The sequence below is a fragment of the Sciurus carolinensis genome, chromosome 14 (assembly GCF_902686445.1).
Source record: "Sciurus carolinensis chromosome 14, mSciCar1.2, whole genome shotgun sequence".
Lineage (NCBI taxonomy): Eukaryota > Metazoa > Chordata > Mammalia > Rodentia > Sciuridae > Sciurus > Sciurus carolinensis.
In genome coordinates this window covers 65,232,562-65,293,509 of record NC_062226.1, presented here as the reverse complement: position 1 = coordinate 65,293,509, position 60,948 = coordinate 65,232,562, and the positions used below count along the sequence as shown (strand labels likewise).

General features: G+C 36.3%; 2 protein-coding genes across 2 annotated transcripts; one reads left to right on the top strand and one right to left on the bottom strand.

Annotated features, from left to right (window-relative positions):
* Nucleotides 1-6,536: 6,536 nt before the first annotated feature.
* Cdc37l1 (cell division cycle 37 like 1, HSP90 cochaperone) lies at nucleotides 6,537-31,284 on the top strand. The gene is given in 9 exon segments (XM_053743298.1): nucleotides 6,537-6,826; nucleotides 10,949-11,230; nucleotides 16,277-16,370; nucleotides 22,628-22,750; nucleotides 23,289-23,410; nucleotides 27,431-27,545; nucleotides 27,548-27,594; nucleotides 31,047-31,124; nucleotides 31,126-31,284. Coding segments are annotated over 9 exon segments (1,017 nt in total). The 5' UTR covers nucleotides 6,537-6,694; the 3' UTR covers nucleotides 31,150-31,284.
* A 4,134-nt stretch (nucleotides 31,285-35,418) lies between these two features.
* Ak3 (adenylate kinase 3) lies at nucleotides 35,419-55,828 on the bottom strand. The gene is made up of 5 exons (XM_047524162.1): nucleotides 55,535-55,828; nucleotides 44,243-44,362; nucleotides 42,213-42,385; nucleotides 41,176-41,294; nucleotides 35,419-37,325 (listed from the first exon to the last, which is right to left on the bottom strand). Exons 1-5 carry the CDS (start codon nucleotides 55,683-55,685, stop codon nucleotides 37,205-37,207), a joined length of 684 nt encoding a protein of 227 aa, XP_047380118.1. The 5' UTR covers nucleotides 55,686-55,828; the 3' UTR covers nucleotides 35,419-37,204.
* Between the last annotated feature and the right edge of the window lie 5,120 nt (nucleotides 55,829-60,948).

Genomic DNA, 60,948 nt, shown 5'->3' with positions numbered 1-60,948 from the left:
TGGTTACTATATCAAATCACCACTTTGGGCTGAATTTTTATATTCCAATTTTGTGGATCTGACTAAGCTAAATTGAGGTACTAGCAGGGCTGCATTCCTTGCCTTTTCTGTTTCCTTGCATTTCTACTTCTAAAAACTGTCCATATTCCTTGGCTACAAGCTCCCTAACAATCTTTCAAAGCCAGCAACATCAAGCCAAGTCTTTCTCATGCTGCCATATCTTTCTGGTTCTGTCTTCCATTTTTGAGGATCTTAATGATTATACTGGAACCAGATAATCCAGATCAGGTCAGCTGATTAGCAAACTTAATTCCATCTGAAACCTTAATTTCCCCTTTATTATGTAAAATAACATATTCACAGGTTCCAGGGATTATGTACATATTCGTAGGCCATTATTCTGCCTACCACATATAACTTCTTAGGAGAGCAATAATGTCTCTCAAAAATTTTAATTTGGCTGAGTGATTCCACTGCTGGAAATTTATCCCATGGGAATGCTTTCACAAAAACACAAAGACTATGCTGCGCTAGTATTCATAGTTAAAAAAATATTAGAAACCAACTAAATGTTCATAAAGCAGAGTCTGATAGAATCAATTATGATTAAGCCACATGATGGACTACTACACAGCATGGAAAAAGAATGGGGCAGAGCTATAAGTCCTAACAGTAAATAATCTCTAAAATATAAATCTAAGAAAAAGAGCATGAAACAAAAATGTGTATGTTCTGCTGCCTTTGGGGAGAGGAGAATATTATGTGTTCATATATGCTTAAAATATTCCTGAAAAAATACAATAGAAACTGCTGCTAATATTTGCCTCAGGGAGGGGATCTGTGGTAGAAAAGTAAAGAGGAACCTAAAACCTAAACAAACAGGAAACATAAAACAATAGAAAGGATGAATCTGTGAATACAGGAAGGAGCAAGAACTGAATTCTTCAGCTTTTGGGCCATATTTTATGTAGTGCATGCCAAAACATTTCCATGCAAATATATCTGCTACTTCTGCTTCCAGGACAGAGTTTGTTTGTTTGTTTTTGTTTTGTTTTGTTTTTTTCTGTAATCCATGGCTATCTCTGGGGCCCTAACACCCCTGAAATGACAGGGAAACTTTTCTGCATGTTGCAATATGCATTGTTCTAGGAAGAGAGCCTGTAGCTTTCTTCAGCATCTGAAAGGGTAGTCAAATCAAGTTTTAGAGTCACTGCTCAGTGTATACTGAGCCCTCTAACCTGTTAACAGTTCCCCATCAATCACAAGGGCCACCTGGGTTATCTATTGAGGCACAGGCAAGGAAAGAGGGCCTTCTCTCTCCACCACAGTCACACCTCCTTATTAGAGCTAGCTGTCTCGAAAGGCAGTTATATTCCATAAGTGACTTTTTTAAAAAGACCTTCAATTCCTGTTTATTTACTTATGACTGGACTCAGTGGACTAATTTGTTAGGCCCTAAAATCTTTGGAGTTGGTGAATTATTCATTAGTAAGTGTGAAAAACACTAGCACATTGAACAACCAAAGTGAGTTGTTATTCAGCAGCATTTGTGAAAAAATGCCTGCAGAAGAGAAAAAGAAGGAAAGACAGACCCAAGTATATGGAACAATTGATTGTTCCAGCAATAATGCATTTCCGGAACACTGATTTTGTTTTGTTTTGTTTTGTTTTGTTTTGAGGCACAGATCCAGTGTCCAGACTCAAGAAATAACTTTTATATTTGTTATTTTCCAAAGTCTTTCTTTAAATGTTCTTTCATAGTTTAGCTTTCTCACAGTCTGATATACAGAGAACATTTTGCCTTTTTGACTTTTACTATGAATGTATAAGAGTTCAATGAACTGTACTGGGTTCTTTCATTGGTTTTAACAAACTGCATAAAGATGAAATTTATATATTTTTAAAAGGTTATTGTTAAAATCATATCATTTGGGAAAACTTTCCATGAGCGGATCAGTATTAATATCACTAAACATCACTATAGGTAACATCAAGTATCCCTCTGCATGATTCATGGGACACACCTATGAAGCACTTTCACTAAGAAAGTTCAAGTTGAATCTAATCAAGCTACTACAACTGCATTGTTCAATATGGTGGTCATGTATAACTATTTCAATGAACCAAAATTAAATAAATTTAAAGCTCAGTCCCTCACTCCACTAATCATATTCAAAGTGCTCAATAGCCACATGTGGTTAATGACTACTAGCTAATGGAGGTAGAATATTTCCATCATCACAGAATGTTCTAGTGGGAAGTACTGCTCTAAAGCTAACTTCACTTGAAGTGAATGGTGGTTGAAGAACATGCTAATGTCAGTAATATCTAGAATGTGGGACACTATATAGGACAATTGTCTCAGTCTGCAACAAGTCAATGGTATTAAAAAAGAAAAGAAGAGAAAGAAGAAGGGAGGAAGGGGAAGAAGTACTAGAAGTGAGGAGAACTTTTCTAGATTACAAGATAGTTGAGACGTAATAAACAACTGTAATACATGGACTTTATTGGAATGCTAATTTGAATAAACTAACTTATAGAATATTTGAAACTATCAGGAAAATTTGATTTGGGCTTAAATATTAGATAATGCCAAAAAATTAATTTTGATAGGTATTATAACACCTTTGTGTTTATGTAAGACAAATATTAACATTGTTTAGAGATGCATATTAAGGTATGAAGTGGTAAAATGATCTAATGCTAAGGTTTTGCCTTCAAGTATTCAGTAAATACATAAAAGGAATAGATGCAACAAATGTAGAAAGATCTTGATAATTATTGAATCTGAGTGATGGATATATGAAGTTTCTGTACTTCTGTAGTTATATGTGTTTAAAAATATTCACAGCTGAGTGTTGTGACACTCACCTGTAATTCCATCTACTCTGGAAGCTGAAGTAGGAAGATTGCAAGTCAAGGCCAGTCTGGGCAACTTAGCAAGGCACTATTTCAAAATAAAATAAAAATAATTGGGATTGTAGTTCAGTGAGAGAGTACTTGACTAGCATGTGTGAAGTCCTGGGTTTGAGCCCCAGTACCAGGGAAAAAAAAATCATAATCACAATTTTAAAAAACACATACTTATGTTAAAAAAAATTATCATAACCTTTTATGGAACTTCTGTCCTAAAACAGCCCATCAAAAGGATTTTTGGTGGCATTACTTGCAGTTCTCTTTGATAGAAAACTCACATACAGATAGAGAAAATGTGGATCTCTTCACCTCAAATGTAGATAAATTAAGCAAATTATTGTGGTATGTAACATTTTAAAGTAATTGAGAGGGAAATCCATTTAAAGGGGGAAAGTAGTACTGTGTTGTAAGAACATTGGTCTCCTAATCCAAAACAGGAGCTAGAAATTTGAGTATTTCTTTAAGTATACCCATTTCTCCAGAATGTCCCCCAGTATTGGGAATGTTTTCAAGGAAAGGAATCAAATTACAATTGAATGACTTTTAACAATCCTGAAGTCATTTTGGATCTGGACCCACACATGGTATCTATTTTATAAAACTTTATTAGAGTTCAGGATTCAGACTATATGTCACTTTTTGCCTTTTGTTTGATATATTGGCATTTGTAGCCTTAATACTTAAATAATTATGACCCATAAACTTTTTCTCAAAGACTGCCCTTGGACATTTTGTACTACATAGTCCTTCTATTTAAAAGTAACTTCTATTCAGAAAAAAACTAATTTGCTCCTTAAGTTTCAGCTGGTTAGCACTATATCCATGGGAGTAGTAAGCAAATTATGACACAAAGCAATTTCTAAGTAACTTTGTTTTTCAATGTAAAAAAGCAGAAAAGAATATAATTAAGTTCTAAAACTTGTTAAAAAAAAAAAAAAGGCAGGGGCATCATGCCTGGGATTCGGGGGTGTTGCTCAGAGGTACAACACTTGCCTAGCACATGGAAGGCCCTGAGTTTAATCCCTGTATCATAAAAACAAACTAACCTTGAAAAATTTTTAAAAGTGTCTACTGTGCCTGGACACAAGATTCATAATGTGAAGATAGCAATGACACAAGATCAGGTTATTTCTTATGTCATTATATTTGTCTCCTACCAAAAATATACCTCTTTCTGTTCCTTTCTGGTTCTCTTCTACCTTTATTTAATTTTGCATCTTTTACTTTTATCCTTGTATCCATCTATTTATTCCTATTTTCATCCATTTATTCAGGGCATATTCATTAATATTTACTATGTACCAAGCACTGTCTTGAACAATTTAGGTACAAAGGTGAATAAGAAGCTATCTATGCTCATGAGCTTACATTCTAATGCAGGAAGAAACTTAATAATTAACAAGTCAGCATAAACAGTAAAAGCAAAATGAAGGGCAAGAAGGAAATATCCAAAGCAGTGAGACAGAAGGTTACAGGTTAGAGAGGAAATAAGAATCTGGCTTAGATTCAGTGAGTAGCTTGGCTCCCTAAAGGCATGACATTTAAACCTAAGACCTAAGAAGAGAAGCATGACCACTAGCCAAGACTTTCAAGAACTAAGTGAAAAGATATGCAGGTGAAAGGAACATCAAATGCAAAGGGCCAACAGTCAGGAAAGAAACGGGAACCAAAAGGTCAAAGAATATACAAAGAGAGCCCTGGGGAGAGGAAAGCTGGGAAGGGGAGGAGGTCAGGAAATGTCACTCACTCAAGTTACACTACCACTAGCTTGCACAGGCACTTAGTGTGGCACACAGTGCCTACCTCATACCTGTAATGTCTTCTTCCTTGCTAACAGAACCCCAGTTTTGTTTGGGTAGCAATGCATTCAACTCCAGGGAATTAATTATTATTCAGTCAGTTGTGGCCAGTGAGATCTAAGAAGACAGGAAGAAGACGTTTGGGGAAAGGAGTAGGATCAAAAGCTCTTTTTTTGATCGTGTTAAACTTAAAATGTGGTTGAACCATTCAAATAAAAAATGTCAAATCAACAGGTATAAGAGTTTGAAGGACTGGGGTGAAGTCAGGGCTTTTTGGTTTGGGAACTGTGAATACATAGGTATTATTTAAGGATAGAGGAATAGATAAAATTCTCCTCCCCAGCCTTACCCAATAGAGGTAATCAAGTTTCTTGTATACTCCCCAGAAATTTTACACACACACACACACACACACACACACACAGACTTGTTTTGGATTGTTTGTTTTTGGTTCTGTGGATTCAACTCAGGGTTGCTTTACCACTGAGCTATATCCCCAGTTCTTTCTATTTTTGACACAGAGACTCACTAGGTTGCTGAGGTTGGCCTCCAACTTGTGTTTCTGATGCCTCAGGCTCTGGAGTTGCTAGAATTAAAGGCATGGCCACCTCACTCAGCTAGTGATTTGTTTTTATACAAATAAGATCTCTCTTTCTGTACATATTCACACATATGTATCTAATTCTCCAACTTGCTTTTTATTTAACTCGATTCATTTTGGAAATATTTCTGAAACAGCACATTTATTCCTTTTAAAGACTAGTATCCCATTGTAACAATATGCCATAATTTAAGTTCTTCTATCGATAGGAAATTCTTTTTTGGCTTTTTCATAGCATTGAAAAACATCTTTGTACATAAATCTTTGGATATTGGTGCAAAACTCTTGGATAATTTCCTGGGAGTGAAATTACTTAATTGAAGCACTTAAGTCTTTCATATTATCAAGTTACTCTTCCCAAAAGGTTGGACAAATGGCATTCTCTCCTTGCGTGTTGGTCAACATTTGTTATTTACCAACTTCAAAAATGTGCTAGTCTAATCGACTCAAAGAGTGGCGTTTTGCTGTTCTTATTTGAAACTCTATGTGTAGGGCAGAAAGGTCTTATTGTTAAGCGTGCAGATTTTGCAATTACACTCGTCTGGCTGGATTCCAGCCCTTTCTCTTATATGTGTGACCTCGGACATGTTGAGTCTATTTCTCAAAGAAAAAAAAGAAAAGAAAAGAAAAGAAAAGAAAAGGGTAGGTGTTGGGGGGGCTAATAATACGAACACAAATCATCTTTAGGATTAAACGAGATGTGGAGGATTACAGACGTCCCTACACGTTCAGTACTGGCGGTACTTAATTTTTTGGAGCCGTGTTAACTCCAGTGTTTCATCGTGGGCGTCCTCTTCCAAATTTTGCAGAACTCTTGTTGCGAGTAATTCGAAATGAGAGGGAAATTTGCTCTGTTTTTAAAAATTATCCCCTTCAATCCCGCCTTAGACCTACTGGTTTATGTATCAATTATACAGGAACGAGTTGCAGTTTTTTTAAAAACACGCAAAGAGGACACGGTCCGAGCAACTCCCGAAGGCCAGGATCCACCGTTTACAGGGTAGGGAACACTAGACAACATTTGTCTCGCGCTAACGAACACCTCACCACCCACAGAGCCATCCCGGATAGATTCGCAGGCTGAAGGACTTCCGAGATTTAAACGAGAAAGTGTTCTATATCCACGCGCGAGACTCAAGATCTGGGCCGCGCCCCCACGGCCACGCCCACCCGGAAGTGACGCTCCAGGCTAAGCATTTCTTCTTCCGCCGTCCGCCGGTTGCGCGGCCAGGCCAGCGCTGATGTGCGTCGGCGTCGCTGCCGGCAGAGGGATTCTGGGTAACGGCCCCGGCAGGCTGGGTGGCTGGCTCGGCGCAGCAGGTTCCATTCACGCCAAGTCCGTTGGCAGTGGCGGTTGTAGGGCTGGGGCCAGTTGGACATGGAACAACCGTGGCCGCCGCCGGGACCCTGGAGCCTGCCTCGGGCAGAGGGTGAGGCTGAGGAAGAGAGTGACTTGGACGTGTCCCCCGGTTCTCCCCGCTGCCCGCCGCTGCCGGGCGGTGGCGCCCAGGTATGGGGGGGGGGCACTTTTTGCTGGGGGTTGGGGAGATGCTGTCGCGAAGCCCCCTAAAATGCCGCCTCTCTCCGACCCGCTTCTGTGCCCACTTCTGTACCCATTACGACCCCGGGGGCCTGGTGCCATTCCTTCGCTATCGTAGCATCTTCGGAGTGAAGAAGAGGTAGCCATATATTCATTCCCAACCGCCACCTCCACGCACACATTTTCGCTTACCTTGGATGATTTCCTCTCATCCTTGGAAGACGTTCCTCATTCCCTCCTTCCTGACAGCGCCCAGATTTGGGGCGGCACACACTGTTTAACACTGACCCTTTGTCCTCTCGTGCATGCTTTTGTCCGAATACTTAATTCTGTTAAAGGCCCCAGCGTACTTATGCACAGTTAATAGGAATGGTAAGTGGTTGTACTTCAACGTTACACTTGAGTCCTGACATAAAGATCTCACGTGCTTTTTCACCCACGTTGACACCTGTGCAAATTCTGTAAACCTTGACTTTGATGCTGGCGCCTACCTTCCAGTCGCATGACTTTCCCTTGCAGTTTTGTTTTTAGTTCTGACTGCTTAATGTCATTCTCTAGTAAAAGTATATAGCCTTTCCTTTTTTTCAGACTCTTCGCTCAGATTCCTGATGCTACTTGTTTTCAATCCAGTTTTCTTGTCTCTGAAACCTAACCAAATGTGATATTTAGGATTTTTCTGGGTCCCGTCTTAGGGAGTGCTTACATACTCATCACCTTTTCATGATTTTTCTCAACCTGAGTGTTTCGGACTGTATTTCGGGATCATAGACTAAGCACTGTTATGTTCAATGAAGTGAATTATAGATGTCTCCTTAGGCTTTAGACCGAGGTTCAATAAGAGCATAACAGAATTAATAGCAGTTTTTTCTCAAAACTCATTGTGCTCGATGTTAATGAAGATGAGTGATTTAAATTGTTTTCTAGTAAATGTAGGATCATCAGTCTTATTTTAGCTAATGGAGTTGGCTGGCTTCACACAGAGAAAAATGCTGTTTCATAACCACAGTCTGTACTTCAGCCAGCTGGTCACTGGGAAAGTGAGGCAGGATAAGAGTTGATGTGTTAGTAGTCACCCACTAATTATGGATCACTAGTGTCATCTTTATATACATAATGTGTTATGAGCCTATAATGTGTTACAGAAGGGGGAAGGGAAGGAGCCAGAAAGAATGAACAGCAGTTGCTGTTGTCAATTTTAAAGGCATGTGGAGAGAAAAAGTCTCAAGAATTTCAGTACATTATAATTGAATCACAAAAATTACGTAAGAGAAACTATGTGTATTAATCTTTCACTTGTACACTTACGAACTCATATAGGTGAAAAATATTTTATAAGTGAATAGGCTTATCTCTTTCACTAAATATGATTTCCCTGAGGTCATATAGCTAGTTAGTAGCAGAGTCAAAATGAGAATTTATGACTCCCTAGTCCAGTATTTTGCCCACCTACTACACTGTTCATCCTGGAAAATACTATAAAACTGTATTTGGCTGAAATTACCTTGAAATAGCCTTAAAATTTGCAAAGTGATTACTAATTCTAAGTTCAGGTGTTCATTACAACTCTGCTTATTTTGTCTTGCTGACTTCAGGACTTAAATTTTTGAATTGGAATATTTTGGAAGAATAGAATGTTTAATCTAATAAACAGGCATTTGAAATTATTCTTTAAAAAAAACTTTGGATTCATTTTTACCTAATAAGACAGATTTAGATATCTTAATGTAATAAGCAATGTATGGTTCTAAGATCCAATTAAGGTAAAAGCAGATTGGAATATAGAGATCCTTTTTGAGAATTTTTAATGTAAAGTTACATTAGTGGACTTTAACAGTTCCTTTTCAGAATTTATGTTCATTAAAATATAATTATATCCATCTAAGACATCAACAAGGTCATGAATTAATATAAGACCTAATATTTTACTTAATCATCTGAATACATATTGAATAGTATAGCCCAAGTAACCAAATGGTATTTCTGATGGCAATGGAGAAGAATTTAAATGTAAGTCATTTTTAGAATTGGTTTGATTTAAAAAATAAATATTGCTTCCACATAATTTGAAATTCTAAGGTATGATATAGCTTTGTCTTTTTACAAATTAAGTTTTATATTTTCATATTTCTATTTTTGGCCTCATTTTTAAGCATAGTTTCCAGTTTTTCCTTTGATCTTATTGTAAGATAGCCAAAAATAAAAATAAATGTTTTACTTGGTTTACTTGTATGGTACTTGGGCATCAAATCTGTTGGATGAGTAAATAAAACATCTGCATTGTAACAGTGTTCACATTTGTCTCATTAGAAATCTTGAAATTTGCTTGAAAGCTCAGCTTGAAGGAGGCCTTACTTGCTACTTGCCTCAATTCTTTACCACCTGACCATTCTGTTCTAAGAAGTAAAGATTCATTTATTCATCAAACATTTTTTGAATGCTAGCCCCTCAAGAAACTTAGAGCTGAGAATACAAATAAGTACAATATTATATAAAAACATTACTATAGAAATATGTGTATCTTGGGTAGGGACATAATGGATAAGAAAAAGCTTATGAGGTATCATAATCTGGAATGGAGATAGGAGTTACCTAGAGCAAGCAGGATTGCCAAATTGAAGCGGGGAACACATGGAAGTTGGGAAGAATAAGCAAACAAGCCGAAGAGTACCTGGAACTGAGTCTGGAGACAATATAGGAAATGAACTCATGAAGGACCATGCCATTCCACAGAACTTGCCTTTTATTCTAAGACTCTTAAGAATGAGTAATGTGATTGAATTTGGTTTTTTTTTTTTTTTTTTTTTTTGGAAAGATGATTTCCAGCCTAGTGGAGTGGAGGCTAGCTTGAGATAAGACAGACTATTTGTATAATTCAGGTATAAAATTATGAGAGCTTTTGAATAGTGATATAGATATAGGAACAGATTGAAGAGAAATTATTCTGAATAAGTAGTTTGAAGTTGTTTTATACTTGACCAAGAAATCATAATGTGCCTTCCGCTTAAAAAAAAAAAATACACACAGACACACATTTTAGTTGTTGATAGACCTTTATTTCATCTATTTATATGCCATACTGAGAATTGAACCCAGTGCCTCACACATACTAGGCAAGTGCTCTACCACTGAGCCACAACCCCAGCCTATCTTCAGCTTTTTGACTACCATATTGCTTTACACACAGCAATTATGTAAGTATTGCTGTGGCACATAACTGTAATTTCAGGTGGAGGCAAGGCAATAGGATCACAAGTTCAAGGCCAGCCTCAGCAATTTAGCAAGGTCCTCAGCAACTTGGACCCTGTCTCAAAATGTGTGTGTGTGTGTGTATATGTATATCAGATAAAAAAAAAAAAAAAGAATGTAGTTCAGTGGTAGAGTGCCCCTGTATTCATTCCCTAGTACCACCAAATAAATAAGTTAATTAAAATAATATATTAAAAATCTAATTATTACTCTTTCTGAGTAGGATAGAATTACCAAGGTAGACCAGTGTGCACTTATTAATTTAAATAACTTTGCCTATTTTTATTAGGATGAAGTTAAAGAATATCCATCTGATATAATCAGTTATAAATAGAAATTTCTGTTAAGATCTTCTGATCTCCACAGATTGGGACAATATAGGAAAAAAAGCAGAAACTAAGAAATAATTATTTCTAAACAAAAGGAGGTTCCTTAAGGGAGGTTCCTTACAATGAAGAACTTGCAGAAAAAAACTCTAAAGATCTGGTTCAACATGTGGAGTGTTGAGGTGGTGAACTGGATTTAATCTTTATTCTCATTCTGTTGGTCCAGGATTATGAAGACTATAAACCAAATGTTGAGTACCAGCTATATGCAAGTCACTGTGGTAACTGCCAGGCTTTGTGTTGTTGTTAGTTGTTGGGGGAGGGACATAGATTAACAAAGAAGCTTAGAATCTAGTTGATGAAACAAGGCCTATAATATAAAAATGTAACTTGTAGACAAAGAACACAGGATAGGCTATGCACCACAAATATTGTACAGAGATCCTTTGAATTAAAAAAAAAAGTTGAACTTTGCTGCACAAACGTATCCATTTCTTACAAATACTGTTTTTCTGTTCAGATGTATAGCCATGGGATTGAGCTGGCTTGCCAAAAGCAGAAAGAGTTTGTGAAGAGCTCTGTGGCGTGCAAATGGAATCTTGCCGAAGCTCAGCAGAAACTTGGTAGCTTAGCACTGCATAACTCTGAGTCCCTGGATCAGGAACATGCCAAAGCACAAACAGCAGTATCAGAACTGAGGCAACGAGAAGAAGAATGGCGACAGAAAGAAGAGGCTTTAGTACAAAGAGAGAGGATGTGTCTATGGAACATGGATGCCATTAGCAAGGATGTTTTTAATAAGGTATGACCTTTTATTAGGCCATAAAGAAAGAAGAAAAAATTGAAGTATTCTTACATATTTGATAGCAGAACAACCAAATACTGTAAAATGTTCAATTTTGACAGTTTATGGAAAGCACGCATCCTCCCAGTATTGTCTTAATTCTGATATTCCTTAATACAAATATATGACAGCAACATGACACATGGTACACTGCAGTTTGGACTCTGATATCAGACTGCCTTGAATCTCAACTTTATCACGTGCTAGCTTTGTGATCTTGGGCAAGTCACTTAACATCTCTTAGCCTTGGTTGCTTCAAATCAAGTAATGTCTTAAAAGTGTGGTCGCACAGAATTTGGTATGTGGTAAGGCTCAGATGTTATGAGTATTTTGTGATGTTGCTGTGCTGCCTGCTTCTATCAGTTTGGTAACACACTGTTTATTTACCAGTATTTAGTAAACTCGGGAGGTAATCTAGAGAATGTCATAAGCACTAGTACTGAAAGAACTCTTTAGAAATAATTTAAACTTTGTCTCTTAAATAGAGCAGTAGTTTTGTCAAGTTAGTAGTTTTTTAAGAGCAGTATTGTGTTTCTCATTAGAATATATAGGCCTTATTCTTTTTTTTTATTTTTTATTTTTTGTAGTTGTAGATGGACAGAATGCCTTTATTTATTTTTATGTGGTGCTAAGAATCAAACCCAGTGCCTCACATGTGCTAGGCAAGCGCTCTGCCACTGAGCTCCAACCCTAGCCCTAGGCCTTTTTCTTTTACTTTTGTATCTGAAGAAATGAGTTTAAATTATAGTAAAGTCAAAGAGCATTTATTGCTGGGAGAGTACAGAAGAACAGTGTTCTTCAGACTGTGGGGTCATGGCCAATTTAAGTAGACTATGAAAACAATTTGGTGCATTCCAAGCAGCATTTTTCTTTTTCAAGTAGAATAGGGTAGAAAAGATCAAAGTGTATCACACTTGGGGTCAATATTGTATTGAAAAACTAGTGTTTTAGGTATTTGTGTGCATGTTAGAACAAAGTGTACAATCTTTTCTTAATCTAAATTGTAGTCTAAAAATTTGAAGGTTCTTACTCTAGAGCAGCAGACTGCAGGCAGGGTTTTTTTTTTTTTTTCCCACTCCCCCAGTACTGGTTATTGAACCCAGGACCTGGCACATACTAGGCAAATGTTTTACCACTGAGCTACATCCCCAGCCCTTTTATTTTTTTTATTTTGAGACAGGGTCTCACTAAGTTGCTCAGGCTAACATTGAACTTGCATATCCTCTTGCCTCAGCCTCCCAAGTTGCTGGAATTACAGGCATGCATCACAGCATCCAGCTCTGCAGGCAGTATTTTTGTTTTCATTTTGTTTAGTTTGTTTTTGTGGTGCTAGGGATTCAACCCCAGGCGTTGTGCATGTTAGGCAAAGTGCTTTGTCTCTAAGCTATATCCTAGTCCCTGCAGACAGTTATACTTTACCAGGCTCCATTAATTGTTTATAGTACGATAATGTTGAACAAATGCTATATATAAGTATTCATAAAATGTTTTTAAAGATGAGAAAATACCTAAATCATTTATATTTTCTCTCACATCTCATATTTTGTACCCTATATTTGGTGGTCACTGCTTAAGAGCTCCTTTAATTGAACCACCTTATTTTATAAATGAAGGAATAGAAAAGTAAGTAGAGAGACTTGATAATATAATAGTGATTTAAATTTGAAGAAGAAAACCCTGACTGGGGGATTTGAAGACTAGATAAGGTAAAGAAAGGTGTTGAGTGTCCTTTATTAAAGATACTTTCAGAATGGAAATGATAAATGTTTGAAAAAAAAAAAAGAATGAAAATGATGTCCATTATTAATGAAGATAATAGATACTAGATGTTAATGACGGACAGTCATTAGCCTGGTTGGACTTTTAAAATCCCATGTTTCTCAAATTGCTCAGGGTTTATGTTTCTTTTCCATTTGAAAACTAGAACTTCAGAGATTTTCAAAATGCATGAGGTAGAGAATGTCAGAGCCTTAATAATTGTTTTGTGGTGGTTACTGGGGATTGAACTCAGGGGCACTTGACCACTGAGCCACATCCCAGCCCTATTTTGTATTTTATTTAGAGACAGGGTCTTACTGCTTTGTTTTGCTGAGGCTGGCTTTGAACTTGAGATCCTCCTGCCTCAACCTCCCGAGCTGCTGGGATTACAGGAGTGTGCCACCACACCTGACCAGAGCCTATTAACTTTATGAGTAAATGTTTTCAATATGGGATAAAGTAATATTATATGTTGAAGAATAGTAATTATATTAAGCCTAACTTTTTAGAAACATAATGAAGTCTGTGAACATACCTACAGGCACAAGTATTTTTTATTTTTTTCCATTTTGCTAAAATGGCTAAAGGAAACATTTATCAGAAGCTAAAAGCTTTTACCTTTACCACAAGGGTAGATTTTTTGTATTATCCACTATTAGTGTTCCCTGAGACTGAAGCAGGGATGATGTTACTACATTATTTATATAGAGAATAGACAGAGATAGACATTCAGATGTCATCATTTTCCTTAATTAACCCATGAACATATAATGTAGGAGAGAATTTGGATCTTTTTTTAGCCTTTTTAATATGGAAAATTTCAGTGTACACCAAATAAACAGACAAACCCCATATTGCACATCAATTCTGTCATCATTCTGTCATTTTCATTTTATCTATACCTTCACCTGCCCCCCCATCCCTGCTTGATTATTCTTCCCTTTTTTTGGGGGGTGGGTGGGTAACATTTTACTTTGAGGTGCACAAATCTTGTGTAAAATTTTAGCAAATAGCTGGTGGACCACATCTGTAATCCCAGTGACTCAGGAGTCTGAGGCAAGAGGATCACAAGTGTGAGGCCACCCTCATCAACTTAACAATGCCTCAGCAACTTAGTCATACCCTGGCTCCAAATAAAAATATTAAATGGGCTGGGGATGTAGCTCAGTGGTAAAGCACCCCTTTGTTCAGTCCCTAGTACAAAAAAAAATATTAATAGATATAGTTATGTAATCCATACTCTATTAAGATGTATAAATTGAAACTTAAAAAACAAGTATTTAAATCTTTGGTCTACAACTTGTTGGGGCAATAAAAGATACTCATTTTCTATTAATTTGTAAAGGGATATTTCTTTGTATTTTTTCTAAATTTAACCCTTGGGCTTTAGGGATTGGCTGCTTATTCTTGTCTAAATCGACATTCACCCTATCTTTAACTATCATTATTTTCTAGACTTCTCAACCTATAACCTACTTAATTTCTGCCTTCCTGGCATCTACTCTTACCCATTCTTGTGAGCACTATTAATTCTCTTCTTCTGGACTATCTCTGGTTCTGCTTACAACAGTCAGTAACACACATAGGTAAATGTGCATCACCACTAGCCCTGTCAATAATTTCTTCTTTGAGAAAAATGTTAATAGTAAAACATGCTTATTGATAAATAAATAAAGAATAAACAAGTATGTAAAGTAGAAATTGAAAGGTTCCCTTTACCACTAGTTCCATTTCCCAGACATAACCTCTGTTAAGAATGAGTCAAATCTTTCTAGACTTTCTTTTGTGCCTATATTAATTTATATTTTTTTTCTCCCCTACAGTAAGATCATTCTTCATTTGAATAATTTGCTTTTGTATAAATTGTATTAAGGAGTGTGTGTCTTAAGTTATTTTATTTCTGCTTTACATTTATACCCCCAAAATATCTAAATTAATTTTTTTCTTCCAGAGGAAACAAAGTAATGTTTATTTTATATAGTTAATGTCTCTTAACACAGTCGTCACAAAATATTTTCATTTTGTTTCTGCTTTTAATTGTTTTTTTAAACTTAATTTCTAACATAGCCTACATTTATACCATAAATTAATTAGGACTATTTTTATGTTCTAGTCATTTGCTCAAAATTATACATTGGTTTTGTCTGGGAACTTGAGACTTGAGAGGACTGGTCTAGATTTGCACTGTCCAACTTAATAACCACTAGCCACACGTGTTCTTGAGCACTTGAAATGTGCCTAGTTGGAATTGAGATGTGCTGTAAGTGTAAAATACACACCAAATTCTGATGACTCAGTATAAAAAAAGAAAAGTAAAATATTTCGTTAATTATTTTGTGTTGCTTACATGTTAAAATGATAATATGTTGGATATATTAGGTTAAATATGTAGGTTATTAGTTTCATCTGTTTCTGTATTTTAATGTGGCTAATAGGAAACTCGATATTTGTGACTTGGATTATATTTCTATTGGACAGTGCTGGTCTAGATGGCAGAAATATAAAGGATAAAATGCTTTATTTTGAAATATGTAAACTTTTGTGTGTTTCCTAATTGTAAACTGACAGAAAGCTCATTTGTATTTTTTATTTTGGGCAGTGATAATATCAGGGTATAAATGTGATCACAGAATGTTCTGAGAAACTGCTGCCAGTTTTGCTGGCTAGATAAAAATTTCATTCTTGTTCTGTTTTATGATTTATTTAATGGAAAATAAGCACTTCTTTAATAGAATTTTGTACCTGATTTCAAGAATCAAACTGATCTCTTAAGAAAAATTTATTAGAAATACAACCCAGATGTATATATTGGTTTATCTCTTCTCAAATAGTTATTTATTTTAATAAATAATTCTCAAAGAATTAGTTTATTTCCAGCAGGATGCAAAAATTAGGCTAGAGTTGCAAATATTTATAGGAAATGAAAATGTAAACCTAAATTATGCATATAAAGAATCTTTCTGAACCTTGCTTTAATAGGGTAACCATTTTAACAAAAAGATTTATTTCAGTTGTTTTTCTGTATGATTTCTACAATAAATCTATAATATTCATACATAAATTACTTTTAACAAAACTAAGCTCTCAAATGAAAAATGTTTACATTTTTAAGAGCTTAATAATGACATAATAGAATCATATTTACCACATTTTTATGTTGTTTATTGGAAGAATTGCTAGGCATTCAGTATCTAAGAAGATTTAAGAACATAAAATCTGACTTGAATTTCTTAAATTTTTTCATAGAGTTTTATTAATCAAGATAAAAGAAAAGAAACAGAAGATGAAGATAAATCAAAATCATTTATGCAGAAATATGAACAAAAAATCAGACATTTTGGTAAGTCTACTCTGAATTTCTTCTCTATAGTATTTGGTATCATATGTATGTGTGCAAAAATGGATTTATAAAGTGGGAACCAAAACAAAGATATGTAACAGACTCCAGTTATGTAGCTACTTCTGGAGATGTACAGATCTTACTTTAGACCTTTTTTGGGGATCATAAATAATATAGATTGATAGAACAAATCAAATTTTGAGGAGAAGCAGAATTCAATCTATTAATAATACCTCTGAAACCATCTTCTTTATTCCATAGTCTCTTTGCATTTCTTGACTAGCCTGTGCTTTTCTTTGCTTCCTTGGTATCTGCTTATCTTTTTGTTTAAAATTAGCATTCATTTTTTTAAGTTTTTATGCTGTGTAACTCAAGCAGGTTCTTTAACAATTATTCAGATAAATGTAGTGATATAAATGTGTGTGCAAAGAACTGATAGTATTTTCTCTTGGAGGAAGAGAACTGGGATGAGGTCAATGTAAAGTGAAGGCTTCCCGGGAAAGGGAACATCTGAGCCTGCTTATGAGGAACAGATAAGAGCTTTCCATGTAGCAACCATAGAAATGCAGCTAGGCAAACAGTATGGTGTATTCTGAGAATTCTGCTGGAGTGAAAATGCTTTTGGGAAGCGTTAGGAGTTAAAGTTCAAAGCATTTTTTTTTTAAATCACAAGTTATATGTTAATTTAGTAAACATGGTGTTCTTTTGTGTTCATGAACATTTTAAATGGCATTTTGAAATCTTTTTTTCTATTGGCATTTTCCCCCAAAGTATTTAGAATTTCATTTATACTTCAGTTATGTCAAGACAATGCATATAGTACTTTCAGTGTTTTTCCTTTTATGTATTTTTTCATGAAGAATTCATTTTTTTCATACCTCTTATTTAAAAAGAAGAAAAACTAAGACACTAAGACAAAGTCCGCATTTCTACATATTATCATTGTGATATTCTTTATAATAGAAAAAACGAATAAGCAGTCCTCCCTTAGATAGATATTGAAATCTTTGAGTAGAGCCTTGTGTCATAATTTTTGTAAATTTGTCTTAGGTGTATTATGTGAGCTGCCATTCCCACTTACAGTCCTTGCTTCGTAGGCCCATGTGTTCTGCTGTAGGAAAAAATATGTACCATCTACTGGTTGCTCTTTTAGAGCATGTACCACTTCTGGTAGAACAGCATCCCTCAAGATGTTTTTACCCATCTGGTATTCTATAGGCTAGTTGTTTTAGAACCATGGAACCTAGTGGGTGAGAAACACTTCCTTCACTTTTATTGTAAACTGAGTGCTCTGGTCAAAAGTAATTTTGTGTGGGAAAATATCCCAGTTCTCACAAGTTGCTGTAACCCACTTGGCACTATGACTGAGTCTGTAATAAATCATTTCACCATTTTATAAAACCTTCTTCTGAGTAATGATGTTCAGGGTAAGACCAGTGAATTTCATGAGCCCACAGTCATCATTTCTTTTGCTGTAAATAAACCACAAATCATGTGAGATGTTGAATAATTCATTTGTAGGACAACAGATATATTACTGGTAGAAGCATGGTAAGGAGAGAGGGCAGTTCCAGATCTAGAATGGGCTTTCTCAAGTGAGAAATTACTGGTCCCTTCAAGGTAAAATGGGACTAAAATAAGTAACCTGCTTCTTGATGACTGGACAGTTTCTCTGGTGTATGGTGCCATATTGAGGTTTTGGCATTGATTTCTGCTACTGGCAAATTAGGTATTCATTGGCTGTACTGAGTTAGGATACTAGAACATCCCTGATGAGGAGAAGTCATACTGTCGAATCTGTGAATAATCTCAAGCCTGTGCTACCGTGACTCCTTAGTTTATGAAACTATTGTACATGTAATGAAGTAGCTGAGGGTAAAGGCTAACTTGACATCTATAGGTCATTAATAAGCAAAATTGTTTTGCCATTGCATGTTGTAAGCTTCCAGTACCTCATCTTGTAATACTAACCAGAGCATTGCTGTCTTCGAACCCAACCAGACTTGATAGCCACTCCCAGATTCACATTGTGCCTGTCTCTTAGTGGAAATACATATTGACTTTTCACTTTGGAGGAGATATCCTACTTGCCGCAGCACATTGGATCCACAGAAATGTTACTAAGGTAGTAGGCTCCCAAAATTTTCATGTGTTTTCTTTTCTACTCTCTGGCATGCGTGTATCTTACTAAGACATCTGAGGTACCCGCTACTTCCTGCTCACCAAGTTCCATCAGCATAGAGTGGACCAACTTGCAGTTGTGGGATGATGATTTAATCAGAATCCTCATTGACTAAATTTATGTCACAGAGATGATAGAGGCCTAAGGCAAGACAATGAATGTTTGATGCTATCCCTGCTTGGTGAAAGCAAATGTTTCTGGTGTTGTATACCTATTATAATGAAGAAAAAAGCTTTTGCCAGAATGATGACCACACCGATATACTCCTTTAAAAACACCTGGAATAGCAGCTGTACTTAAAGCTTTCAAATGGAGAGACTTTCCTCACTTGGATTGTATTCCAGACTCTTGAAAGATGGGCCTGGTGCTTGGGGAGGGGGGATGTTATTTAGGCTGTGGGGCTTCATACCAGTACTGCTCTGTGGTCTTACTCTGTACTTAAATATTTTAGAGTTCTTCCTAACTTTCCCTTATGCTGTTTGTTGGGTGGCTGTCTTGTGTTGCTTTTACCCTTATAATTAGATGGAATTTACCATCTAATGATAAATGGTATAACTGCTTATTGTGGAGTATTACAAAGTATTGAAATCTGATTTTTTCTATATTTGTATTTAATTTGTTAATTTACTTGATTCACATTTTATAAATACAAAATACTAATTTAGACAAAAATCCTATTTTCACTTAAATTTCACTAAACAGTTTTATTCAAAGTTAAATTTCACTGCCTTTGTGATCATCAGCGCCTGCTTTTTGATTGATCTAACAGTTTTTCAGAGCATGTCATTTTCCCATCCAGCCAAAGTTAGCCATGATTTGGCATTTTTTGAAGCTGGAAGATGTTGAAATTTTTATCAAAAGCTGTAGACATTTGCATAAAAACTATGATAGAATTTTTTTCATTTGGACCAAAAATGAATATTTACAACCTCTTGATTATAATCGCTTATGTCTTGCTTTTAAAAATATAGCAATGTCCTGTTTTTATAAATATTTACTATAAAGTACTCTTGAATGGATTATGAAGTAAAACAAAAGATTATGATATGATCTTAATTTTGTTTCTCCAATTCACTTTAAAATAAGACTTGGAGGAAATACATAAATATTGTTAATATCACTTGTGGTACACCTGCGGTCAATTTTTATTTTTTGAGTTTTTCATGTTCTTCACAATGTATACACTTCATTTTTATAATCGGAAAAAATATTTTTTAAGAGTTCATCCTAAGAATTTTAGGATGACTTAACATTAGAAATTTATTGTGATTCACAATAACAGCAGATTATAATGTTATAACCACAGTACTTGATAGTCAGTTTTAATCTCAGAGAAATGGAAATGTCAGAGGAATTTCTAGAATGTTTGATTGAGTAAACATAGAACCTAGGAGGCCTATAGGTTGACAGAAATGGAAGAATGGGTTTGATTTTTTAGTAAGATGAGTTTACGTGTAGCCATATAGGTAGAAATAGTTGGTGCATAAGAGGTTGGAAATGCAGGAAACTTGAGGTTCTGGAAATACACAAAAAATAGTCTGTGTCCTTCCTCAAGGAATTAACAACCTGGCTGGGACATACAGATGAATATTGTGAAGTAGTAAAATGTTTCATTCTGCAAGTATGGTGCAAAAAGGAATTAGTAAGGACATGCATATTTGGGGACCATTTTAAGAACCAGGTAGAATATGGAGAGATGGATAGATTCAGATTTAGCTAGATGTCCACCAGAGAAATACATAAATGAAAGCATATAATTGAAATATTTTAATTTGTCCAAATGAAGTTTTTCAAGCATTTAGAGAAATTGGTTGACTGGCTTATCCTTGACCAAAGAATTCGCTTAATAAATATTTCTTAAGTGGATGAATTATTCGCTATGATTTGGTAACCTATTACTTATTGAGTATTTACTATAGGTCAGACACTGTTTCTAATGCTTTCTATGAATTAGTATTATGTAATCATTTAAAAAATCCGGTGAGTTAGGTATTATATATAGCCCTATTCTATATCTAAGGAAATGGAGGCATATAAAGGAACTTGCTCAAGTTAGTAAGTGGTAAAGCTGTTATTCAGAAGCAGTTTAGAATCTGTTTTCCTTGCTATCCTGCTATAATGTTATATACAGATTCCAAAATAACATCAATAGTTTGTCATGTTCTGTTCCTGTAAAGTACTGATTTTCTTTAAGTATTTCACTCATATAACATTCCACACCCCCTCCACAAAGATTTATATGGACTACCTGTAACTTGTCAATTTCCTACTAATTTTTTGCCTTTTTTTGTGGGGATACTGGGGTTTGAACTCAGGGGCATTTGACCACTGAGCCACATCCCCAACCCTACTTTTATATTTTATTTAGAGACAGGGTCTCATTGAGTTGCTTAGGGCCTCACTTTTGCTGTGGCTGACTTTGAACTTGAGATTCTCCTGCCTCTGGGATTTCAGGTGTGCACCACCATGCCTAGCTTCAATGTCTATTTCTTAAGTCAAATGATGACAAATATTTCTCAGATACAGAAAAATCTGTGTTTAATATCAACTTTTAACATGTAATGACATCTTCCTCATGACCCTTATAAGTACTACTAAACCCATCAGGGTTCCCTACAAGTGTTTTTACTGACCCTTTCATTTTCTTCTTCATAACCAAAGAAACCAAAAATGCATGGGATTTTGGTAATTCAGGGAGTCACAATACTACCATTGAGAAGTAAAGAAAAAAGGCAATGCTGTATAGATGGTAGAGAGTTGAAAATATTAGCTCTTCAGAGGTGTAAGAACATTAAGGCAAAACTACTTCATAGGATTTATTTTATGGTTTCAGGTATAAGAAATAAGGATTTTGCTTTCATTAGCTCGGACTTCTGGGAGTCATTAACTCTATACTTTGAAAAGTAGTTACTTAAACTTTCAGTATTCTATTTCTCAGAGTCTTAAATGACCTAATAATCATTGTCATCAAAGTGTTGGGGAAATTCACAAAGCTTATCATTTTTTATAAGAAATGTTTAAACCTTTTTACCTTTTTATTTATTTATTTTTTTAGGAAAAGTTAATCATGTATTTTCAACTGATTGCCATATGTTGCTGTGTATTTTTAGCAAAGGTTTTGTTTGTTATTGTGTTCTGTGGAATTTAATATATAGAAGTTCATTTTGTGTCTAGAGGAAAGGTTTATTGCCAAACTATTGAAACAGTGCTGTGAAATTTCCTGATGATTTTGTAACATCCAGATTTCCTTGGGTGAATCTAAAGTGTATAAAGCTGCTAACATTGTTATGTTGAAGTTATTCAAGTATAAAGCCAACTGGACAAAGCCATGTTGACTTTGAGTAGGTTTCTTACTAATTTAGATAAAGATGCATATACACTTTAGAGGGGGTATTTGTATTCATTTGTCATCTTGAAACAAAGTGGCAGCCATTTTTTAAGTACACTTAACTAATTTTTTAAAAATGTATTTACTGTGCATGTAAACAGACATCATAAGTAAAAAGAACATAATTAAAATGGTTAAAGTATGTTTACTAGTATGATACTGGCTTAATTGCTTTCCTAGTAGGTAAGTTTTCTTGAATTGGTAAATATCACCAGTCTTAGACATTTTTCAATAAATTAGAGAAAATGAGATTTATCTGAGTCCTAAGTCTTTAAGTGTGCCAAGTGCAGTTTTTTGAAGTTTTGCTTTCTTTTCCATCTTTTGAATAAAAAAGATTCTATTCTCTAAGTAAATCAAGTCTCTTTTAACCTTAAAATGACCACTTGTCTCAATTTGCCTGGGACTGTGGGCATTTCCAGATATAAGACTTTTTGACTTTAAACTGGTCACTCTACGTTAGCCTCATTATCTGAAATAAAATTTTCTGTGACTTTTGGGATGTATTTCTAGTCTAGTGACTATTGCTTTAAGAGTATTGCTTTTCATTTTCCCTTTTACCACACTTATTGCTTTGGTAATACGAATTGCCTTTAAAGAGAATAATTTAAAATTTTCTTCACAGGAAGAAATAAAATATTTGGCATTCATGATTTCATATTTTTTAATTTTAATTTTTTTTTTTTGCAGGTATGTTGAGTCGATGGGATGATAGTCAGAGGTTTTTGTCTGACCATCCATACCTTGTATGTGAAGAAACTGCTAAATATCTTATTTTATGGTGTTTTCACCTAGAAGCTGAGCAGGTATTGTGTGAATCTTGCAATTTGGATGTGTTACTTGGTCATATTGACTTTGTGGGAAATGTTAGTGGAATTCTGATTTCTTGGTGTTTTGATTATTATGTTATTTACTTTAAATGAAAGCAAGAAGGACATTAGAATTCTAATTATATATACATATATATATATATATTTATTTATTTTCAGATCTACTTGAGTTTAATGTGGGAATTTAAAAAATTGTTTCAGTTAGCATATGTAAACTTTCCAGTGTACTCTCTACCACCTCTCAGGTGTTCTTGTTCCCATGTCCTTTTTCTTTTCTAATTAGAAAGCGGTGTTTTAACAATCCAAATGGTAATCACAATATTAAGTCAAACCAGTAGCATGGTCCCCTTTAGTTATTCTGGTCCATATAAAAATAGTAAAGAATTAATTATATGTCCATATAGTATTTGACTTATAATTAAAAAGAACAAAATCAGAAGTAACTCTAAAAATTCAAAATTTGAATCAGTATACAATTAAATATATTTCTAGAGGTTTCTTATAACCTTGTTTATTTTCAGAAGGGGCTCTAATGGAACAAATAGCACATCAAGCTGTTGTAATGCAATTTATTATGGAAATGGCCAAAAACTGTAATGTGGATCCAAGAGGGTGTTTTCGTTTATTTTTCCAGAAAGCCAAAGTAAGTAGTTTTTTGTTGTAGTTGTTGTTGTTGCTGCTGTTTTAAGGATTTATTTCCCCCTGCAGTACTAGGGATTGATTGAACTTAGAATTTGTACAAGGCAGGCAAGTGTGCTATTTCCCCAGCCGAGTTATTTTGTATTATTAAATGGGAAGGTAAGGTCATAGCTGAGACCTCTTTGTTCTGTGCACATCAAGAGAAGCCATCTGACCAGGCCATAGGCTAATTGAGTCTTAAAAGGAGCTAATCTTGTAGTCTCTTGTATTCTTACATAGTTTCTTATGACTATACTATAGCATTTATGTGAAATTGAGACCCATTCAAATAAATGTGTATATTTGAATAGTTCTATCATTTGTCCATTTAGTAACTAATGAGTACCTGCTAATGGAAAGCAAAATTGTTTCAGAAGTAGAGGATACAGTGTTGAGCAAAATAGATACAGGATCCTCCATGTATAGAGCTCAGAGTTTAATAAGAAATCACACTTTGTAATGAAAAAAATAGGAAACAACCCAAAAATTCAATAGTTAGAGGAATGGTTAAAAGAAAAAAAAAAAACAAAAAAACCCTGTAGTATACAGAATATTATGTGGCCATTATGTATTTATGGAACATTTTTAATGCTCTAAGAAATGTTTATGCTCTAAGTTCAGAAGTGCTACATGTTTACATAACATGAAAATGTTGGCCATGTGACAAAAATAGATAATGTCTACAAAGTTTACCATTTCACTGGATGAGTAAAAATTTGAAAGTTGACCAGCAGTAGAGCAGTAAGGACTTGAATTCACTGCTAGTGGGAATATAAATTCTAATAATCACTTTGGAAATATTTCTAGTGAAACTGAACAACTCTGTATGTGAACACCCAAAAATTCTTTTAGGTGTATACCCTAGAGAATAGGTTATCAACATGTCATGAGGGACCCCTGAGAGTCTTCAAAACCTTTTTAGTAGTGCCTTGATCAAAACTATTTTCATGATAATATTAAGATGTTGTTATTTTCTTATTCTCTCAAGTATACAATTAATATCGATGCCAAAGCAGATGTGATAATCTATCTTCTTTTAGGTAGACATTAGAGAGAGATTTGCAGAAATTTAAAACAGCACCAAATTTTATTTTTGTTTTGGAGAATATAATTTTCACATACTTTTTTTTTTTTTTTTTTTTTTTTTTGAGACACTGTGTTATCCAGGTAGACCTCAAACTCTTGAGATCAAGCAATTCTCCTTTTTTAATCTCTCAGGTAGCTGGGACTACCAGCATATGCCACCATACCTAACTCTGAAAAATAGTTTTAAAATAAAAATGTTATTAATGGTAGTATGTAATGAATTTTTTACTGTTATTTTAGTTTTTAAAAAATTTGTTTTAATTGCTAACAATTAATATTAACAGATGCGACCCATAAATACAAGTCCTTAGTAATTTTCAACTGTGAAAGAGTTCTGAAGCTCTAAAGTTTGAGATAGAGCAACTCTTAGACCTATACAGTAGATGCCAAAATATGTACTTTGTTTCATAATAACAAAAACCTGAGACAACCCAAATGTCTGACAGCAGTAAAATGAATAAAACTATGCTGTATTCATTTGGTAAAATACTAACCATATCAGTATGAATGAAAAAACTGGGGAGTGAATAAATAAAATACAGTGATATAGTGCCAGTATCAATTTTAAAAATAAATTTTGATAAAGTTCATACTTTTAAATATTCTGTATTTTATGAAGTATTTTTATAGCAGGCAGAACTAAGCAATATTTTGTTGAGGGATATATATATATAAGCAGTAAAACTAAAGAAGCAAAGGAATGATTAAGACAGAAATCTAATGGTAACTTAGGTGGGGAGGAGAAATTCTCTTCAGAACTGGTTTATAAAATACTAGTAATGATCTGTTTTCTAATTTTTGTGAGTACATAGTTGTATTTTTGCTGAATAAACTACACATGTATATTTTACATGCTATTTTGCACATAGGATATGTTTTAGCATATAAAATTAGAAGTTAAAAGGAAATATACCAAAAGGGTTTTTGGGGGGCTAGGGAGAGTGCTGGGGTTGGAAACCAGGACCTCGGCAAGCATTCCACCATTAGGTTACACAACCCCAGCCCTCTGTTTTTTAATGTTTAAAAAACAAAAACCAAAAAAACCTACCAAGGTGGCAGTAGTCCTACCTTAAATTCTCTAAACCCTTCTGGTTTGAAACCTAAATGGAAATTTTCTTTATATATAGTTTTGATGAGTAAAGGATTGAGTTGGTGTTTTAGCTAGGCTTATGGTGACTTTTCTAAATTTTTACACGGCACATAGGAGCAGTAAAAATCAGACTTTTATATTGTATTAATGGATGTATTTATTTATTTATTTAAATATTTTTTAAGTTATAGATGGACACAATGCTTTTATTTCATATATTTATTTTTATGTGATGCTGAGCATCGAACCCAGTGCCTCACACATGCTAGGCAAGCTCTTTATCACTGAACTACAACCCCAGCCCATTAATGGGTATATTTAAACTGTTGATTAATATGATAACGGGATGTCCAAATTGTATACATTCTTAGAAAGTGTGACAAAATAGAACTGAAAGGCACTGAAGTCTTTAAACTTAGCATTGTATTCTTAATTTTTTTAAATTAATCAGTAATATTCATAGAATGCTTACTTGTGCCAGGCATTGTTCTAAACACTTTACATGGATTAACTCATAAATCCTTGTGACATTTTTATGAGGATTTCTGTTCCTATTTTGTAGGTAAGAAAACCTGTATAAAGAAATTAAGCAAGTGGCCTATATAGGTTACTTAATAAAACAAAGTTAAGTCATTCTATATCTGAATCCCTAGGCCTTAGGCACAGGGCTAACTAATAACATTCTGTTTGTTCATTTGACTCCCATATGTTGACTAAAGTAAGGTGCTAGAATGTAATAAGGAAATTATTCTGAAATTCATGAAGATGGGAAGGCAGCAGAACACTGTTTGCATTATTTGTATGCTAATGACTAATTTATAGAGGTTTTAACCTGGTTACATAACCTAAACTCCATTTGACAGATCTCTTCCACCACTTGACATAAAGCCAACATTCTGTTAGTATAGAATAGGTTCTGTGTCATTTCTTTATATGCAGAGGAAACATTTGTAAACAGGTTACTTCCTGTAGGGAGTTTTGTGTCAAGAATTTGGTTAAATTAGCCAGGTGTGGTGGTGCATGCCTGTAATACCAGCAGTTTAGGAAGCTAAAGGTAGGAGGATCTCAAATTCAAAGCCAGCCTCAGCAATTTAGCAAGGCCCTAAGCAACTCAGGGAAACCCTGTCTCTATTATACAAAAAGAACTAGGGATATGGCTCAGTGGTTAAGTGACCCTGGGTTCAATCCCTGGTACCAAAAAAAAAAAAAAAAAAAAAAAATGAGTTTGGTTAAATTATAGATCATTGGATACCAAAGAGTGCCTCCTTTAGTAAAAAGTCATACTTTTTCCTTTCCATAATGTTGGGAGAAAAAGGTACCTGTTTAACTAAAACAGAAGGTGTTCCCGTAATGAAGTAGAATGTTGAATTTTACTTGGTTTTCATAGGGAATAAAGGGTCAGAAATTATCAGAAGTAGGCAATAATGTCCCCCACATTAATTGAAATCTTTTGTAAGAATATCCCATGGTGGTTTGGCAATGGTAAGAGAGTAAAATGAATATTAAAGGTGAAATGAGGATTTTTGGATCCTATTAAAGATTCAGATAAATCAAGGAAAATTCAGAGAAAGCCTACTTTTCTTTTGTGTGGGGTGGGGTTGTTTCTATTAGCTTGTTTTATTTTGCTGAAGCAGAAAGAAATGGAATAAACTAGTCATTAATGTTCCTATAAAATAAGATGTCACAGATCTGAAGAGGCATTTGTGGTTTCTACATTTAGATTATTCACCTTTCCTTTACCAGCTCTATTATATGCTTTTTAGAATTTACTCTGTGGTCTTGAAAAACAGTCTGTTTTTTGTGTTCTAGGCAGAGGAAGAAGGTTATTTTGAAGCATTCAAAAATGAACTTGAAGCTTTCAAGTCAAGAGTAAGACTTTATTCTCAATCACAAAGTTTTCAACCTATGACAGTTCAGAATCATGTTCCCATTCTGGTGTTGGATCTATAGGTTTATTAGAATCCTTACCACAGGTAAGTTGGAGAGGTAAATATTTATAAATATATTAGATCGCATAGTTTTTGTTCTTTTGGAGTATCTTATGTGATGCATGTGTGACCATTTTGAATATTCTTGCCTCAAAAGGTAATCCTTAGTCCTGTTTTTTGCATTGAATCTCTTCTATCTCTTTAAGTATTTAGAGAGACACCACATTCCATCTCTTTTTAATGTGGAAGAGATGAGCTATACCTATTGAATATCTGAATCAGAAACTCCTCAAGGAGCATCCTAAGAAACATCTCATTCTGAGTAGGACTGTGCTATTGTGAATTTTCTTAAATGAATTAGCTTCAGAGCATACATGCAAGTGGTAATCAAGGTAGTCTGCTGTATGGGTTTATATAATACCATCTCTAGTGGTAGTGCTGCCTTCAGATGTAACACTTTTAGTTTACATTAATATAGCTAATAATATTGTGTCTGGTAGTATCAGCACCTACTTGAACCAACCTGCTATTAGATCAAGATAAAAACCATGTCACTAGCATCAGAAACCTTATAGCAAAAATAAGAAGGAATCAGACCACTCATCTAGCTGATACTACTTAAAATTATAATTTTAAGTTATTAGTAGTCAGTTCCAAACCATTTGATTGTAGTGGACACATCTTACCAGTCCAGTCATCTCTCATTTCCATGTGCCAAGATTTTAAGACATCTCTAGCCAGTTTACTCTGTTGTCTACATTGTGAAATGGAAAGTCTCATTTAGAAGACAAGAAGAGGAGAGTCCTAGATTGATTTTTAAACTTCATGAAGTGATAAGAGTGAGATTTTTCAGTGTCTTGACTTTGTAACTATAATTTCATCATTCCTCACATGTATTATATGCTCTATAAGAAAAGCTATTGATCATGTTCAACTCAGTCAAAAATATTATTTTCAAGGATGGAAATCATCAAGTTCTGATTTTTAAATACTTAGTAATGCCCCCCCGCCACTTCAACTTGTAAGAACATTACCTCTAGAGCTTTCCTATATAATATCAATCTTAAATAGTTTTAAATACAATGGCAATTTTCCTTCTTGATAAATAGCCCGTATGGAACTAGTCTTTCCAAGGGAATTTTGTGACTTAAGTCACTGTCATATCCAATATATAAACCTGCTAAAATTAAAATGTTACATAATATGTGTGGAAGAATAAAGAGACTCTGATGGTAAAATATCAAAAGCAGCCTATATTATCAAAAAGTTGCACCTGGAATGAGAGAAGTACCTTCTCATTGCACAGATTTTAGTTGGTAACTGCTGGGCATCCATTGTACTTATTTTGGGAAAACCTAGGCTCATGATTCTGACTTGATTGATGGCATTATCAGGGTTGCTCAGACTTAATTAATGTAGTTTGTCATGAAGTGAGAATTTGAGTATCCTAACGTAATCTACCTGAGGAATAGGAGGACTGATAAGATTTCAGCTAGATATGCAGTATTATGGATTGATTGAGGGAAACAGGATGAGAGGCCACCTGAGGGACCAAGTTGTCAATTTAGAGATTTGAAAGAAAATCTTGCTATAATAATATCCCTTTTTATATCACTATACAGGCTGCAAAATACGTTCATATGTTCTATCGTTTCGTCTTCTCAAAAATACTATGGTTCATTTTTATTCATTTTTATGGATGAGTGAACTAAAACTTAGGTTAAATAATTTACTTGAAGTCAGTGCAGTATGTGATAGAGCTAAAATTCTAATCCTGAATTTTCTACTTCACTGCTTGTTCACCTACACCACAGACTGTTGAATCATGTACTACAAATAGGGCAAGACAATCATGTTCTCTTAGGAAACACTTGTCACTGAAACAAGAAAAGTGTTCAGAATGTTATTAGATGAGAATCTGGGCCAACCAGTGTAATTTAAGTGTCAGGTTAGGCAGATCAATTTCTTTTTGTTTTTTCAAAGTGGGAGACACGATAGTATCTTAAAGTTTTGGGGGAGGAAGACGAATGAGTTCTGGAGAATCTCCTTAGCCAACTCAGTACTCAAAATTCTATCATGGAAAACTGGAGCCCCGTTTTAATAGAGTAATTGTAACCTCTGTTCTGAAAGGTTTTGGAATTTGGCCTGGATTATCAGAAAAAACCTTAACAGTGCTTTTCTCGAGAAAAGAGGATAACAAAAGTATTGACCATAATTTAAATTTGGATAACACTTTTGCTTTTCATTTATTTTTGTAATTAACAATCTTTTGAAATAAACCAAATATCATTTATCTTTGATTTTGAAAGGAATAAACCAAGGCCTCTTGATTATAGAGATAAGTAATAACAATTACTTTCAGTTTATTCTGTAGACTGACTTAATTTTATTGAATTGCGAAGGATTTTTTTCTCTTTGAGAGTCATAATACTGAATTAGAACTGAGGTTCATGGTGAATATCCCAGACCTCAGTCAGTTATTGGTGCCACTTCTTTCATAAAGAACTGCTTAGGAATAATTCAGATTCTATGTAGCTTTTTTACTTAAAAAAAAAAAAAAAAAAGTTAACATACTATTATACTTTATTAAGAGGTTTTTGAAAATCCTTTCTCCTTATGGATGGGAAGGTTTAAATCATCTGTCCCACTGAGACTGTTTTCCTCACTGGTGTTTTATATACAAATAAATGAAACCAGGTGATAACAGTATTTATAAAAGTATAAGTATCTGGCAGATATTCACAGTAACTGGGTAGACAAAACTGAATTCTTGGGGGAAAATTTCCTGAAGTCTGGGTCTTAGGGCCTTATTTCTTTAGTGGTAGTACTTTAATAAACCATGGTTTTATTTTTGCATATATTGGACAAGGTTTTAGTTTTTGGTCTTAGTTTTAGAAATGGGCAAACATAACACTTATGAGATGAGTTTTCTTTCTGTTTAAAGAATAAATAAAACCTAAGCTGTTCTTTTATTCTGTTTTTAAAAATATGGACCTATGTACTTCTCAAAAGATGAAAGATTTTTTATTGAAGCTTATTTACTCAGTGAGTGGATTTTGCCTTTGTTCAAATTTTTTGCATTTAGTATTTACTACTATAGTAATCTTCAAAATAAATTGCTGCCTTAAAGCTACATTTATTATTTATATTATCAATAGGTGTATATATATACTCACACAGAAGACTAGCTGCATACATGGCCTAGTATGAATAATTAAAATGACAGTTTTGTTAAAAGGAAAAAAAGGTGATGTCTGTTACATTTCTGTTTATATGTATCATTCTGCTTTATCACATTTATTTGGATTAAGCAAATAAGAGCCTACTTTTTCTTTATTTTTCCAGTTTTAGCTGGAATCTGACTCCAAAGTCTGTCTTCTTTCCTACTCTGTATTGTAGTGAATTAGGATGTGAAATTACATATGTGGTTGTATGTACTTGCGTAAAACTGGTTATTATGTGTTCTTTTTCCTCTTTTTTTTTTTTTTCTCCCCCAGAATCCAGATTATCTTCAGTATTCTATCAATACAGCTCTTTGCAGTTTAAACTCGGTGGTACATAAAGAAGATGATGAACCCAAAAATGATGGACACTGTATAATTTGGTTAAGACTGCTGAGGCCAAGTGCTATTTTGTTACAAGAAAGGAAGAACTTGGCTATTTTCTTGACACTTTTATGGGTGCTGCACTTTATTTTTGTTTGGTTTTTGATGGGAGGGAAAAAAAAAGAGTACTGAAACGTTTTGTAACTTTTTTTATGTGCTGCTAGGTTTTTTGTTTTGTTTTGTTTTGGAAAGGAGAAGTGGTACCATATGTTGCAGGAAGTCAAACTGAACTCTTTTTTTTTTTTTTTTTTTTTTTTTTTTTTCTGCCTGGGTTGGCTACTAAATTTGCCTTTAACCTAATTGTTCTCAATTTTGGAATCAAAGTATGAAAATCTGCACAAATGCAATGTTTACAAGAACTGGTTGATTCTAGGAGGCATCTGCTACATAGTCTCTTTTTATATGGATATGGATATGTCCTATTCTACAAAAATAATTAAAGATAAAAATGTACTTGTATCCACTGCTAACTTAGCTGTCAAATCTGGTGTTTCATCATATTAAAAGCAATAAATCAGTAGTTGGTAATCTACTTTACTAAATAAGCTGGGTGGCACAAATTTTTAAAAATCTATCTTCTTAATAATATGTATGTTCGACACCATCAGTTAAATCCTTGACTATATTACCTCTCAGTGTATTCTCAAAGCTGTTTTTTAGAAATTGATTTTACTGTTGACTTGTTAAATACTAAGGATTGTAGTGATGAGTGATGAACTCGTGTAGGGTTTTGTTTATTTTTTTTTTTAAACAAGACTGACTTCCAAGCTTACTCTTAGTCTGGGATCTCTCAGGGAATAAGTTTTAAAAGAATACTAATGACCTGTAAGAACAAACTGGAAGAATAATAATGATTAAGATTATTGTTTGTTTCACTTTGGTGTAGCCTTTTAAAAGGCAAGAGAAATCTTGTAGAGCTGACTTTCTTGAGCTGCCAACTACTCATTTCTAAGAATTTGGTAACCCTTAATGGTAATGATGGCTTTTACTCCACCTGTAATTCCTCTCTAGCTCAGCTACCATAGAATGCTACTGTTACTATTTCCTGCATAATTTACTTCAAATGTACTAGACTGTTTGGTGGCTTATTTTATTTAGAATTAGATGACAGTGCTAATCATGCTATCCTTATTATTTGAAGATTAATCTTCTCACTTATAGGAACATGAGCTTTGATTGTATTTGAGTGTAGTCTTTTGTACCCATTGAGACTAGTAGCAAATATTTGGAAGCAGACGTAGGATTGGGAATACATGTCTCAATTCAAGAAACCAAATAATGCTAAAGGATCCATATGGGACTCAGATCTGTGACCTTGGCCTCATTTGTATCTTGTTTTAACGGAGGTGATTACGCACTTAGTACCCTTAAAAACAGGCTGGAATTATTGAATTCTACTTCTGTAATGTCACTATCTTCCTGTTTTTCAGAGTAAGTCTTTTTTGTGCTTTTGATATAAATATATACTCTAAAATAAAATGTTCAACTAATTTATATGGTAGTATTCATCAGCCTGTAATTAATTTTTTTTTTTTTTTAACCAGTGACCTAGTCATAGAAAGCTTTCATTTATTTTCTTCTGTTCTGGAGCATGCTGTGATCTTTCCCTTCGTCCTAAATGGAGAGAATGGACACAAAAAACATATCCCCCATTTCACAGAAATGTTACCTGAACCATTATTTATTACTCCTTCAACTTCACTTTTCCCCTGAACTTGCCTGTAATCATCCTAATTGTTTTGACTTTCATTTTGTCTTCTTCAAGTTAAAGCCATTAATGGCTAAAGACTGGCAAGACAGAAAGAATCAACAAACTGAATAAACTATTTCTGAAAAATTTTTTTTTTAATAATGGGAATTACTTAAGAATTATTCTTTGAAATGTGATTATTGGTATTTTTTAACTATCAAAAGGATGTGACAGGGCTGGGGGGATAGCTCAGCTGGTAGAGTGCTTGCCTTGCAAGCACAAGGCCCTGAGTTCGATCCCCAGTACTGCAAAAAAAAAAAAACAAAAACAAAAGGATGTGACAACTTTAAAGTATATGAAAGTGTGATTTATTTTGGGGGGCATAATTTGCACTTTAAGACTATAACTTATATAATTAGTACTTTAGTACTAAGAACAGTAAATTGACATCCTTTTTTTTCTTTTTGAAAATGTCCTCTTTAACACTGAGAACTAACTCCTATCAAAATAAATGCAATGTTTTCTATTTCTTAAATGATGAGATGTATACTAAGCAAAGGGATAATTACATTTGAGGTTGAACAATTTTCTCTAACAGGTTAAGCCATGGAAAATCCAAACTAAGGAATGAAACATTTTTACATCAGAATATTCAACATAGAATCCTGTTTCACTTGATAAATTAATCTTCTAATAAAATATTTTTTTAAAAGGATGAAATAACAAGACTGGTTTTAAGTTTGTTTAGGTAAGATCTTCCTGAAGTAAGCCTTGGGGTATTTTCAGAAAAAAATCTAAATGTCAATTTACTGTTCTCAAACCCATGTATTTCAGTTCTAAATTGATGTGGAACAGAAATGGTACTTGTCTGGTGTGAGGTTCGGTTTCCTATTTCAGTTTTGCTACTATGTCATACACATTTTAAGACCCTAAAATCCTATGCATCTGTTCCCATCTGTAATGACCATGTGGATCCTATTTCATAGGTCTTCTGAGAATCTGATTCATCTAGTAAGTATTGTTTACTTACTGTGTAAGTTAATTGGGGAGGATACAAAGATGAATAGATTGATCATGAATTGCTTGCCATCTAATGATGAAGTGGAAATATTCTTATAACCCTTAAAGAATTAGATTTGACGTTTTGTCTTTTCTAAATATAGAAAATGATTTTTAAAATTCCCACATCTTTCGCTTTTGTTTTTGGTGGTACTAGGGATTGAACCTAGGGCCTGTGCTTGCCTACCAAGTGCTGAATCACTGAGCTATGTAACTAGCCCTGCTCCCACAATTTTTTCTCAATTTTAATTTGCAACAGGGTTTCAGTTAGTTGCCCAAACTGACCTTTAACTTGTGATCTTCCTGCCTCAACCTCCCAAGTAGCTAGGATTTACAGGCATGTGTCACTTTGCCTGGTTCACTTGGTTTCTTTAAACAGCATGATTCTTCATGCTGTTTACTCTTCAGACAGTTAACTTGAATAGTTTGGGAAAATATGACACAACACTGTACTGATTAACACTTTGGCCTGACAATTTAGCTTTACTCAGTGCTATATATGGACAACTCCTGAACATTAGGAAGCTAAAGGTGGGGGGGCAAGGGGTGAGTAGAAACTACAGGTCATACGGCTTTTACTAGTTTTTAAAGCACAGCTAGACTATTTTAACTCCTTAAATGTTTTTTTAAACCATTAACTTCCAGGATGAAAATCTTTAATTGCAAGGATAGGAAAGCTATTTCTGCAGTTTATCATTGGGGATATTTTATCAATGAGAAGACACAGTTTATAAGTAAATTTTAAAATATGTTTATTCTTGCTATTTGTTGTATTATAGCAATTTAATATACTCTGAGATCTGTAATTGCAATGATTTGTTGTTAATACGGGACATTTTATTCCAAACTGAGTGTGCAAAATATTTTGCTGGGATGCCATTGTATATGGGTGCATCAGGGGAAAGTAGCAATAAGTTTGGTTTTAGTAATTTGAACCAGTATTTAATGTATTTTAGATGGAATTGAGAGCTAAACCAAAATTTCTCGATGGTGGTAACAATTGCCATTGTGGATTTCCTACTTCACACTGACTGTGCTGCTCCAGAAAGTAGGGTAGTTTGAGGTACTGTTCTCATTATCTTTTAATCTCAAGTGTAGTACCTCCTCGTAAGCCATGCATTCAGCTCCAGACATGGTTCCATGTGGTATATAAATTGTTGTAATGGTCATCATGGTGTGATTTTTTTTTTTCCTACAGAAGGCACTTAGCACTAATACTCTTAATCAGCATTGTCTGTGACATTAGCTAATCCAGCAGAAAACTAGTTCTTTTTCCTTGTTTTATTTTTTAAAAATCATATTTCCCAAAGTAATGCATGCATGTGCAAAACTTAGGTTAAATTGTTCACTAGTATGGAAGGAATGGTCACAGAAGACAGCAGTTTCATTAATTTTCACAGCATATTCTTCAACTCTTACTGATTTCCAAATCTAAGCCTGTCTTGAAAGCCAGTATGGCTACAATACTGTATAGCAAGGGATAAAGAATTGCATAAAATGAAACCAGCCTTAAAACCTGTTTTAAGACAATTTATTAGAACAAAGGCAATGAGATGCAGGGTAGCAGAAAGGAAGGTGGGGTGTAGTGGCCCTTGTGAAGGACCAAAGACAAAGCAAGTACCAGCTACAGTGCTGAAATTTCATTATATTCTAATAAAGACACTATGCCCAATAACCTAGTGGTAATTCATAAGTTTAGTAGTTTTGCAACATTTTTAGGAAAAATAATATTCAAATAAGGCATTATATAAAGTTTTATAGTGAAATGATCCCTGTAATCCTTTTAAAAAAAGCATTTTCAAAGGATCAACAATGAATTTTTAAAAATCAAGAGGGAAGTAAAATAAGTTGTTCCCCCCACCACCCAAATACATAAGAACCACTTGCTGGCATTTGTTTTGTATTTCTAAAGGCCTGGAATAAAATGGGCCAAATTTTCAAAGGCAACAATAGCTTGTATAAGGGTTTGATTCATTTGATTTAGCACCAAGTAAAATAAGAGTCAATATCCCATAGAAGATACAGTTGGGTTTTTCCTCTACATCTCAAATTGCCCCACTTTTAGCAGGTCACAATGTATAAGCATCCTGTTGCCCCACTAAGGAATCTAAAATGATTTAGGTTTTAAAATGACTGCTCAGATGACACCAGCAGAGTTCTTTACCTTTAAGATAGGTGGCAATGAACACTAGCAGGTGTCAATTTCTTTAATCAAGAACAAAGATCTCTCTTAAGGAACAGTTACTTTTCCTGGTCCTTCTTAACCTATCTTGTAAATTCTCTTTACTGCAATACGTGTTTGCCAGTTATGTTGGTGTTTGTCAAGAGAATATCCCCCAGGTATGCCTGGTCTATATCTATTTCCTTAATGGCAAAGTATGCTTACTTTACGTAGTACCATAGGTTTTCTCTTATTCTTTATTTTTTCTTTTTGCTATAACGTATCAAGGCAGAATGTGTTTATATCAAGAAAAAACTGACAAGTAGATCTTAAAATATTTCTTAACCTGAGTAATATCTGAAAACCTAAGATTTTATTACATTTTCCACTGAAAATTCAGTGTTGGTGCTTACTTAAGACCTTACAATGTCAATTTTTGACACAAATGGTTTTCCTCAGTACACATGTATTTTTCAAAAGAAAGTAAGTCATATTAAATATTTTCTTAAATGTTGATACATTTTTTATAGCAAATTGAAAATTCTGAGTAAACTGAAGGTATGTCTAATGACAAAATAAATACAGCATATATAGCTAGCTTATGTGTTTCTTAGTGTAAAGGCAGCAGTGAATTTGCATCTTGCAACAGATCTGTAATCTAGTTGCCTTTTTCCTGGAATTTTATATAGTGTCTTACCATACCATGTTCCACAGGGCTAGAAAGTATTTTTTGACATCAGTTTATGCAGAATCCTCTGATGAGGTATTTTCCCCCAAATGATAGGTACTTTTCCAGAAAAATATGAAACTTTTATCAACCACTTACTCTTACTGAACAAAAATGTTACTACTAATTGCTCTTTTAATTTTACTCCAACAGATTCTTTAAAATAAAGTTTCAATATTTCTGATGTTTTTAAATTGCACACTTAGAGAAGATAAATGGATAAAATATACTAGATTATTTCAAAAGATCAGTCTTAGTATCTGAATCATTTGGCACATCCTTAATATCCAGAATAAAATCAGTAGAAATAAAACAATGTTCAAATAATTCATACATGCTGGAATTTAGTAAAAAGGAGCTGCTAATGCAAAGATGAGGAGGTTCTGCTGATCTTACTAGTTAACACACTTTTCTCATGGAGTAACTGAGGCTTTCTGGTTTGTTTGTGGAACTTTTGTTTGTAGGAAAGCATATACATAGGGCCAAATCTTGTTGGTTTCTGTTCCAGAAAATGTTTCCAACACCCCTTTTTTCCTAAAGGAAAGCAAAAACAACAAGAAAATGAAAAACAGATCTGAGTCTTCCTAATGAGCTTTTTCAAAGCTTTTCTGTAAAACATGACAGTCTAGGTTTAGGAGTTTCAAGTATAGATCTGTGTAAACAAAAGAGAAAGAACTTGGCTAGGCACAGGGAAACCTGCATTTTAGTTTCAGTTTTGCCCCATGGCATACAGAAATGGGCATTTACAAAATAACAGCTGTCATTTATTGACCATGTATTATGTGTTAAAACCTATATTAAATGCTTTACATCTAATTCATTCATTCCTCCCAAAGCTCAAATTTTCTTATTTATTAATAAATTGTCTCTTTTATAAAGTGACTTAACCCAGACCACTAAGTTGGTAATAAGTTTCGAAATGGGGACCATCAGAAACACCAGGACACCCACTGGCTTTTTTTGTTCACTAAAGTCTTTTGCAGAAAGAGCTTTCCAATACTTGATTATCTCTCATTTTTGCTGAGATTTATCTTTTCCTCTATTCTATCCTTGTGAATTTTAACATGGGAATAGAAAGTGTGATTTTTTTTTTTTTATTGTTTTTCTTATTAGGTGTCTTCATTTCTCCCCGGCAAGATTTGTCTCACTTTTACCAGACGAGCAACCAATCTATTTACTCCAGCATCCTGTGGGTAGTGAGGAGCAGAATCATGGGATTGCTTCTCGAACTACAGAGATTAGTCCAGAGAGTCTGACCCTCTTGCTAATCCCTCTCTTCCAATCCATGCACAGTCTACGTGTATACTCACTGGCTCAAAGGTTGCATAAAAGCAACCTTTTCCCAGGATCAGTGATACCTCTGTAAACCTTCTCACTAGGTTTTCAGAGAATTCTTGAAACCTTGTAAAATTTTGATAGTTAACATCCATTGTTATTTTGGTAAGAAATATTTATTTGCTACCAGAATAATTATATTCAAACAGTATTCTTTGCATATGAGAAGCCATAAGCTTCTAAATTCACAGGAATTTAGGAAAGCTTTCAAGAGAATAAGCTTCATAATGGCATAAATCTCTTGAAAGATCACTTTTAGTATCAAGCCACAGTGTCACAAGTGGGTTAATTGAAAGCACAACTAAAGGTAACTGTTCAATCCTAAAGCTGTGCCTTGGATGAATATTTGTCACTTTTTTATGTAACAAAATGGAACCAGCTCAAAAAATCAGTCCTCCAAAGAGTAAGAACATCCTGCTGTTTTTAAACATAGACCAATTACCCTATAAATGTTCCATGGCTGACAAGAGTTTTAAAATACAATAACAACTGTGGGCATTTTAATATATAACAATGTTATTACTGAAGTTCTTATAATACCACTTTTAACTTTTAGTTAAATCCAACTGTAGTATTATGAGTGAGAACTCAGAAGGAAAGGCTTGAATTAACAGCAAGAGGTAGCAAAAACCAGAAGTCTAGAAAGGAAAACTAGAATGAGGGGGATTGAATCCAGGGATGCTTTACCACTGAGACACATCTCTACCCCTTTTTACTTTTTTCAATTTTGAGACAAGGTCTCATTAAGTTGCTTAGGGTCTTGCTAAATTGCTGAGGTTGGCCTTGGACTTGTGATCCTGCCTCAGATTCCCAAGTCATTGGGATTATAGGTGTGCCACCACTGGCACTAGGATCTCCCAAGACGAGGACCACATCATTCATTTTTGCAAGATTTCCTCATTTTGGCATAACTAAACCCAGTAGGACTACTTCTCTATTCAGAGCCTTGCAGCAATGTTATCTGCCCAACAACAGTAACAATCTCCCCACCAAAGTCCATGAGTTTCAGGTGAGACTGTCTTCATTTCCCATATTCAATAATAACAAAGTCAGAGTAATCCTTGCCAACCACAAGATTTTTGCTGCAAAAAGAGGCTCTTTTCTGCTGGGGTAATTGAACTGGTAGAAGATAAGCTAGAGTGTTGAGCTGCCACACAGAGGGAGCCCAACTGAGGTTTGATGACACTTCAACACTTGGACCCAGCCATCTACTTACCTTGGGACTCTTAGGTATAGGACCAACAAATTCTGCTTTTGCTTAAGCCAGCGTGAATTAGGTTCCTGTACTACAGTGCCTGATAAACATTGCTTTCAGCTCTCCACTTCATCCATATACAAAATATAAGCCGCTTTGGGACCTGACAGGAAATGAGTCCACTTATATGGACCAAAGGCCTGGCACAGTGTCAACAGAGTAAATAATAATCACTGACACTGGGTGATTCAGTAGACACCAGGATTGCTTTGAGTCTTTTCACAGATTGTCTCACTTCATTCCCTTAAGCCTACAAAGCAGGTAATATTTCACATTGCCTTTATAAATAAGGAATCTGTAATGTAAGGTTAAGTACCTTGCCGAGGGCCACAGAGCTGGTAATCTTCAGAGCCAGTCATTATATAAATCAGAAAATTATAATAACAGCTACTATAGAAAGTGAATTGACAACTCTTTTTTGTAATTTCAACTTCTGGAAATAACTGTTAAAATGTTTGAAGACTAGTGCTTCAGATTTTACTGCATACTTAACCCCTATTATAACAATAACTACAACCATAATAATAGCTAATATTTATGTAGTGCTTACTATGTGTCATGCTCAATTTTAAGAATAGCACGTATTAACTCACGTTCAAGCCTGTATTCTCACTGCCATTCTATAGAGGAGAAAACAGGTGGTAGATAAGCAAGAGGCTAAGGCCAAGTTAATTAAATAGTAAGCTGAGACTTGAACTTGGGCATTCTGGCTCTGGAGCCTATACTCTCACCACAACACTGTACTGCTTTGACAATCATTATTCAGTAAGAATGAATAAGAGGGAGGCAGTCATTCTCTATAAGGAGAAGGAAGAGCTGAAAAAGGAAACAGGAATCTTTCTTAGCCTGCATCAAATATTAACTCAGTATAGTTCTCATATTGTTATATGAACTCCCTGAAGAGCATATCAAAACTATTAGCCAAGCCAGGTTCAGATTATGTCTATAATCCCTGCTACTTGAGAGGCTGAGGCAGGAGGATCTCAAGTTTGAGGCCAGCCTCAGCATCTTAGACACTCAGCAACTTAGTGAGATCTCTCAAAATTTTTAAAAAAGGTGGGTGGGTACTGGGAATGTAGCTCAGTGGTTAAGACCCCTGGATTCAAACCCCAGTACCAAAATACAAAAAAAAAAAAAACCACCCAATTTATTAGTTAAATAAATGACCTTTGGGTTAGATATCAATTGAGATTTTCCTGTATTAAAGCAACCTCTATTGGCATATATAGTGGGCATTATTAGTTTTGCCTCCATAGCACTTATTCCAGTTCTCTTTCTACTACACAGCAGAGTTTGGATGAGACTAGCCACTCCTAGCTCTGGGTGTGGACTAATTGGTTAAACCCTCCCAGCCAAGTGACTGGTAATCCAGGCCTACAACAGTTAGTGCCTGGATTCCATGACCATAGTGGCTGTTTGATCGGTTTAATCTAAGGGATATTCAGAGCTTTTGTTCACTAGGAAAAGTGATTCCTCAACCCTTCCTGAAAGAGGAAGCCCTGGCTGTTCTGGCTAAGGTCTGCAACCATGCAGGAAGTCTAAGGACAAAATTAAGACACAAAAGAAGGTAAAGTTAAGGCAAAGGCAAAACTCTGGTGTCACCTAAGAGTGACTGAAATTTAGCCTACCTTCTGAATTTCTCTATTGCACCAGCTAAAAAATTTTCTTTGTTGCTTAAGCCAATTTGAATTGGGTCTTCTGGAATTTTAGCATTTCCGGTGGTAAAGTATAGAAAATTAAAAAATGACCCCACGCTTCAAAATGCAAGAGAAATTCTCAAAAGCAAGAACTCACTGATAATACTCCAGGACTGGCTCCGTTTGGGCTTCATAAGCCTTCAGTCTCTTGATCACTGTCTCTGGTCTATCATCCTCACGCTGAATCAGAGGCTCTCCAGTCAGATCATCTATGCCCTAAAGATTGGTATTAAATATCATAATCTTTGAAGGAAATTTTTATAAGCATTTCAGTAGTTTTTAAATATATCTGTACAAGCACCAATCACAAAAATGTGTTAACTTTTAAACAAACAGAATCCCACCCGAAGACAGATCATTGCAACACAGAGTCAAGATACCCTAGGATTATTTCCATAGTACTATAGTTTGGATCTGGAATGTTTCCCAAAGGTCCATGTGTTAAAGGATTGGTCCCAGCTCTTGGCACTACTGGGAGGTAGTGGAACCTTTAAGAGATGGGGCTTAGTGAGAGGTCTTAGGTTATTGGTAGTTGGCCTTGAAAGGGGACTGTGAGACCCTGGTCTCTTCCTGTCTCTCTCTTTCACTTCCCCATCTTTGTTCAACTATGTGTTCTCCACTATGATTTGTTGCCTCACCACAGGCCCCAAAACAATGGGCCAATGGATAACGAACTGAAACCTCCAAAACTGTGAGCCAGGCTTTCTTCCTTGTAAGTTGATTATCTCAGATATTTGTTATAATAGTAGAAAGCTAGCACAGAAAATAGAAGGTGACACAGTATCAGTCACCTTCTTAGTAAAAAGATTTTCTATCCAGTCTCTAAAAAAATTTCATACATACACACACACAGATTGAGCTATACAATGGGAATCTCAACTGTCTGTGCTGCAAATCCATACTACACATTCCCTGGCACAAAGTAGGAAATGAACACATAATTTTGAATGAGTAACAAACCCTGTTACTCCTGGAGTAACTTTACTACCAACCTGAATGGACTACAAGTAACCTGAGTATATACCCTCAGGAATTTTGGTCAGGTAGAAGATTTCCAAGTTCACAAACTTATGTCCTTGTGGGCAAGAGGACTCAAGGACGTTGCTATATGTCAGCTTCACCATAAATACTCACCACAGTTTTGGGAGGGTTGAACTCAATGTTGTAGACTCGGCCACTGGCTGGATGAATCCAGCGAGCAGTGAGGCGCTGCTTAATGACCTCAAACGGCACGTTCAGGTTAATTACTGTGTCTATCTGATAAGCTTTATCCAGGGCTTCTGCCTGTGGAAGTGTCCTTGGAAAACCTTTACAAAATGGAAAAAAAAAAAAAAAAAAGGAGAAAGGAAAGAAAGAAAAAGGATTAATGTTGGAATGTTGGAACCCAGGCTTGGTGGCACATGCCTATAATCCCAGTGGTTCTGGAGGCTAAGGCAAGAGGATCGCAAAGTTCAAAGCCAGCCTCAGCAACTTACCTAAACAACTTAGCGAGACCCTGTTTCAAACTAATAAATAAAAATGGGGCTGGAGATGCGGCTCAGTGGTTAAGCACCTCTGTGTTCAATTCCCAGTATTTAAAAAAAAAAAAAAAATGTGTGGCAATCTAAACAAAAGAAAGAACACCAGGCAGCTTGATCACAGGTGTAATACAACTGTGATGATTAATTTTTTGTCAGTTTGGGTCATGGGATCCCTAGATATTCAGACAAACATTCTGGGTGTATATGCATAAGTGTTTTTTATGAGATTAACATTTAAATAGGTAGACTGAATAAAGTATATTGCCCTCTCTAATGCAGTAGGCTTTAACCACCAGTTTGAAGGTCTGAATAGAACAAAAGGCTGACCCCTCTCATATAACTTCTGCCTGACTGCCATCTTACTGGGACATTCACATTTTCATGCCTTAGAACAAAAGCTGACCTCATCAACTTTACTCAGAACCTCAAAAAGCTGTTTTTGGAATATGACAGAAAAGAAAATAGAGGAACAAGTTGTAACAGATAACCAACTTACACAAATCAAGCAGCCCTAATCCAAAATCCTGAAATCCCATCATACTCAGAAAGTTTCAGATTTCAGAGTATTTTGAATTTTGAGTTTTCAGATTAGACCCTCAACTACTAGTCTATGCACATATCCCAAAATACAAAACAACTGAAATCTGAAACACGTCTGAACCCAAGCATTTCACAGGGTACTCAACTGGTATAGCTGAAGTAGTTTAAACAATGTGGTTCGAAAATATAGAGAAAGGCAAATGTAACTGGTTAGTGAATCCAGAAACAGAACCAAGTATATTAGGGAATTTAAAATAATATTTTGATCCCCAATTTTTGACTTTGCAATATTGTTACTAAGGACATTTTGGTTAGAACACCAGGAAAAATTAAAATTGATAGGAATTAATACTTTCCAAAAGTGACGAAGATTAAAAGTGTACATGCAATAATTTGTTAGAGCTAAAAATACATTTTCTCATTAGCACTGAAAGATGGAAAAATCTGCCTGTGACCTAGACTTTATATAGCTAAAATGGCAATTATAATGGATAAAATTATACCCAAGAAACCCAGATTTGGGGTAAATAGTCCCTAATGAAAGTATATAATGGTAAAAAGCTCAATCTATATATAGTCCCAAACTGAGTAAGTCCTCAAGCATTTATTAAAAATTTACAGTGAAATAAGTGATCCTGATAAAAACAATTTTAGGGAACTGCTTACAAAGTTCCTTACAAAATTGTTAATTAAACAGTGGGAGTGGAATTTGAACATAAGCTAACCCAACACCTACTCATAACTAAGAGTTGTGTACTGAAAAAATACCTTTCTATTGGTGTTTGTTTGGTACTGGGGATTGAACTCAGGGGTACTTTATTACTGAGCTGCATTTCCAGCCCTTTTAATTTTTTAGTTTGAGACAGGATCTCACTAAATTGCTTAGGCCCTCACTAATTTGCTTAGGCCCTCAGTAATTTGCTGAGACTGACCTTGAACTTGCAATCCTCCTGCCTCAGCCCCCTGATTGGCTGGAATTATAAGCCACTGCACCTGGTCCCCTGACTACCATTCTTGATGACTTTCCATAGCTCATGAAATGATCTTTCTCCTGCCAGCACTCATCATTTAGGATAGCTGGAATTTTCACAACACTCCACTTACCATCCAACAGCCAGTTATATTGGGTGAGATTTTTCAGCTCATGAAGGGCCAGCCGAGTCATGACATCATCTGGTATAAGCTTCCCTTGGTCAATGAAAGTCTTGGCTAACACACCAATCTCTAGAGCAGAAGGGGAAAAAATCATTAAGTGAATTTGTTTTATCCTAGTCTAGGTTCCTAGGAACTGGTTGCCTAAAATTGACCTCTGGAAAACACACCTGTATGAAAACCTGTATCATTGACTTTTCTGCTTAAAAACAGAGGTTACAAAATAAAGTTAGGCCTATATCAAATCCTCCAGTATGAAAAAATACATAAATATAAATATACAGATAGAAAAAATAATGCAAAGCTATAGGCCAATATGATAACAGTAGTCATCTCTGTGACAGAATTGATAATAGATGTGTTTTACATATTTGTGCTTTTCTGTATTTTCTTTCAGGGAAAAATATGGAATAACTCATATTTTCTTTTTAAATAAGAGTTTGAAATATTCATTATTTTGAGATGACTCATTTTAAGTGCCTGCCTTTGTGTGTTAGTCTAGAGATTTTTCCCACTCTTATAACAGGTGCTACTGTCATAATACAATTTAATTTTTGACTGTGATCATATTATACTTTTATTAATAAGACACTAGAAAAGGATTTATGAACAGTTTAGAAATATTATGCACAACTGTATATCACTCTTATCCAAAATTTACTTTCCTTATGTTCCCTTACTAAACATTTTATAAATATTTTTCAGTGATCTTATATAGTCATTTTTGGTAATAGTCCTCTCCATCAATGTATATCTATGCTTCATACATAAAAATATACTTTCTCACAATGGTACTGTTAGACATTTAAATTATGTAAATTAGTCTTGGTTTTTCCTCAACACTGCTGTTTCTAAAGATCTTAATACTTTTTCTTCTTTTTTAGTCTTCTGAATTGTTTCTGATGAATACATTCCCACTAATCAGACGACAAGGGTCATAGTATATATGAGCATTTTCATACCTCTCAGTATAAATTGCTATACTAGCCTCAAAACAGATTCCAAATTGTTAAATTCATGAAACTTTATATTTTAACCAAGAATTAACTGTATGGAAACTGCCATTTGAAAGTGTGCTGTCAGATTTACAACAGCATTTGGACCTGGGTGTGGTAGTGCACTCCTGTCGTCCCAGCTACTAAGGAGGCTGAGATGGGAGGATAGTTGGAGCCCACCAGTTCCAGACCAGCTGGTGCAACATCATGAGACCCTGTTTACCCTCCAAATAAAATCTGATACAGAGAGCAGCTGGAAGAGGGCCTGGGTTCTAGCTCTCAGGACTCACTAGAACAGTCTTTGGAAAGGTTCATATACTTAATATGAGTAGAACTTTCTGTCCCCAGGCTTTTGACCACTGTTCTGGGAAGGCAGAACTCCAACTTCCTCAACAGTGTTTGGGAGGGGGAAAAAAAAAGGTAAAAAACTTGCAATTCTTCAGAAATGAGTCCTAAACAAATGGTATTAGGTCCCATCCTCACCTCTCTTGCTTCAAACCAACCCCTCTTCTAAACCTCCAACCAATGACAACAAATGACTTTAGGTGATGGGATTAATAAAGTGCTTAACGCTTAATTTCATCAGTATTAGAAGAGCTTCAAGAAAAGATGATCGGGGACTGGGGATATAGCTCAGTTGGTAGAGTGCTTGCCTCACAAGCACAAGGCCCTGGGTTCAATCCCCAGCACCGCAAAGAAAAAAAAAAAAAAAAAAGAAAAGAAAAGATGATCTGCTCTTGTCACTTCTAGTCAACATTGTACTAGAGATTCCAACCAGGGCAACTGGTGAAGAAAAGAAACAGTATCCAGAAGGTAAGAATTAAATGCAGATGACATGATCTTACACATAGAAAATCCTAAAGAATCCACCAAAAAACTATTACAACTAATTAATAAATAAGTTCAGCAAAGTTGGAGAGTGCAAGTTAAATATACAAAAAGCTAGCAATGAACAATCTAAAAATAAAACTAAGGAAACAACTCAGTAGGTTGTAGTGTGGCTCAGGGGTAAAGCACTTGCCTAGCATGCACAAGGCTCTGAGCTGGATCCTCGGGATAAACGGGAGGCTGAATTTATAACTGCATAAAAACAGTAAGAAAATTAGGAATACATTTTTTTTTAAAGTACAGAACTTGTAACCTGAGAACTACAATATTGTTGAAAGGAAAGACCTAACAAAATGGAAAGACATCTTATATTCAAGATTTTAAGAGTTAATATTGTTAAGACGGTAATACTCTTCATAAGTGATATACAGGTTCCATGCAATCCTTTCAAAATCCTACCTACCTGATGCAGAAACTGACAAGCAGATCCTAAAATTCATTCGGAAATGCAAGGGACCCTGAATAGTCAAAACAATCTTTAAAAAGAAAAAAACAAAGTTGGAAGACACACTTCTGATTTCAAAATAGTAATCAAGATTATGTGTTACTGGCATAAGAACAGACATGGTTTAATGGAATAGAATTAAGAATCCATAGATAACCCCTTGATCTTACAGTCAACTGATATTCAACAAGGATGCCAAGACAATTCAATGGAGAAAAACAATCTTTCCAACAAAAACTGCTAGGATAACTGAATAATAATAATAATAACTCAATATGGATTATAGACCTACATTTGAGAGCTAAAATTATAAAAACCTTAAGGGAAAAACATACAAAAATTCATTGTGGTGATGATTGCACAACTCTAGATGTTCCAAAGAAACACTGAATCATATTTTACAAGGGTTAATTTAATGGTTATGATGGAAAGGTCCTAGTAAGCAAAAAACCCCATCACTACTCAAAGACAATTATTGGGCTGGGGATATGGCTCAGTTGGTAGAGTGCTTGCCTTGCAAGCACAAGGCCCTGAGTTCAATCCCCAGCACTGCAAAAAAAAAAAAAAAGACAATTATTATTAAAAATAATTATAGATATTTTGAATTTTGTGTATATACAGATAAACATTTATCCATGATATTTTTGAAAACCAAAAGACTATAATGTTTCAACTGGAGTTGAAAAGAAAAAAATGATTCAATTCTCCACCTCAAAGTCTAAGCAGTTTGCTTTGTACAGTTTAAATGTTTACTCACTCCCTAAATTATATACAAAGCCATCCAGGGTGTGCTTTGGACATTCAGTAAATGTTTATTTGATTGCCTATAATTTAATATTATTGTGTATCTTAATAGACTGCTCATAAAAACACCATTCACTTTTTGATTCAAAAATTGACAACTGAGTTGGGCATAGTGGTACATGCGTATAATCTACCACTCTGGAGGCAGAGGCAGGAGGATCACAAGTTCAAGGCCAGTCTTAGTAATTAATTTAGTGAGATCCTAAGCAACTTGGCAAGATTCTGTCTCAAAATAAAAATAAAAAGGGCGGGGATGTACCTTAGTGGTAAAGCATCCCTGAGTTCAATTTCCACTACCAGAAACAAAACAAAATAAAAAGCAATTTGGATGTACAAAGCCCTGGGTTCAAGAACCAGCATCACAAAAAATAAAAGAAAATTAACAAATTTAGGAGCTTCTACATCTCCCAAACACAAAAAGCTAGTTTAAAAAAAAAATTTTTTTATTTGAAACAGGGATTGAACCCAGGGGCGCTTAACCACTGAGTCACATGCCCAGCCCTTTTTTATATTTTATTTAGAGACAGGGTCTCACTGAGTTACTAAGGGCCTCACTAAGTTGGTGAGGCTGACTTTGACTCCCGATCTTCCTGCCTCAGCCTCCTGAGCTGCTGGTATTATAGGCATGTGCCATTGTGCCTGGCACAAAAAGCTAGTTTAAAAGTAGGTTCTTTACAATAAGCTAATTTTTTATAAAGTTATACACAAATAAAATTAGGAAAGTTAGAGGAAAAATAGGGAAGGTCAAAATCAACTTTTAAGGATAAATAACTAGAAGTCAGGCATTAGTTTGAGAAGTAAGTACTTACATTACATAAACAACCATTTTTGTTTCTATATCTCCTTTTAAAACCTGGTCATTCTCACAGCATTACCCAAACCAACCACGCATCATATCTGAACAAACTTATTCAAAATTATTGCTTGAGCAGCCATGAAGTACAAAAGAAGAACCTGAAAACAGTTTTCTTTGACAGGACCAAAAGAAAGGGCTACAGAGAATTAACTTCCTTCCTACCTAAATTGCTTTTAGCATCATTATATAGTAAACAACATAAACTTTATTTTTTAAAATGTGTGAAAATGAAACTAGGAGGATGATGGAATGGGTTAAATGATAGCCTTAGACCCAATCAAGGGCATTTTGGAAAAAACCTTTCTCAAATAATAAAGACTTGAGTTAACATAGTGGTTACCATTTGGGATAGGAAGGAGATATCTGTAGAAAGGGCACACAGAAGGGCCCCCAAAGAGCCTGTTTTTCTCTCTAGTGACAGGTAAATGAGTGCTCATGTAACTCTTCTTCAAACCACACACAGACATTATAATAATTTCAGGCATAAAATATTTCAAAGAATTACACTGCAAACAAAATATTAAAAACTAAAATCTCTCTTGGCCTTTGGTCCTTCCTCCAACTATCACCCAATCTCTCTCCTCTTCAGTGAAGCACCTAGAAAGAGTTTCTATAACAGATCTATACTTCTTCTCTTCCCACTCACTGTTTCTGCATAGAATCGCAATTCAAGAATTGCATAAAGGCCAGTCCGTGTCTGGCCTCCCCACTTTTACCCTACCCTCAAACCACATCCCCCAGCCTGGATATACTCTGAACATACTCGGGATCCTTCTAGCCTTTGCACAAGCCCTTTGCTCCTTCTTTTGCCTGATGAGCTCTTACTCACTGCTATAATGTGGATATGAGGTTTGTTTCTCCTAGAACGTATGTTGAATTTGGTCTCCAATGAAATGGCATTGAGAGGTGATAAGACTTTTAAGAGGTGTTTGGATTATGAGGACTCCACTCTTATGATTAATACTGTTCTCATGGGCCTGGGAAAATTCTCTGGGGAGTGAGTTCTTAGAATCTGAGTAGTCATTATAGCAGACAGTGTTCTGTCTCTTGCATACACCCACTTGTCCTTTCATACCTGCACATTATAATGCAGCACAAGGCCCTGGCCAGATACAGCCACTTGATCTTAGACTTCCAGTCTCCAAAACCATGAGCTGAACTAACTTCTTTCCTTTGTAAACTACCCAATCTCAGGTATTTGATTATAGCAAAAGAAAATGGACATCCTTCAAGAGACATCTTAAAGAGCTCTTCATAGTGAGGCATCCCTCAACCTCCTAAGAAGCCAAAATTTCCTCCTCCATACATCTATGATGTCACAGACTTTGTCTATCACACTACTAAAACTATGTGTCTACATGTTAAGGACTGAACTGTGTCAGCCTCAATCCATATGTTGAAACTTTAATCTCTAATGTGACTATATGTAGAGACACGGCCTTTAAAGAGGTAATTAAGATTAAACAAGGTCATTAGAGTGAAGCCCATAAGGCTTGTGTCCATATAGGCAGAGGAAATACCAGGAGTGTCTAGGAACAGAGGAGACAACAAAGTGAGAAGACAGCTATCTGCAAGTCAGAACATCCTTATCAGAAACCAACTTTCCAGCACCTTGAACTTGGAATTTTAAGGGCTCCCAAACTATTAGAAAATAAATTCTGCTGTTGAAGACACCTATCTGCTATAGTAGGCTGTTATAGCATCCTGAGTTGACTAATACACAGGTCCATCTGCCCACTTGTCCCCTATGCCCACATCCTGATTATTGGTATCTTCAGTGAAATCTATTCCTCTCTGTATGTCACTTCTTATCACATATTAGGTGCTTATTGGATCCATGGATGGATGGGTGGATAGATGACATATGGAGGAAGGAACAAGCTGCCTGAATTCTCCTGGATTCTATTCATGGAATTTCAAAAGGTCTTATTTTGTCAAAAATTACCAATCGGGCTGGGGTTGTGGCTCAGTGGTAGAGCACTTCCCTGGCATGCTTGAGGCACTGAGTTTGATCCTCAGCACCACATAAGGATAAATAAATTAAATAAAGGTATTGTGTCCATCTACAACTAAAAAATAAATAAATAAATAAATAAATAAATAAATAAAAAATTACCAAACTAGCAAAAGCCTAGTTTCTTTGAGACAAACTTCATTAACACGCTTATCTTAAAAACTTCTCTTTAAACTGCTCTTTTAAAACAAACTATGTACACACATAGAATAATGGAAAAAGAGAAAACAACCCAAACATCCATCAACTCATGAATGGATAAATCAGATGTATAAATATATCCATACAATGGAGTATTCAACAATAAAAAGAAATGAAGTACTAAAAGTACAACATGGATGAACCCTGAAAACATTGCACTAAGTTGGGTACAGTGAGACATGCCTACAGTCCAGCTACTTAGGAGGCTCAAGCAGGTGAACCCCTTGACCCCAGGAGTTCAAGGCCAGCCTGGGCAACAAAGTGAGAACCTGTCTCCTAAAACAAAACAAAATAAAACCTATGCTAAGCGAAAGAAATGAGAGAAAAAAAGCCACATATTGTGCAATTAATTTGTATGTTTGAATGAAATGTCCAAAATAGACAGATGAAGAAATACAGAGGTGTATTAGTGTTGCCAGAGGCTCAGGTAGGTTTGGGTGGGGTGGGAAGGGAATTGGTAGGGGATTTCTTTTGTGGGGAATGAAAATGTTCTAAAATTGGTTGTGGTAAGAGTTACTCAACTCTATGAATATACTAAAGTCCATTGAATTATACACTTTAAATGGCTAAATTATATGGTATATGGATCATATCTCAACAAAGCTGTTAGGAAAAAAAGTGAAATGGGGCACTCCTTTTGGAAAACCATGTTGGTAAATGTTTAGAACAGTAGGTACAGTGTGCTATCATTTAGGTAAAGCACAAACACAGGGAAGAAAAGGTAAACATTTGGTTGTAGGTGCATGAAATATCTTGGATTTTTTTTCACTCAGTATCCTTCTAGATTTTTTGACATTCCAAACTATGTAAATGTATCACCTGTTACAAATTAAATTTTTACCATAAAAAATAATTTGCTCTGCCATCAATATCATCCTAATTATGTATGACTGTGCTCTATGAGTATACATAGTAATGTTTTGTTAGGCATACAGAAACTTGGGGCCTGACAGAGATTTTGATATTTATAAAACTGAGTTGGTGGAATATTACTCAGCCATAAAGAATGATAAAATAATGTCATTTGCAGGCAAATGGATGAAATTGGAGAATATCATACTAAGTGAGATAAGCCAATCTCAAAAAACAAAGGAAGAATGATCTCGCTGATAAGCAGATGATGACACATAATGGGGGGTGGGGGGCAAGAATGGAGGAAGGAAGGACTGTATAGAGGGAAAAGAGGGGTGGGAGGGGTGGGGGGGAAGGAGAAAAATAACAATGAATTAAACATCATTACCCCATGTAAACGTATGATTACGCAAGTGGTATGCTGTTACTCCATGTACAAACAGAAACAACATGTATCCCATTTGTTTACAATAAAAATAAATTTTAAAAAAACTGAGTTGGACTCCCCCCAACTTGTAGATGAGAACAAATGAGATTCAAAAGGTTAAACCACAGAGTCCACACAATACTGTGGTGCACTTTTTCAAACTTTGAACAATCACATATCACCTTTGCAATTTCTACCACTGGTGAACCATTATTTACTATACGGTTTTCTTTAAAGTGACTCACCTTTTTAAATAAATGTCATAATGTTCATGAAATATAGGTTTATTTTCTCTCATATACTTTGAAATAAATCTTTAAAAATATGTCTACCTAAAATTATCTCATGAATCTCAATTTGATAAATATTGCATAATGAAAAGAGTATTCAACTGACACACAGAAGACCTGGTTTTTCAACCTCAGCCCCTAGTAAATACTTTTTATTTTCATCTTACTTTTTTATGAAGTACTTCATGAATTTGTATTTCACCCCTGTGCAGAGGTCATGTTAATTTTCTATCATTCATATTTCAGTATATGCACTGTTTAGAGGAACATATAAATGCTGTTTATAACTGATTGAATTCTTAACCTCTCCCGAGATCAGTTTCCTCATTTTTAAATGAGAGGATTGGACAAAATGTCTATGGATCATACTCAAGTTTCCTGACTCCAGGGTCCAGATGTGGTCTACAGTTACTTCAGGTTTGCTATTGTCATTAGGTTGCCTGGTGTTTCCAATGTCTTTATCATATCTCCTGGGTGATTTACCTTTGGTCTTAAGAAAGTATATTCATGGCTTATATTTCAAATTGCATTTACAGATGAGGAAACCTTCTAGGCCCAAATAGGTAAAAGTGAAGCAACAAGTGCTGGAAAGATTACAAGCCCCACATGAATTATAAACGTAAAGAGCAGAGATCTCTTGAGATGATTTTCACCTTTAGCTGCAAATACTATCAAGGGTTCTAATATATAGTACCTTCATGAAATGATAGTTAATTGCAAGAGAATCCACACTAGGAATTTATTTCAAGGAAAGTGATCAAAGGTACTGAAAAATATTCATGTGCAAGAATAGTAACAACAGTATTTATAATAGCAAGGAATGGTTAACAATATGTACAGTAGGAGAAAAAATATTTGTAGTCTTAATGAATTTAAATATTTTAAGACTGCTTAATGATGTGTGAATGAACATACAATAAATAAGAATAAAATGTATCTAAAATGTAACAATTTTACAAATACATAGGAATGCAACAGTGAGAGGCTGGGGAGAATAAAAGAGAAAGCACCCAAGGTTCAACTCTATCTGTGTGGTGAGGCAGAATCATGGAAGATCTTAATTTTCCTAATAGTCTCATGACATTTTTCTTCCTTTATAATAAATATGACAGTATCAGAAAGCATGAGCAGTGTTTTATTTTTAAAGATTATACCTCTTTTGGCTCTGATTCTGTGGGAAATATCCAATCCATTCACAAATATTTATTGAGAATATATTCTTAGTTCTGAGATCCAGAACTGTGCCAAATACTGTTCTGTGAAAACAATCTGTAAGAACAGATTATTATTCACAACTTTAATAATTAACAGATTATTCACATCTGGAATAACAATCTTATGACACCTTTTCAAGCTTCATTTTGTTTTCCTTGTGAAAGAACTGCACATACTTCTTTGAAGAGCTCTAGCAAATGATCCACCCCAGTATATGCCTGTTCTGCTGCTTCAGGCACCAGCTAGATGAATCCGACACAGTGTAAGCATTGCTCAGGGTCTCTTTGGGGGCTTCTGTGAGTTCTGGAACTTTCTTTAGCTGAGTGGAGAAGCTAACCCCCTTCATGTGCAATTGCCTTGAACCATGAACCTGGAGAGGCTACTCTCCTGACATTCTAGTTCTCCTGACCTGAATCTTTAACTTCTTTAAAGAAGTATTTGTCAGTCTTTTTCCTAAGAATAACTCATAAAAAGTCCAGAAGGGGCAGGCATCTGAGGCAAGCTGGACCTCTTTCCATGTTCCCTACCCCACTCCCTTTAGGTTCTTTTCACATTATTAGAGCTCTAGGGAATAAGACAGCAAAAACGGTCAGGGAGTGTTAAGGACAAGTAAGCAGCATGGTTTCTTCGTTTTTAAAGTTTATTTAATTGGTTTTTAAATTTACTGTGTCTTTTCATAAATTAGTGAACATTCTTTCCTGAAGGTGCTCCCTAACCACACAGCTATGCCTCACTGCTCAGTAATTTTTCAGATAATCCCTTAAGAATTCCTTATTCCCTTGTACTTTGGATAACCTCACACCAACCAGTCAGTCTGCAATACTAGGGACTGTTTATTGTTACCTAACTACTTCAATGTGTTGCATCAAGAACATTTAGCAAGAGAGTAAAACAATTTAATCTCTTTGGTAAAGTTTAATTAACTACAAGACATTATTTTTAAAGATCAATGTTAAAACAGAAAGTAGTAATGCTCCAGAGAAGTTGGATACTGAACCAAACTACTCCAAGACACAAACTAGAAATACTGGGTTGATTCTGTTTTTTCCCAATTTAAATATTAGCATTCTTAAAACTAATTTAAAAAAATCACCTGGAAATAACCTAAACACCCATCAAAAGGGGACTTGTTAAATAAATCAGTAGATGCAGCAAGCAGATGCCTATGCAGAATGAAATAGATTTTCATGTTTCCATGTGAAAAGATACCCCAGATATAAAGTGAAAACACTCTGATGCACAGTACATAGATGACTGCATATTACACAAAAGATATACATATCCATGCTTGTACATAAATAAACATTTCTAGAAGGAAACACATCGTTCCTCTCTAAAGAACAGGATTGAAAGTTTTGCCTTTTATTTTATGCACTTCTATCTATCCTATCCAAATTTTTTCATTGTTTAAAAAACTTTTGCAGGCATCATTTCTGTGTAATGAGCTTCAAAACGAGTGGCAAAATGGGTTCTGTTTATGAGGTAAAGGGTAACACTTTTGCTAAGAAAAAGAAATATTTTAAGAAAACTTTTTTTTTTTAAATAGCCTATCTGAGATAAAATTTATATACCACAACTTCATGCATTGTAAAATATACCGTTTGTTGACTGGATCGTGCACTGAGTTTTAAGGCTTTATTTGGCATGAAAAACAAAACAATCTTTTTATGTAACTAAGCATAAGAATACCTCTTGTGAAGAAATCTCTGGAGGTATCAATATCTAAGCCACTGCTCAAAAATTACTCAGCAGTGACTGCAACGAGGGTAAATAATACTTGGCCTTGAGATTACAAGGGAAAGGTCAGAACTACAAGATCCCACAGAGCTTAACTAAATGGGGGTTGGGTTAGAAAAAGAACAAGACCTAGCAGAGCTAATGCCCGTTTTCCATGTACAAGGGACAAGAGGAGAGTAAGCTACAGCTCTCAGTTCCATGGACCCAGGAGCAGCTGTGATCAGACTGGATGTGCCTCTCAAACAAAGCAAGGTGGTTTCTTTTCATCTTTGAACTTCGAGCGTGTCCTAATTCACTTATCCCCTCCCCCACCCCACGCAACCTACCCGAAGCTGCCCGCGGAAACTGGAGTTTTCGGGGTGTCAGCAGCCCGTGATCTCTTCCCCCGGCGGCCGGAGAAAAACGCCGCGTCCGCATCCCAGGACCCGCATCCGGGCTCGTACCCCCGCCTCTGTCCCTCCGCCCGCAAAACCCGACCCCAGCGACGGTGCACCGCCGACCCCGTGGCCTGGGCTCCCACCTGTGCCTTGAAGCATGTTTTGTCGGAGCAGGTCGCCGCTGGAGAGGTGTTTCAGCTCGAAGTGTTGGGTGATGCGCGACGACACGGTGCCCTTGCCGGAGCCAGGAGCCCCCATGATCACCGCGCGCAGCAGCCGCGCCGACGCCCCCATGGCCGCTGACAGAGGACCGGGCGGTGCAGACAGCGGGGCTGCGGCCTGGCTTGCGCACTCACCGGCTTCGCGGCCCAGGACCGCCGGCTGGAAGCGCTGTAGGCAGACGGCGGCCCCGGCACCCAGGCTCTCCCGGAAGTGAGCGACAGCCACCGGGGCCGCCCCGCCCGCGGCCGCCGGCTGCAGCGCCCGCCCCTCGGAGACCCCGGCGCGCCCCCTGCCCGGGGCCCGCCCAGGTCAGCCCGCGCTCTCCGCGCTCCCTGGGCGCTCCCTCGACTGCTCAGCTGCCCTCTGCGCCCCCCGCCCCGCTCTGCTCCTTTCGCTGGCATTCCTTTGCTCCCTTCCGCCTCCTGGGCGACTCCAGTAAAAACCCCTGCTCCTGTCACACTCAGCCCCGAGCTGCCCTTGTCCGGCCGAATCCCGACCTGATAGACCGCATTTCCCTCCATTCACCCAGGGCAACTACTGGGCGCCCCCTTCCTATCTCTGGTTGCTCTTTGGCGCCTCTTGCTTGCGCGACTCCACTTACTCCCCCTCGTCCCTTTCGCAGCCCTAGCCCCTTCCTAATCCATGCCGGTCCCTGCCCTGCCGGGTCCCCGCCCTGCCCAGTCCCAGCCTCTTAAACCGTGCCCTCCTCGGTTTCCCGTTGGCAACCTCGGCCGCCCCACCAGGTGCCCATTCGCACCCTCCATGCCACGCCCAGTTCCCCTGGCTCTCCGGAGTCTCGGCTTTCGCTCCCACTCTCCTTCACTTCCCTTCCCTACCTTCTTCCTCCTCTGCGGTGGGAAATCTGTGTAGAATCACAGTCACTGACAATGAGCCTGGAGGGGCTCCCTGCCTCCTCAGGTCAGTTTTTGAGGTGCTTTAAGTCGCACATCTAGTAAGAGATGTCTTTTACCCTCCTGGATCGAACGTTCGGAATCAAAAGCAGCTGCTACTTTTACTTTATGGAGTCCGAAAGTACTAGTTCCTCAGGCAACATTCTTTGCCCTCAGAAACGCTTTCATGTCGCTTCATTATTTCATTTCATTTCCTACTATGTGCCACTGTTCTTAGGGAGCTCTAAGAACGCTGTGGTAAACAAGGCAAAGCTTCTTGGAGTTTAAAGTCGAGTAGTGGAAGCAGATCATATCCAGGAAACAAATAAATAAGATAATTTGAAATAGTGCTATGAATAAAATGAAACAATGTGTGGAATTGTGGAGGGAGGATGTTTTAGATGGTGGTCACAGTCGTTTGTTGTGGCTACTGAACTGGAATACGGAGGGAAAATGGCACAGGATCAGAAAGAAGGCCCTACAACGGAATGTTTGACATGTTCCAAGAATAGAAGACAAATGTGAGTAGCATTTTACCTGTAAAGTAAGCATGGAAATTAATATGGAATGGTTAAAATAATGCGTGTAAAGTTCTTAGTACAGTACCAGCATCGAGGGAAAGTGCTCGATGAAGACTGTCCATGTATTATCTTGTCTTTGTGCTGGGACACTATGCTAGGGCAAAAAGAAAGCTCTGGCTACATAAATGCAGTGCTATCCTTCCCAGAGGTTGCCAAATGAATTGTTCAAAACAGCTTTCAATTTTGAAAAAAAAAAAAAAAAAAGTTTCAGGGAGGATGGCAAGGGAAGACTTGTTCAGAAAGGAATTCTGAGCTGGATGATCAGACAGGGGGATTTCAATAGGTAGACAGCCCTGTACTTACAAAGAAAATTAGCTCTTGTGTTTTCGTTACTAAGCAAATAAGAAAGAAATAAATGAATTAAACATTCCACTCCTGTAGTTTGAAATAGGACATCCAAATAACCCAAGGAAAGCAAAGGAAGGGCTTGAGTAAATAACATACAGAATTAATTAATAAATTAAAATGTCTGGACAAGTATACATTATGCAATACTATAAAACTTGAAGGTGTGGGAAAGTACTTCTAATCTCCAAAGCTAGGATCATTTGAGAGTTCATTGCCAAGAGAGACTTGAAAAAAAGTTAATGGGAAATTGGCTTAGAAAAAATTTTCAAACAAAATATAACTGAGGAATCATCCTGTCACCATGGGGCAGAGTCAGGGTGAGGTGGGGGTGGGGTGCAAATCCACTGTTGTAGTCACACTTAACAGACCCACAAAACACCAACTAACTTTGACTTTGCTAAAGCTTGTTGATTGCAAATGAGTAAGTGACTACCAAACCCAGAAATCTCCTGGCAACTAAGCTTCACCTGATCTTTTCGTTACGCTCAGGCATTTGTATGGGTCTGTTCACCATTCAATTTGTTCCAATGATAATCACAGAATTCAAAATTAATATACATACCAATTTAATTTTTAATCTAGCAAGGAGTGCCCAAACTATATAAGACCAAGTGTTTATGCAGATTTATTTAAATCAAATAAAGCCCAGAAGAGTGTTTGCACATAGTAGGCATTCAACAAATGTCTTAGTTGAACACCGAAAATTACTGTTTTAGCCGGTACAGTGGAACATGCCTGTAATCTCAATGACTCAGGAGACTGAGGCAGGAGGATTGAAAGTTTGAGGCCAGCTTCAGCAATTTAGTGAGGCCCTAAGCAACTTTGTGAAACCCTATCTCAAAATGAAAACAAAAAGAGCTGGGGATGTAGCTCAGTGGCAAAGCATCCCTGGATTCAAACCCCAGTACCAAAAAAGAAAGAGGGCGAATTATTGTTCAGTCACATAGTAGACTGGAAGATTTAAGAACTCTAGAATATACAACAAAGGGCAGGGATTGTGGATATGTGTCATAGGTTGGATTGTATATCCCCTAAAGACAGAGACACTGAGATTGCCCAGAACCTCAGAACGTGAGTTTATTTGACAGTAGAGTTATAGCATAATTAGTTAAGATGAGATCTTATTGAAGTACAGTCAGCCCTTAACCCAGTAGGATGTGAAGACCCAGGGGGCAAATGCCATGTGATGTGGAGGCAGAGACAAGTTAAATAGCTTCAAGCCAAGGAACACCAAAGAGGCTGGCAACCCCAGAAGCCAAGAGAAACATGGGACACTGATTTCCCCCAGAGCATTAGAGAGAGAGACAACAGCCCTGCTGACACCTGGATTTTGGCTTGTAGTCTCCAAAATTTCCAGAAAATAGCTTTCTATTGTTTTAAGTTCCCCAGTTTGGGGTAATCTGATGCGGTAGCCCTAGGAAAAGAATATACTATGGTTCCGACAACTGTGTTTCTGGGTGTATATGTTGGTTCACACCATGAGTTGGGTAAGTGAGAATAAAAGAAAGGTTTAGTGTCTGAGATGCCAGGACTAGCACAGGATAAAAAGATAAGAAGGCAAGTTCCAGGCCAGTCTGGGCAACACAGTGAGAATTTGTCTATAAATAGAAGTGGGGCGGAGCTTGAGATGGCAGGAGGGGAGCCTGGGAGAAGGAGGGTGCGTGGGCTGTCTACTTCTGTAAAAAGCCACTCCACACTTTACTGGCTTAACACAACATGATTTGTTTTCTATCACAATGTGTGAGTTGTCTTGCTGTTTTCCCCTGGGTTCACTCATGTGGCTACAAGGTGGCAGATCAGCTGGAATGGCTGGAGCCATGTGGACAGTTGGGTCTCTACCCATAAGATCTTTTGTCCCTGGCTTCTTTAGATTCTGTGGACTCAGGATTCCTGGAGGGCAAGGGTCAATGTGCTAGTACTTCTCACACCTCTTCTTGCCTCATGCTTTCTTATAAACAAATTCAGAGTCAGCATGTGAGGGGACTGCACATGTGCACAGATCCTGAGAGGTGCATTTCTTTGGGAACCATTATTGTAACAATCTTTACAGAAGGGCTCTGTATTAGTTATCCATTGCAATTTAACAAATGACTCTAAAACTAAGTAGATTTCAACAACAGTATTTATTATCTCACCTTTTCTGTGCGTCAGGAGTCCAGGTATAACTCAGGTAGGGGCCTTTGGCTCAGAGTCTGACACAATGCTGCAGTTAAGGCATTGGTTGAGGCTACAGACAACTCAAGTCACAATTTGGGGAGGATCCCCACTCACATGGCTGTTGGTTGGGCTCGGGTCCTCAGTAGCTATTGGCTAAAGGCATCAGTTCCAATTCTGGACAAAAGAGATAAAGGCTTTCTTTGTTCTCATGGAGCTATCATTCCATTAGAAAGAGAGAAAAGAGGCAAGCACATGAATTAACATATAAAATGGCAGGTGTTTATAGTTGCCACAGAGAAAGATCTATCAGGGAAGATAAAGAGAGGGTGAGGATAGGGCTATTGTTATATAGAGTAAAGGAAAGGTTGTCAGATAAGTGACAATTTGAGACCTAAAGGAAATCTGGGACCATGCCATTTAGATATGTGGAGAAAGAAAGTTCTAGAAAGTGTAAAAAGAGCAAGTGCAAAGGCACTGAGGGAGGAGTGTGCTTGGTTTTCAAAGAATAGTAAGGAAGCCAGTGTGCCTAGAGCAGAGAAAGCAAAGAGAGTAACAGAATGAATGGTTCAGGAAGGTAGGGAGTGTCCCTGTCTCCTTGGGTGTTATCAGCCATTATGACAAAAGATATTGTCCAAAGATAGCTACGAGGAGACCATCTTACAGTCCATGTGCTTTTCTTACAAGTGACTTTGACACTTCTCCAAGCGAGAGATGGGGTCTGTGTCCCCTCTACTTTTAAACTAGGTGGGCTTTTGTGGCTATTTTAACCAACTGAGTATGGTAGAAGTGATGCTATGTGACTTCCACGGCTGGGTCATAAATGACCATTCAGGTTGATTTGTTCACCGAGCACTCGTTTTGGAAACCTGTAGATATCACATAGGGAATCTGACTACCCCAAGTCCACCACCCTATAAAGAAGCCCAAATTAGCCCACAAGAAGCAGCCACCTAGGGAGACCTTGAGGCTGTGTGAAGAAAGTAGCGCTTCATCCCCTCTGTGTTCCAACTGCAGCCATCTGACTTCACCCGCGTGGTGGACCTTTCACCACCACCCCAGTGTGTGGGTGCCCTTCTCCCTTTGCTGGGGCTCTGGCACTCCATGCTGGAGCACCCCTACACTGACCTCTTTCTACCACTTCTAGCTCTGAAACCACACTCCTGGCCACTTACCCACATGAGTACCCTGCTCACCCTGCCCTCCTGCACAGCTGTCTCTCCCTGAACATATTTGAAATCTGGACTCAAGAGGAGTCCCTGATGAATTAGTTGAATAGAATGGAGAAAGAATTTCTCCCTGAGCTACTGAAAGAGTTGTCATTAGATGAGAATGGGAAGACTGCAAGAGAAATAAGACTTG

Bases quoted from the DNA above. Each gene is read 5' to 3' on its own strand.
- Ak3 (XM_047524162.1), bottom strand. From the start codon at position 55,685: ATGGGGGCGTCGGCGCGGCTGCTGCGCGCGGTGATCATGGGGGCTCCT. The intron at 41,295-42,212 runs GTGAGTATTTAT...ACCAATCTTTAG, and splicing joins TCAACCCTCCCAAAACTGTG to GGCATAGATGATCTGACTGG. The intron at 37,326-41,175 runs GTGAGTTCTTGC...GCTTTCCTTTAG, and splicing joins CCAGTCCTGGAGTATTATCA to GAAAAAAGGGGTGTTGGAAA.